The sequence below is a fragment of the Coccinella septempunctata genome, chromosome 8 (genome assembly GCF_907165205.1).
Source record: "Coccinella septempunctata chromosome 8, icCocSept1.1, whole genome shotgun sequence".
Taxonomy (NCBI): Eukaryota; Metazoa; Arthropoda; class Insecta; order Coleoptera; family Coccinellidae; genus Coccinella; species Coccinella septempunctata.
Genome location: NC_058196.1, coordinates 3622953 through 3695041, shown reverse-complemented (window position 1 = coordinate 3695041; position 72089 = coordinate 3622953). Strand labels below are relative to the sequence as shown.

Here is a 72089-nt window from a genome sequence, read left to right as displayed (position 1 = left end):
AAATTTTATAATTGTTGGAAATTTTGAATCACAATTATGAAATCATACGTTAAAATTTGAAATGGTCTCAATCGAAGAAAATACTGCAGATATATAAGTATAGAAATGGTTACAGTAACGGTCCGAAAAAATTGAGTAATTCTCTATTGAAAATTATGAAAATCCTGAAATTCAGAGAAATCACTGCCTATTATAAAACAGAGCTTTATGACTTTAGCCTTGCGGCTTTCACACTCCTCTTCAGAGGAAAATTCACTTATCCCAGATATCTCAGATATCAAAAGGATTAAGCTCTGTTGGAGCCCTTTCCAGGTTTTCGGGCTCGTGGTGTTGGTCGGGTTCAGGTCGCTCCTCGGATCCCTGCTGTAAGTTGGATTCCTGCTCCGTCCGCACTTCCTGTCGGAGCAGACGGTGTTCCTCTGAATTTCCCATGTACTTGCGTACAGTTCTCGCCGTTCCCAGCAGTACCGCCTTCTGCATCACTCTAGAGATATTTTCGTCCAGCTGAAGTTTCCTCAAGTTCTCCAGTAGTTTCTTCGGTATCAGGCCTGTAGATGATATGACAATAGGGATGGTCTTGACATCTTTCAGCTTCCACTGTCTCCTGGTTTGCTCCTCGAGATCTCTGTACTTTGAAATTTTTTCAGCGTGCCTATCTAGAAGATTGTTATTATTTGGAATCGCCACATCGATGAAAAGTGCTGTGTCCTCATCCTTATTGAGCAATATGAGGTCTGGTCTATTGTGGGTTATTTTCCGGTCTGTGAGAACCGTGCGATCCCAATAGAGCTTGTGATGTTCATTTTTCAATACAGCATCCGGATGGTAATTGTAATAAGAAACCTTTTTCGAACTTAGAAGTTGGTGTTTTAGTGCCAATTCTTGGTGAAGAATCTTCGCAACGGCATCATGTCTTTTTTTGTACTCCGTGCCCGCGAACTTCTGACATCCCCCGGTGATGTGCTGGATAGTTTCATGTGTCGCACAGCCATAACGATAGCTATCATCCGCCACTGAGGCATCCTTGGCGATATATTTCATGTAGTTCCTTGTTGGAATCACCTGATCCTGGATGGCAAGCATGAAGCCCTCTGTCTCAGGAAACAACCTTCCGGAAGTCAACCAGTAGTTCGACGCAGAAATGTCGACGTAATCATGGTTGACCTCGTTCTGGTGCCTCCCATGCAAAGGTTTGCCAATCAGTTTCTGCATTTTACTTTCTGCAGAGTGTTCGACGGTTTCCAAGTGGTCCTGCTGTAGCTTTAACGGTGTAGAAGTATCAGCAACACAAACTACTCGATGGAGTTCTGACGAAGCAGCCTTGCTCAGAAAATATTTTCGAAGTCCTTCAATTTCCTGGGTCATACGGTTGGACAAATCAACAATTCCTCTACCCCCAAGATGTCGTGGCAGCTCGGTCCGTTCTATTGAGCTTTTGGGGTGATGTTTATTGTGTTTAGTGAGCATCGTCCTTATTTTTCTTTGTAAGGCTGCTAAATCGGTGGTGGTCCAAGAGATGATACCGAATGAGTAGCTCAGCGCCGAGCAAGCGTAGGTATTGATAGCTTTTATCAGATTCTTGCTGTAAAGGCCAGTTCTCATTATCCTTCTCAATCTTCGGGTGAACTCCTCCGTTAGTTCTTTCTTCATCTGGATCTGATTGATTTTTCTTGCCTATTTTATGCCCAGATACTTGTATGTGTCTCCTTCCTTCAATGCTTCAATTTCTGCACCTTCTCTGAGTTTGAACGTACCATCTTCTATTTTCCATCTCGTTATGTTGAGCAGTCGACATTTTTCTAATCCAAACTTCATTTTGATGTCTTCCGAAAATCCTTCCACCATTTTCAGCATCTGTTGCATTTGTTTTTTGGTAGATGCGAAGAGTTTCAAATCGTCCATGTAAAGGAGATGATTCAGTTTCATCATAGTTCTACTGCCGCTTTTGATGGCAAATCCGTAGTCCGTAGAGTTCAATCTATGAGACAAGGGATTCAGAGCCATGCAGAACCACAGAGGGCTCAGCGAATCCCCTTGGAAAATTCCGCGTCTTATTGGAATAGGTCCTGTCGTAATGGAGCCATCTGAGGCTTTCATTTGAAGACTAGTACGCCAGGTTGACATAGCGTTTTTCAGGAACTTAACAATATTGGGATCCACCTTGTAAATATTCAAGATAGTCAAGAGCCATTCGTGAGGTATGGAATCGAATGCTTTCTTGTAGTCTATGTACGCAGCGTAAAGATTCCTTCGCTTGGAGAACGCTTGATTGCCGATAACTGAATCAATTATTAGCTGTTTTTTGCACCCTCTGCTCTCTTTGGTGCATCCTTTTTGTTGCATGGCGATGATGTTATTCCTTTCGCAATGGTTGTGAATTCGATTTGAAATGCACGATGTGATTAATTTGTACATCGTTGGAAGACATGTGATTGGTCGGTATTTGGATGGGTCTTCTGTATTCCTTTGGCCTTTAGGTAACAGGTACGTTGTGCCATGTGTAAGGAATATTGGCATTCTTTCAGGATTTTCAATGACATCATTTATTGCGGAGGTCAATTTGTCATGCATGATCCAAAGTTTCTTGATACAGAAGTTCTGTAATCCATCAGGCCCAGGTGTTTTCCAGTTGTGTAGTCCTCTGATAGCTGATTTTACTTCTTCAATTGTGATTATGTCATGTTGTATCGGCTCATATTTTACAGCTTCAGACTTCTCATCTTCAATTCATCCGGTATCTCCATTGAACTGAGGTTTCGTTGATAATTGTTCGGTCCAGAATTGTTCAATGGCTTCTTTTGGTGGTAACTTTCCATTTTCTCCATCAGACGATGTGAGTGACCGGTAGAAAGTTTCTTCCGACTTTTCGAATGAATTGTTGTCTCTTTTCCGGCTATAATTGCTTTTATATCTTCTCAGGCGTTCTGCATACAGACTTAGCTTTTGCTTCAGAGTGTCGAGGCAGTGGTGAGCTGAAGCATTCTCAGTCTCTCGTTCTGTGTGTGTTCTGTTTCTATCCATGATTTCTTTGGCAGCTTTCACAACCTTAGTTCCGCGATTTCCGTTCACGTACTCCGTCAGTCGTCCAATGTCTCTTATTAGTCTCTCTGTTTTGTGTTGAAGACGTTTCTGCCATGGTGGCGCATATAATTTGTGTAATTTTGGACCATCGTTGTTCGTTCGGCTAATTTTTGCCCCTATGATTTTAGCCGTCGTTAGCGCTGCACAGTAAAAAACTAGATGAAGATATTCCAATGAACTGCCATTCTGTAGGTACTCAGGTAAAACGTCCTTATTCAAGATGTCGATTATGAGTGACATATTCTTGGATGTATTGAGTCGGGGAGGTGCTATTCGATGAAGAGGATCTGTTCCTTCCAATTCGGCAAAATATCTCCTCATCTCAGAGTCAATTTGTCGGTGGAGCTCTTCCCTATCGTCCTGGTGTTCTGCCTCGCTTGGGTTGCAAGATGGACTTTCAGCGTCAATTTCTTCTGGCTGTTGTTGCCCAGGCATGTGAATCTCATCAGAGATGTTGGTGTCGCTCTCTGTTACTGGCGGACGCTGAAGTTCTTGTTTAATTGCGTCGATTCTGGCCATTGGTATTAGTTCATTTCTCAGAATTACGCGGTACTGGTCTGCCACCCGTTGTTCAGTGACATTTATATTTGGGTAGGCGTTGTAGAATTCCTCATGGAGCCTTTTCCTATAGTTGTTCGTGTTCTGCCCTAGTCCCGTGATGGAGTTATATATGCGCACAATAGTTTCATTCATGGACGTTGTCCACTTCATGCGCTTTCTAACTAACCCCGCTTGGGTAAGCACTGGCTGAATATCCTGCGCAGCACCTTCAGCGGTTCGAGTCGGCAATTGAATTGGACTCGTTGGTTGCTGTTGTTGCTTTGGAGCTGTAGCTTCTTCTGCAGCAGGAGCCCGCTTCCTCAACATCCTGCCACCGACGTCCCGCATGCTGTCATGTCCAGCGCCGGCTCCAGACATGCCCTGACGATTATATTATTTGTATTATTATTATTAACATTTTTTATATTGATTTGAATTCAGAAGAGCAAACAGAAAGAATAAAGCGATCATTCAAATATGGAAAGAGTTGAAAATATTGAATCAGGACTATAAAACCATGCGATAAGTTTTGAAATGTTCTCAATTTATTTATTTATTTATTGATACAACTCATACAGATTCCACAATACAAGTATTCTAGTTTCCGATTCTTGAGTCGGCTATTACTAATAACAATTGTACACTAATAATTATCAATCCGATTCAATTTTAACCATTACGGTTCTGGAATATACAATACATAATTAAAATCATCAACAAAAGAATGAAAAAAAAAAAAAAAATTGAAATCAAGTTTGAACTCTCAAGTTGCAATTATTGAATCATAGAAGTAGTCATACAGTTTTCGCTTTATTTGAGATGTTGAGTGCGAAAACAAATCACATACATCCTGAACCCTATTGTACTTATCACACATTGAATGTATTGGAGAAAATTTCATATAATTTGTTCTAGGGCAAGGTAAATAGAATGTAGAATGAGATCTCACATTAATCCTCGGTACTGAAAAAAGTAATTTATCAAGTGTAGCACTGTCAGTATTTTCATTTGTGATAGTTTTATGTAGGTAAACTATTTCAGCAATAAATCTTCTATTTTCTAGTGTTATTAAATTAAAATTTTTTAAATTATTGTTAAAACTATTTTTACTCTTACGTAATATAAAGTTAACATTATTAAGAAATTTCTTGATTACACCTTCAATCTTTCTTTGTTGACACAAATAACTAGGATTCCAAACAACCGAACAATACTCAAGTCTAGATATAACATATGAATCAAATAGGATTTTTAATGTTCTAAAGTTTGTGAACTCTCTAGTGTTCCTCAAAATGAACCCAAGCATCTTATAAGAATTTTTAACTTCTTCATCAATATGATCATTAAAGGTTAAAGATCTATCAAATGATACACCTAAATCTTTGATTTTCTCGAGTCTAGTCAAGGGATCACCGTCCACAGCATAATTATAGATAAGGTCCACCTTTTTTCTAGAAAATGTTACAAGATAACATTTCGCACTGTTAAATGTCAGTTTATTTCTTTTAGCCCAGGCCACAACCCTATCCAAATCAGAACTCAGTTCCTCTGCATCATTAGGATTTCTAATAATCCTATATAACTTCACATCATCAGCATAGAGACTCATCTCAGAGAAAGTCACAACATCAACAATATCATTGATATAAAGAAGGAACAACAAGGGCCGAAGGTTTGAACCCTGTGGTACCCCTGATGTGGCTTCGAAGTTTTCAGAAAAAAATTGATTTATCCTCACACACTGAGTTCTCCCACCCAAATAAGAACCAAAAAAAGAAACCAAATGAGGTGAAAAATTGTGTATATGCAGAAGCTTAAACAATATAATGTCATGGGGTACCCTATCGAAGGCTTTAACTGCATCCAGATAAAGCACATCTACTTGAGAATGATTAGAAAAGGCATTCAAGGAATATTCAACAAACTCGATCAAGTTTGATGATGTAGACCTACCAGCAGTGAAACCATGCTGTTGAACTGGGATTTTGTTCTTCACGTGAAACATAATATATTTATATAAGACCGATTCAAACACTTTTGCAATATTTGAAATGATAGAAATAGGCCGGTAATTCACTATTTTTTCTTTTTCACCCGTTTTATATACTGGGCATATGAAGGCTGTTTTAAGACATGTCGGAAAACTAGCTGTTTTCAAGGATAAATTAAATAATATGAAAAATGGTTTCGCAAAAATATCTGCACACTGCCTAATTACACATGCCGGTAAATTATCAGGACCCATACTTTTTTTTGGTTTCAAATTTTGAATAGCCTCTTCAATATCTTCCACAGTTATCTGACTTATATGGAAAAACCCACCACGATCAGCATTGCAAACATTATCTAAACAACCCGGTTCCTGCCTTGTATAATTTTTAGAGAAGTGATCTGCAAATGCATTTACTATTTGTGAACCGTCTGATAAGATTTCACCCCCATACTCCATCTCACCTGGTATCCTAGTGATATCTTTTTTGTTATTGATAAAATTCCAAAACTTTTTAGGGTTTTCTTGAAGTTCTACTTCTACATTCATCAAATATTTTTTATAAGCAGTTCTAATATCTTTTCTAATTTTGGATCTTAATTCATTGAATCTTTCATAGTAACAACTTAGTAAATGCCTCTTATATAGTCTATGATATTTATTTTTTTGTTTTATATTATTAATTATATCACTACAATTGAAAACAGAATCGATAATGCAAATTCAGCTCAGATAGACGATATGAGAGATAAAGAAAAATTATCAACTCCTCTTTTGTAGAGCTCAGAAAGTTCTATAAAAAATCAATGATGCTATATATGTAACTCTCGTGAATAACCCAATTAATCCGTTTCAACGTTATATATTTGATTCGAGAATATTCTCCATTTAAAGAGGTGTTTTGAGCAACCTCAAATAAAGTAACCTCAGTTAAAATACTGAAAGAGTTGAAATTATTATATCAAAATTTTCAAACCATACGATGAGTGGAGAAATGGTTTTAATAAAAGAAATTATTCCTGCGAATGTATTGAAAGAGAAAGAGGTAAGAGAAAGGTTCCGAAAAAATTCAAGAATACTCCAAATAATTCTTCGGTACGCTCTTCTATAGAAAATGAACTTACGGGAAGTGTTGATTTCGAGGAAGTGAACAAGTTGATTGAATACAAAAAAGGAAAATTATCTCACTGAGCGGGTACTTATTTTTAAAAAACAAAAATTTTCAGTTATTTTCTATTGTGAACATACTTCATAAAAATATTTGTTATGAAATTAACATAATCGCTATTTTATTTTTTTGAAAATTTGAATTGTTAGATGGTTTCAAGAATGAAAAAATATAATTTTTGGCTTATTTATTTAATTGAATAATTATAACAGAGTATGGGCACTGAAAAATCTGCTGCTTTGGGCGCTGACTCTCTCAAGATAGTCCTTCAGGATTTGCGGGATGACGTCCATGTGATTGGCGGGTGGTATCGCCGTTATGTTAGACAGCGTTCTTTTCACTACAGAATGGTCTTATTCCTCGTCGTCGCTGATATCGGACAACGCCAATTGTATTCTGAGATCGCTGGAGGAGAAATTAAGGATTAGTTGAATGCGAATCTACGGTTTGGAATGCGGTTCGAAAGCGTTTGACGGAGAGTTACTTACGCTGATGTCCCAGAGATGTTGTGCAAGGTTTGATCGGAAAGTTTTTCATTCTGTTCTGAAAAGGAAAAATAATGGTTACTAGATAAAAATTTCGAATTTTGGTGAAAGCCAGCAAGGTCTAGATCTATTCTCGCAACCAATTACCTCATAGGTGATCAGAAGTTTTCCTAGTTAAAGTTCTGAGCAGCATTATTTGCAATACTTCGACAATACATTTCATATCAATTTACATTGTAGCCTTGAGAAAAAGCTGAATAATGTCCGAAACGTCGGCCAAATGATAAAGAAATTCAGTAGTTCAGATTCCTTAAAATCTCATCATATATGAAAAAATGGACCTTAACGAAACAAAAAGTTTCAACAAGCTGAAAGACCCCGCCAAAAAATAGAATTCCCTAAAATTTTCGCAAGTGAAAACGAACAAGTTTTCGAATGAAAATCAGGTTATTTAGAACCATCACATCGGCTGAAAACTGCCCGTTCGCGGATTTCCATTCAGGCTTCCTGTGATATTGTATTTCAATTTTATCACGTGATTGGCGATTTTCATGTTCCGTTCGACGTCCCTGAATTTTGACTCAAGATTTGAAATGAAGTCTGTGTGTATACGTTGAAATTTCATTGCAAAGACAAATCAGAGAAATTTGGTTTCGAAAGAAATTTTAGTTTCTCAGATGAGTTGAATGTTGGGAGCGTAAATGTGGAGATAAATTATTTGTACTTACTCGGGGTAGAGGAACCTTTACAAAGGGGCATCTCTGATAGCTGAAATTGAAAAAAGGAATTAGTGTTGATCGATGTGTGGTTTCTTTTTCTCCCTATCAATATGAAAAAAATGTAGGATTGAAATAGGAAAAAAATATCTTATCAAACTCACCGTTGCCTTAGGATGATGGAAGATAAATTTTTTTTTGTTAATATCCAACCCCGAAATGGGAACAATAGGCGAAAGTTTTGCTTTCATAATGATCATTTCCTTCAGAGCCCTGTCTACTTCGAAGTTCGAGGAAGCTGGACTCTGGTGAAGTAGAGTTTTTCTGTCCTGTAAAATAAAAATCATGTGTAAGTATTAAGGATACCTCGTTTCGATAATGAAATTTACTACGATTTTTGAAAGAGTCTGGAGTTGACAAGAGTTCACTTATTTACCACTCAGAACGTTTATTGGATGGAAATGCTGAGAGGATAATACATGCTGTACGTCGAATTACGAAGGCAATAGAATAATTTAAATAAATCCAAAATCTTTCAGCTCGTATTTCACAGCGAGGCATAATTTTTAGAAGAACTGGTGTTTCATACTTACCGGTACAGGAACGGCTGTACGCCTCACTTGATTATGACTAGGATCACCCATGGTCATAGGACGACGCATTATTAGTGGAGATAGACCATTTACTTTCTGTTTGTAGGCGGCATAGTTGTAGTTAATTTGCCTATTCTTGTGGCCCTGATAAGGGCCGCGTTCGTGGGGTCTGATGTCGAAGGGCCTTTGTTGGTTCGATACGGGGCCGGCTGGACGGGTCATTCGATAAGCAGTAGGACGACCATGGCCATAGGACGACGCATCATTTGTTGATATGCGCCGTTTCCGCTATGTTCGTAGTTGTTTTTGTTGATTTGCCTGACCTGGTGGCCCTGAAAAGGGCCGCTTTCGTGTGGCCTGCTGTCGACTGGCCTGTGTTGAATCGGTTTCTTCTCGGGCATAAAATGAAAGCCAGGATGGTGGTGGTTATTTTTCTTCATCAACTCGTGCCTGGCTTCAACAGAAGTTGGTCTGCAAGGAAAAATATTGATTAGTATTCTGTTTATATAAAGTAGTTCAGTAAAAGTTTGGGTATTTCAAAAAGGGCTGCACATTGAGATATGACGCGTTGCACGATAAAATGTGCATCAAGATGATTTGAATCTTCCTTGACTGAAGTCAAGGATAACATCTTCATAATGCTCGTCACAAAAATTAAGCAGTGACATTCTACCGATCAATCCTGACAAGTATTTGAAATAAGTTGGAAAAATAGCGTTGTTGAGACACATCTCAATGTCAGTAAGGGTCTTGTGAATTCTACATTTAATTACCTGTTTGCTGGCTGATGGGGTGGCATGTGTGTTCTCGGTTGCACCGCATATAGAGTGGTGAAACCAGGCTGGATCAAGACCTTCTTCCCATCGAATAAATGCTTGGCCCTGCTATACTCTCCCGGTACGCCGTTAATTCTTTTCACCAACGGGTCATTCTTATTTGTAGGAACCTGAGAAAAATTAAAAAAAATTGAGATCAGTTGAAAGATGATTAAAGCAAGGCTACTAGGATAATTTTTCAAAATTATAATGACTCATACAGTTTTGAATTATCATTTCATTATCGAAGATGTTATGATATTGTAAAGTTTCGAAGTTGTCGAAAAAATTAAAATGGGGGGATTTATACGCGAGGACTCCAGGAAATAATGTTGGAGCTTAGAGATCCATATCATTATGTCTACATAAAATATCACTTCTAAAATATTGTGATTAATCTATAGGGAAAGATGATAGAACAAATACTGACTGGCGGATCGAAACTAAAAAAGGTGCGCTTAAGAATCCCCAATCCCGGATTGTGGGTCATAGGCCCATTTTATATTCAAATTGGATACCATCTGATGGGCGCTAAGATGTTCTGAATCTCTTTTTTTGCATTTAACAGAACCTTTCGTGCTTGTGGAAAATGGATCGATATAATGTGTGGAAATTGGTCATGAGAAATACGTGGGTATTTGTTTTGACATTCTGAAAAATACACTTTCGATTGGGTATTGAAATATGCACGGAAAGATGATTTCATAAGTGGCCGTTGTGAGACTGGGTCACATTTCAAGAAGGTGAGAGATCAGACGATAAATACATCAACAGCTCTTTCTGTTTTTATCCTGATGTGAGCAGTTCTTCCTAGAAGGTGATAATACTAACACCCTGGAATATATCACTAAGGGTACTTGAAACTGATAGGACTCATCGAAAAACACAATAAACTTTTCGAAAGCACATCAGTGGTTATTTGTAAAAATATGTAATAAATGGTTCAAAGCTCACCTTAACTGGATTTCCGAAGAGGGGGGGAAGCACTAGTGGTGTACCTCCCGTATTTTCTTGCATCCTGGCTCTCAACTGTTTTTCCTGCTCCCGCCGGCGTTCCCTGTAAATAACGAATGGGTTAATATTAGGCTCAACAGGTACATGACTGCCAAACAATACAAAGAGCAACAAAAAATTGATGTACGTAAAAAGGAGATAGGCACAAAAATAAGGAATTCAGCGAGAATCGAATTTCATCATCGGTGTCGCAAACTTGATCGGATTTCGTCTATTTTTTGACCTCGAAGTGGTAATCCATGATCTACTTCATTATATCACTACCGTTATCAATTAGTTCGATATCAAGCAGCAGTCCAAAAACTCGTGTTCAGAGGAGAGTCAGTCATTCATATTGAATAAGAACTATGAGACATTATGATATGTTTTTAAATGTATCCTATTGAAAACAGCTCTATAGTTAGAAAAGCAAACAAGATGAAGAATGTGATGATTGGAATATCAGAATTGTTGAAAATATTGAATCACAATTATGCAACCATACCTTGAGTTTTTTAGATGTTTCTGAGTTTAAGAGATACAAAACTGCAAATTCAACTGGGAATTTAGAGGACATTCCATCTTATATTCAAAAAAATGATATTTCGCGAAAAATATATATTTGTGAAACAGTATAATGATTTTTGGTTATTTTAATTCTGCATGTCATTTCGAAAACCAGAAATTATGTTAACTATTCAAAGTTCACAAGAATGAATGAAAAAAAATTTTTATTCGGAAGAATTATACTGAATAAAATTTCTGAACTTTATTTAGTAAAAAAGTAGGGATGCAGAATATTGAGAGAACGCATTAACTATCGATCAGGTTTCTACCTGGAATTTCAAGAACATTCTATCATATTCTTCAAAAGAATAATACTCTGCTAAATGTCTAAATTCGTGAAACTGTAACATGATTATTTGTTATTTTGATTCTGCTTGTAATTTTGAGAAACTAAAATTATGTTAACTATTCAAAGATCACAAGAATGAATGAAAAAAAAATTCATATTTGGAAGAGCAAAAGGAGGAAGTGATAATTGAAATATTGAATGAGTTGAAAATACTGAATCACAATTGAGAAACCATACCTTGAGATTTTTAGATGTTCCTTAGTTCAAAAGATACGAAACTGCAAATTCAACTGGGAAATTAAAAGATATTCCATCTTATTTTCAAAACAATAATATTTCGCAAAAAATCCATATTCGTGAAACAGTATAATGATCCTTGGCTATTTTGATTCTGCATGTAATTTTGAAAAACTAAAAAAATGTAAACCATTCAAAGTTCACACGAATGAATGAAAAAAAATTATATTTGGAAGAGCCAAAAGAGAAAAGAAAGTGATAATTGAAATATTGAATAAGTTGAAAATATCTAATCACAATTAAGAAACCATAGGATAAGTTTCGATATGTTCTCAATTGAAAAGGAAATCGTTTATGCAAATTCAACCTAGAATTCCGAGAACATTCTATCTTATTTTTCGAAAGATTAATACTCTGCTAAAAGTTTATAATCTAAGTAATGTAATGTAATTCTCACGAAACGGTATCATGATTATTTGTTATTTTGAATATGCATGTAATTTTGAGGAACCGAAATGATTTTCTGCTAGTCAAAGTCCACAAAAATGAAAGAAATAAGCCTGTTTTATATTTCAAAACGCAAACAAAAAGAAGAAACAGTTTATTTGATTATTGAAGGGTTGAAAATATCGAATCAAAATTTTGAAACAATACGATAAGTGGAGAAATATTTTCAACGAAAAGAATATCAATTCTGCAAATGTATTGAATTAGTACGGGGTTAGAGTGGCTATTCAAAAAAATTTAAAAAGTGATTAGTGGGAAATATAAGAAACCTGAAATTCAATGGAGACTTGATTAAATGAAAAATATTTCGATGTTATGCTGAATATACACTACTTACATCAACTCCTTGTACCAATTATTAGTTAACTTCATTTTCGAATTTTATCGATACGGTATTCTGAATGAAAAAATTCACAAAACTTTGTCAATGATCTAGAAGACACTAAGGATTTCGCCAAAATTTTCAACTTCTCAAAAGAGCGAACAGAGTTATACTGAATAGAACTTTATCTACTAAAAGAGTAGGGATGCCGAATTTTGAGAAAACTCATTAACTATCGGTCAGGTTTCTACCTGGAGTTTCGAGAACATTCTATCTTTTTTTTTTCGAAATAATGATATTTTGCTAAAAGTCTATATTCGTGAAACTGTATCATGATTATTTGTTATTTCGATTCTTCATGTAATTTTAAGAAACTGAAATCATGTTAAATATTCAAAGATCAAAAGAATGAATGAAAAAAAAATTTATATTTGGATAAGCAAAAAGAAAAAAAGATAATTGAAATATTGAAAATATTGAATCACAATTGAGAAACCGAACGATAGGTTTTGGAATGTTCTCAATTGAAAAGGAAATCAATAATGCGAATTCAACCTAGAATTTCGAGTAAATTCTATCCTATTTTTCAAAAGAATAATACTTTGCTAAAATTCTATTCTCGCGAAACGGTATCATGATTGTTTGTTATTTTGAATATGCATGTAATTTTGAAGAACCGAAATGATTTTCTGCTAGTCAAAGTCCACAAAAATGAAAGAAATAAGCCTGTTTTATATTTCAAAACCCAAACAAAAGGAAGAAACAGTTTATTTGATTATTGAAGGGTTGAAAACATTGAATCACAATTTTGAAACCATGCGATGAGTGGAGAAATATTTTCAACGAAAAGAATCAATTCAGCAAATGTATTGAATTAGTACGAGGTTAGAGTGGCTATTCAAAAAAATTTAAAAATTGATTAGTGAGAAATATAAGAAACCTGAAATTCACTGGAGACTTGATTAAATGAAAAATATCTTGATGTTATTAACTTTTTCTACACTAACTAATTCGAAGTCATTCTGAATATACACTACTTACATCAGCTTCTCGTACCAATCATTAGTTAACTTCATTTTCAAATTTTATCGATACGGTATTCTGAATGAAAAGATTCACAAAACTTTGCCAATGATCTAGAAGACACTAAGGAATACGCCGAAATTTTCAACTTCTCAAAAGAGCGAACAGTGTTATACTGAATAGAACGTTATCTACTAAAAGAGTAGGGATGCAGAATTTTGAGAGCACGCATTAACTAACGGTCAGGTTTCTACCTGGAATTTCGAGAACATTCTATCATATTTTTCAAAAGAACAATACTTTGCTAAGAGTCTAAATTCGTGAAACTGTATCATGATCATTTGTTATTTCGATTCTTCATGTAATTTCTAAAAACTGCAATTATGTTAACCATTCAAATATCACAAGAATGAAAGAAAAAAAAACTTTCATTTCTAAGAGCAAAAAGAAAAAAGATAATTGAAATATTGAAAATATTGAATCACAATTGAGAAACCGAACGATAGGTTTTGGAAGATTCTCAATTGAAAAGGAAATCAATTATGCAAATTTAATCTAGAATTTCGACAACATTCTTTCCTATTTTTCAAAAGAATAATACTTTGCTGAAATTCTATTCTCGCGAAACGGTATCATGATTATTTGTTATTTTGAATATGCATGTAATTTTGAAGAACCGAAATGATTTTCTGCTACTCAAAGTCCACAAAAATGAAAGAAATAAGCCTGTTTCATATCTCAAGACGCAAACAAAACGGGGAAAGAGTATAATTGATTATTGAAGGGTTGAAAATATTGAATCACAATTTTGAAACAATAGGATGAGTGGAGAAATATTTTTAACGGAAAGAATATCAATTCTGCAAATGTATTGAATTAGTACGGGGTTAGAGTGGCTATTCAAAAAGATTCAAAAATTGATTAGTGGAAAATATAAGAAACCTGAAATTCTCTGGAGACTTGATTGAATGAAAAATATTTTGATGTTAACAACTTTTTCTACACTAACTAATTCGAAGTCATGCTGAATATACACTACTAACATCAACTTCTCGTACCAATCATTAGTTAACATCATTTTCAAATTTTATCGATACGGTATTCTGAATGAAAAGATTCACAAAACTTTGCCAATGATCTAGAAGACACTAAGGAATACGCCGAAATTTTCAACTTCTCAAAAGAGCGAACAGTGTTATACTGAATAGAACGTTATCTACTAAAAGAGTAGGGATGCAGAATTTTGAGAGCACGCATTAACTAACGGTCAGGTTTCTACCTGGAATTTCGAGAACATTCTATCATATTTTTCAAAAGAACAATACTTTGCTAAAAGTCTAAATTCGTGAAACTGTATCATGATCATTTGTTATTTCGATTCTTCATGTAATTTCTAAAAACTGCAATTATGTTAACCATTCAAATATCACAAGAATGAATGAAAAAAAAACTTTCATTTCTAAGAGCAAAAAGAAAAAAGATAATTGAAATATTGAAAATATTGAATCACAATTGAGAAACCGAACGATAGGATTTGGAAGGTTCTCAATTGAAAAGGAAATCAATAATGCAAATTTAATCTAGAATTTCGACAACATTCTATCCTATTTTTCAAAAGAATAATACTTTGCTGAAATTCTATTCTCGCGAAACGGTATCATGATTATTTGTTATTTTGAATATGCATGTAATTTTGAAGAACCGAAATGATTTTCTGCTACTCAAAGTCCACAAAAATGAAAGAAATAAGCCTGTTTCATATCTCAAGACGCAAACAAAACGGGGAAAGAGTATAATTGATTATTGAAGGGTTGAAAATATTGAATCACAATTTTGAAACAATAGGATGAGTGGAGAAATATTTTTAACGGAAAGAATATCAATTCTGCAAATGTATTGAATTAGTACGGGGTTAGAGTGGCTATTCAAACAGATTCAAAAATTGATTAGTGGGAAATATAAGAAACCTGAAATTCTCTGGAGACTTGATTGAATGAAAAATATTTTGATGTTAACAACTTTTTCTACACTAATTAATTCGAAGTCATGCTGAATATACACTACTTACATCAACTTCTCGTACCAATCATTAGTTAACCTCATTTTCAAATTTTATCGATACGGTATTCTGAATGAAAAAATTCACACAATTTTGCCAATGATCGAGAAGACACTGAGGAATCCGCCGAGATTTTCAACCTCTCAAAAGAGCGAACAGAGTTATACTGAATAGAATTTCAGAACATGACGTTATCTAGTGAAAGAGTAGGGATGCAGAATTTTGAGAAAACGCATTAACTTTCGATCAGGTTTTTACCTGGAGTTTCGAGAACATTCTATTTCATTCGTCGAAAGCATATTACCTCACGAAAAATCAATATTCTTGAAGAGGAATAATGTTTTTGGGTTATTTTGATTCTGCATGTAATTTTGAAGAACCGTGTAGATGTTCAACTACTCAAAGTCCACAAGCATTAAATGGAAAAACAGTCTTATGAATGCCAAAGGTAAATAAAATGAATAAAGTCAGAATTGAAATTTTATAATTGTTGGAAATTTTGAATCACATTTATGAAATCATACGTTAAAATTTGAAATGGTCTCAATCGAAGAAAATACTGCAGATATTTAAGTATAGAAATGGTTACAGTAACGTTCCGAAAAAATTGAGTAATTCTCTATTGAAAATTATGAAAATCCTGAAATTCAGAGAAATCACTGCCTATTATAAAACAGAGCTTTATGACTTTAGCCTTGCGGCTTTCACACTCCTCTTCAGAGGAAAATTCACTTATCCCAGATATCTCAGATATCAAAAGGATTAAGCTCTGTTGGAGCCCTTTCCAGGTTTTCGGGCTCGTGGTGTTGGTTGGGTTCAGGTCGCTCCTCGGATCCCTGCTGTAAGTTGGATTCCTGCTCCGTCCGCACTTCCTGTCGGAGCAGACGGTGTTCCTCTGAATTTCCCATGTACTTGCGTACAGTTCTCGCCGTTCCCAGCAGTACCGCCTTCTGCATCACTCTAGAGATATTTTCGTCCAGCTGAAGTTTCCTCAAGTTCTCCAGTAGTTTCTTCGGTATCAGGCCTGTAGATGATATGACAATAGGGATGGTCTTGACATCTTTCAGCTTCCACTGTCTCCTGGTTTGCTCCTCGAGATCTCTGTACTTTGAAATTTTTTCAGCGTGCCTATCTAGAAGATTGTTATTATTTGGAATCGCCACATCGATGAAAAGTGCTGTGTCCTCATCCTTATTGAGCAATATGAGGTCTGGTCTATTGTGAGTTATTTTCCGGTCTGTGAGAACCGTGCGATCCCAATAGAGCTTGTGATGTTCATTTTCCAATACAGCATCCGGATGGTAATTGTAATAAGAAACCTTTTTCGAACTTAGAAGTTGGTGTTTTAGTGCCAATTCTTGGTGAAGAATCTTCGCAACGGCATCATGTCTTTTTTTGTACTCCGTGCCCGCGAACTTCTGACATCCCCCGGTGATGTGCTGGATAGTTTCATGTGTCGCACAGCCATAACGATAGCTATCATCCGCCACTGAGGCATCCTTGGCGATATATTTCATGTAGTTCCTTGTTGGAATCACCTGATCCTGGATGGCAAGCATGAAGCCCTCTGTCTCAGGAAACAACCTTCCGGAAATCAACCAGTAGTTCGACGCAGAAATGTCGACGTAATCATGGTTGACCTCGTTCTGGTGCCTCCCATGCAAAGGTTTGCCAATCAGTTTCTGCATTTTACTTTCTGCAGAGTGTTCGACGGTTTCCAAGTGGTCCTGCTGTAGCTTTAACGGTGTAGAAGTATCAGCAACACAAACTACTCGATGGAGTTCTAACGAAGCAGCCTTGCTCAGAAAATATTTTCGAAGTCCTTCAATTTCCTGGGTCATACGGTTGGACAAATCAACAATTCCTCTACCCCCAAGATGTCGTGGCAGCTCGGTCCGTTCTATTGAGCTTTTGGGGTGATGTTTATTGTGTTTAGTGAGCATCGTCCTTATTTTTCTTTGTAAGGCTGCTAAATCGGTGGTGGTCCAAGAGATGATACCGAATGAGTAGCTCAGCGCCGAGCAAGCGTAGGTATTGATAGCTTTTATCAGATTCTTGCTGTAAAGGCCAGTTCTCATTATCCTTCTCAATCTTCGGGTGAACTCCTCCGTTAGTTCTTTCTTCATCTGGATCTGATTGATTTTTCTTGCCTATTTTATGCCCAGATACTTGTATGTGTCTCCTTCCTTCAATGCTTCAATTTCTGCACCTTCTCTGAGTTTGAACGTACCATCTTCTATTTTCCATCTCGTTATGTTGAGCAGTCGACATTTTTCTAATCCAAACTTCATTTTGATGTCTTCCGAAAATCCTTCCACCATTTTCAGCATCTGTTGCATTTGTTTTTTGGTAGATGCGAAGAGTTTCAAATCGTCCATGTAAAGGAGATGATTCAGTTTCATCATAGTTCTACTGCCGCTTTTGATGGCAAATCCGTAGTCCGTAGAGTTCAATCTATGAGACAAGGGATTCAGAGCCATGCAGAACCACAGAGGGCTCAGCGAATCCCCTTGGAAAATTCCGCGTCTTATTGGAATAGGTCCTGTCGTAATGGAGCCATCTGCGGCTTTCATTTGAAGACTAGTACGCCAGGTTGACATAGCGTTTTTCAGGAACTTAACAATATTGGGATCCACCTTGTAAATATTCAAGATAGTCAAGAGCCATTCGTGAGGTATGGAATCGAATGCTTTCTTATAGTCTATGTACGCAGCGTAAAGATTCCTTCGCTTGGAGAACGCTTGATTGCCGATAACTGAATCAATTATTAGCTGTTTTTTGCACCCTCTGCTCTCTTTGGTGCATCCTTTTTGTTGCATGGCGATGATGTTATTCCTTTCGCAATGGTTGTGAATTCGATTTGAAATGCACGATGTGATTAATTTGTACATCGTTGGAAGACATGTGATTGGTCGGTATTTGGATGGGTCTTCTGTATTCCTTTGGCCTTTAGGTAACAGGTACGTTGTGCCATGTGTAAGGAATATTGGCATTCTTTCAGGATTTTCAATGACATCATTTATTGCGGAGGTCAATTTGTCATGCATGATCCAAAGTTTCTTGATACAGAAGTTCTGTAATCCATCAGGCCCAGGTGTTTTCCAGTTGTGTAGTCCTCTGATAGCTGATTTTACTTCTTCAATTGTGATTATGTCATGTTGTATCGGCTCATATTTTACAGCTTCAGACTTCTCATCTTCAATTCATCCGGTATCTCCATTGAACTGAGGTTTCGTTGATAATTGTTCGGTCCAGAATTGTTCAATGGCTTCTTTTGGTGGTAACTTTCCATTTTCTCCATCAGACGATGTGAGTGACCGGTAGAAAGTTTCTTCCGACTTTTCGAATGAATTGTTGTCTCTTTTCCGGCTATAATTGCTTTTATATCTTCTCAGGCGTTCTGCATACAGACTTAGCTTTTGCTTCAGAGTGTCGAGGCAGTGGTGAGCTGAAGCATTCTCAGTCTCTCGTTCTGTGTGTGTTCTGTTTCTATCCATGATTTCTTTGGCAGCTTTCACAACCTTAGTTCTGCGATTTCCGTTCACGTACTCCGTCAGTCGTCCAATGTCTCTTATTAGTCTCTCTGTTTTGTGTTGAAGACGTTTCTGCCATGGTGGCGCATATAATTTGTGTAATTTTGGACCATCGTTGTTCGTTCGGCGAATTTTTGCCCCTATGATTTTAGCCGTCGTTAGCGCTGCACAGTAAAAAACTAGATGAAGATATTCCAATGAACTGCCATTCTGTAGGTACTCAGGTAAAACGTCCTTATTCAAGATGTCGATTATGAGTGACATATTCTTGGATGTATTGAGTCGGGGAGGTGCTATTCGATGAAGAGGATCTGTTCCTTCCAATTCGGCAAAATATCTCCTCATCTCAGAGTCAATTTGTCGGTGGAGCTCTTCCCTATCGTCCTGGTGTTGTGCCTCGCTTGGGTTGCAAGATGGACTTTCAGCGTCAATTTCTTCTGGCTGTTGTTGCCCAGGCATGTGATTCTCATCAGAGATGTTGGTGTCGCTCTCTGTTACTGGCGGACGCTGAAGTTCTTGTTTAATTGCGTCGATTCTGGCCATTGGTATTAGTTCATTTCTCAGAATTACGCGGTACTGGTCTGCCACCCGTTGTTCAGCCTTTTCCTATAGTTGTTCGTGTTCTGCCCTAGTCCCGTGATGGAGTTATATATGCGCACAATAGTTTCATTCATGGACGTTGTCCACTTCATGCGCTTTCTAACTAACCCCGCTTGGGTAAGCACTGGCTGAATATCCTGCGCAGCACCTTCAGCGGTTCGAGTCGGCAATTGAATTGGACTCGTTGGTTGCTGTTGTTGCTTTGGAGCTGTAGCTTCTTCTGCAGCAGGAGCCCGCTTCCTCAACATCCTGCCACCGACGTCCCGCATGCTGTCATGTCCAGCGCCGGCTCCAGACATGCCCTGACGATTATATTATTTGTATTATTATTATTAACATTTTTTATATTGATTTGAATTCAGAAGAGCAAACAGAAAGAATAAAGCGATCATTCAAATATGGAAAGAGTTGAAAATATTGAATCAGGACTATAAAACCATACGATAAGTTTTGAAATGTTCTCAATTTATTTATTTATTTATTGATACAACTCATACAGATTCCACAATACAAGTATTCTAGTTTCCGATTCTTGAGTCGGCTATTACTAATAACAATTGTACACTAATAATTATCAATCCGATTCAATTTTAACCATTACGGTTCTTGAATATACAATACATAATTGAAATCATCAACAAAAGAATGAAAAAAAAAAAAAAAAAAAAATTGAAATCAAGTTTGAACTCTCAAGTTGCAATTATTGAATCATAGAAGTAGTCATACAGTTTTCGCTTTATTTGAGATGTTGAGTGCGAAAACAAATCACATACATCCTGAACCCTATTGTACTTATCACACATTGAATGTATTGGAGAAAATTTCATATAATTTGTTCTAGGGCAAGGTAAATAGAATGTAGAATGAGATCTCACATTAATCCTCGGTACTGAAAAAAGTAATTTATCAAGTGTAGCACTGTCAGTATTCTCATTTGTGATAGTTTTATGTAGGTAAACTATTTCAGCAATAAATCTTCTATTTTCTAGTGTTATTAAATTATAATTTTTTAAATTATTGTTAAAACTATTTTTACTCTTACGTAATATAAAGTTAACATTATTAAGAAATTTCTTGATTACACCTTCAATCTTTCTTTGTTGACACAAATAACTAGGATTCCAAACAACCGAACAATACTCAAGTCTAGATATAACATATGAATCAAATAGGATTTTTAATGTTCTAAAGTTTGTGAACTCTCTAGTGTTCCTCAAAATGAACCCAAGCATCTTATAAGAATTTTTAACTTCTTCATCAATATGATCATTAAAGGTTAAAGATCTATCAAATGATACACCTAAATCTTTGATTTTCTCGAGTCTAGTCAAGGGATCACCGTCCACAGCATAATTATAGATAAGGTCCACCTTTTTTCTAGAAAATGTTACAAGATAACATTTCGCACTGTTAAATGTCAGTTTATTTCTTTTAGCCCAGGCCACAACCCTATCCAAATCAGACCTCAGTTCCTCTGCATCATTAGGATTTCTAATAATCCTATATAACTTCACATCATCAGCATAGAGACTCATCTCAGAGAAAGTCACAACATCAACAATATCATTGATATAAAGAAGGAACAACAAGGGCCCAAGGTTTGAACCCTGTGGTACCCCTGATGTGGCTTCGAAGTTTTCAGAAAAAAATTGATTTATCCTCACACACTGAGTTCTCCCACCCAAATAAGAACCAAAAAAAGAAACCAAATGAGGTGAAAAATTGTGTATATGCAGAAGCTTAAACAATATAATGTCATGGGGTACCCTATCGAAGGCTTTAACTGCATCCAGATAAAGCACATCTACTTGAGAATGATTAGAAAAGGCATTCAAGGAATATTCAACAAACTCGATCAAGTTTGATGATGTAGACCTACCAGCAGTGAAACCATGCTGTTGAACTGGGATTTTGTTCTTCACGTGAAACAAAATATATTTATATAAGACCGATTCAAACACTTTTGCAATATTTGAAATGATAGAAATAGGCCGGTAATTCACTATTTTTTCTTTTTCACCCGTTTTATATACTGGGCATATGAAGGCTGTTTTAAGACATGTCGGAAAACTAGCTGTTTTCAAGGATAAATTAAATAATATGAAAAATGGTTTCGCAAAAATATCTGCACACTGCCTAATTACACATGCCGGTAAATTATCAGGACCCATACTTTTTTTTGGTTTCAAATTTTGAATAGCCTCTTCAATATCTTCCACAGTTATCTGACTTATATGGAAAAACCCACCACGATCAGCATTGCAAACATTATCTAAACAACCCGGTTCCTGCCTTGTATAATTTTTAGAGAAGTGATCTGCAAATGCATTTACTATTTGTGAACCGTCTGATAAGATTTCACCCCCATACTCCATCTCACCTGGTATCCTAGTGATATCTTTTTTGTTATTGATAAAATTCCAAAACTTTTTAGGGTTTTCTTGAAGTTCTACTTCTACATTCATCAAATATTTTTTATAAGCAGTTCTAATATCTTTTTTAATTTTGGATCTTAATTCATTGAATCTTTCATAGTAACAACTTAGTAAATGCCTCTTATATACTCTATGATATTTATTTTTTTGTTTTATATTATTAATTATATCACTACAATTGAAAACAGAATCGATAATGCAAATTCAGCTCAGATAGACGATATGAGAGATAAAGAAAAATTATCAACTCCTCTTTTGTAGAGCTCAGAAAGTTCTATAAAAAATCAATGATGCTATATATGTAACTCTCGTGAATAACCCAATTAATCCGTTTCAACGTTATATATTTGATTCGAGAATATTCTCCATTTAAAGAGGTGTTTTGAGCAACCTCAAATAAAGTAGCCTCAGTTAAAATACTGAAAGAGTTGAAATTATTATATCAAAATTTTGAAACCATACGATGAGTGGAGAAATGGTTTTAATAAAAGAAATTATTCCTGCGAATGTATTGAAAGAGAAAGAGGTAAGAGAAAGGTTCCGAAAAAATTCAAGAATACTCCAAATAATTCTTCGGTACGCTCTTCTATAGAAAATGAACTTACGGGAAGTGTTGATTTCGAGGAAGTGAACAAGTTGATTGAATACAAAAAAGGAAAATTATCTCACTGAGCGGGTACTTATTTTTCAAAAACAAAAATTTTCAGTTATTTTCTGTTGTGAACATACTTCATAAAAATATTTGTTATGAAATTAACATAATGGCTATTTTATTTTTTTGAAAATTTGAATTGTTAGATGGTTTCAAGAATGAAAAAATATAATTTTTGGCTTATTTATTTATTTGAATAATTATAACAGAGTATGGGCACTGAAAAATCTGCTGCTTTGGGCGCTGACTCTCTCAAGATAGTCCTTCAGGATTTGCGGGATGACGTCCATGTGATTGGCGGGTGGTATCGCCGTTATGTTAGACAGCGTTCTTTTCACTACAGAATGGTCTTATTCCTCGTCGTCGCTGATATCGGACAACGCCAATTGTATTCTGAGATCGCTGGAGGAGAAATTAAGGATTAGTTGAATGCGAATCTACGGTTTGGAATGCGGTTCGAAAGCGTTTGACGGAGAGTTACTTACGCTGATGTCCCAGAGATGTTGTGCAAGGTTTGATCGGAAAGTTTTTCATTCTGTTCTGAAAAGGAAAAATAATGGTTACTAGATAAAAATTTCGAATTTTGGTGAAAGCCAGCAAGGTCTAGATCTATTCTCGCAACCAATTACCTCATAGGTGATCAGAAGTTTTCCTAGTTAAAGTTCTGAGCAGCATTATGTGCAATACTTCGACAATACATTTCATATCAATTTACATTGTAGCCTTGAGAAAAAGCTGAATAATGTCCGAAACGTCGGCCAAATGATAAAGAAATTCAGTAGTTCAGATTCCTTAAAATCTCATCATATATGAAAAAATGGACCTTAACGAAACAAAAAGTTTCAACAAGCTGAAAGACCCCGCCAAAAAATCGAATTCCCTAAAATTTTCGCAAGTGAAAACGAACAAGTTTTCGAATGAAAATCAGGTTATTTAGAACCATCACATCGGCTGAAAACTGCCCGTTCGCGGATTTCCATTCAGGCTTCCTGTGATATTGTATTTCAATTTTATCACGTGATTGGCGATTTTCATGTTCCGTTCGACGTCCCTGAATTTTGACTCAAGATTTGAAATGAAGTCTGTGTGTATACGTTGAAATTTCATTGCAAAGACAAATCAGAGAAATTTGGTTTCGAAAGAAATTTTAGTTTCTCAGATGAGTTGAATGTTGGGAGCGTAAATGTGGAGATAAATTATTTGTACCTACTCGGGGTAGAGGAACCTTTACAAAGGGGCATCTCTGATAGCTGAAATTGAAAAAAGGAATTAGTGTTGATCGATGTGTGGTTTCTTTTTCTCCCTATCAATATGAAAAAAATGTAGGATTGAAATAGGAAAAAAATATCTTATCAAACTCACCGTTGCCTTAGGATGATGGAAGATAAATTTTTTTTTGTTAATATCCAACCCCGAAATGGGAACAATAGGCGAAAGTTTTGCTTTCATAATGATCATTTCGTTCAGAGCCCTGTCTACTTCGAAGTTCGAGGAAGCTGGACTCTGGTGAAGTAGAGTTTTTCTGTCCTGTAAAATAAAAATCATGTGTAAGTATTAAGGATACCTCGTTTCGATAATGAAATTTACTACGATTTTTGAAAGAGTCTGGAGTTGACAAGAGTTCACTTATTTACCACTCAGAACGTTTATTGGATGGAAATGCTGAGAGGATAATACATGCTGTACGTCGAATTACGAAGGCAATAGAATAATTTAAATAAATCCAAAATCTTTCAGCTCGTATTTCACAGCGAGGCATAATTTTTAGAAGAACTGGTGTTTCATACTTACCGGTACAGGAACGGCTGTACGCCTCACTTGATTATGACTAGGATCACCCATGGTCATAGGACGACGCATTATTAGTGGAGATAGACCATTTACTTTCTGTTTGTAGGCGGCATAGTTGTAGTTAATTTGCCTATTCTTGTGGCCCTGATAAGGGCCGCGTTCGTGGGGTCTGATGTCGAAGGGCCTTTGTTGGTTCGATACGGGGCCGGCTGGACGGGTCATTCGATAAGCAGTAGGACGACCCATGGCCATAGGACGACGCATCATTTGTTGATATGCGCCGTTTCCGCTATGTTCGTAGTTGTTTTTGTTGATTTGCCTGACCTGGTGGCCCTGAAAAGGGCCGCTTTCGTGTGGCCTGCTGTCGACTGGCCTGTGTTGAATCGGTTTCTTCTCGGGCATAAAATGAAAGCCAGGATGGTGGTGGTTATTTTTCTTCATCAACTCGTGCCTGGCTTCAACAGAAGTTGGTCTGCAAGGAAAAATATTGATTAGTATTCTGTTTATATAAAGTAGTTCAGTAAAAGTTTGGGTATTTCAAAAAGGGCTGCACATTGAGATATGACGCGTTGCACGATAAAATGTGCATCAAGATGATTTGAATCTTCCTTGACTGAAGTCAAGGATAACATCTTCATAATGCTCGTCACAAAAATTAAGCAGTGACATTCTACCGATCAATCCTGACAAGTATTTGAAATAAGTTGGAAAAATAGCGTTGTTGAGACACATCTCAATGTCAGTAAGGGTCTTGTGAATTCTACATTTAATTACCTGTTTGCTGGCTGATGGGGTGGCATGTGTGTTCTCGGTTGCACCGCATATAGAGTGGTGAAACCAGGCTGGATCAAGACCTTCTTCCCATCGAATAAATGCTTGGCCCTGCTATACTCTCCCAGTACGCCGTTAATTCTTTTCACCAACGGGTCATTCTTTTTTGTAGGAACCTGAGAAAAATTAAAAAAAATTGAGATCAGTTGAAAGATGATTAAAGCAAGGCTACTAGGATAATTTTTCAAAATTATAATGACTCATACAGTTTTGAATTATCATTTCATTATCGAAGATGTTATGATATTGTAAAGTTTCGAAGTTGTCGAAAAAATTAAAATGGGGGGATTTATACGCGAGGACTCCAGGAAATAATGTTGGGGCTTAGAGATCCATATCATTATGTCTACATAAAATATCACTTCTAAAATATTGTGATTAATCTATAGGGAAAGATGATAGAACAAATACTGACTGGCGGATCGAAACTAAAAAAGGTGCGTTTAAGAATCCCCAATCCCGGATTGTGGGTCATAGGCCCATTTTATATTCAAATTGGATACCATCTGATGGGCGCTAAGATGTTCTGAATCTCTTTTTTTGCATTTCACAGAACCTTTCGTGCTTGTGGAAAATGGATCGATATAATGTGTGGAAATTGGTCATGAGAAATACGTGGGTATTTGTTTTGACATTCTGAAAAATACACTTTCGATTGTGTATTGAAATATGCACGGAAAGATGATTTCATAAGGGGCCGTTGTGAGACTGGGTCACATTTCAAGAAGGTGAGAGATCAGACGGTAAATACATCAACAGCTCTTTCTGTTTTTATCCTGATGTGAGCAGTTCTTCCTAGAAGGTGATAATACTAACACCCTGGAATATATCACTAAGGGTACTTGAAACTGATAGGACTCATCGAAAAACACAATAAACTTTTCGAAAGCACATCAGTGGTTATTTGTAAAAATATGTAATAAATGGTTCAAAGCTCACCTTAACTGGATTTCCGAAGAGGGGGGGAAGCACTAGTGGTGTACCTCCCGTATTTTCTTGCATCCTGGCTCTCAACTGTTTTTCCTGCTCCCGCCGGCGTTCCCTGTAAATAACGAATGGGTTAATATTAGGCTCAACAGGTACATGACTGCCAAACAATACAAAGAGCAACAAAAAATTGATGTACGTAAAAAGGAGATAGGCACAAAAATAAGGAATTCAGCGAGAATCGAATTTCATCATCGGTGTCGCAAACTTGATCGGATCTCGTCTATTTTTTGACCTCGAAGTGGTAATCCATGATCTACTTCATTATATCACTACCGTTATCAATTAGTTCGATATCAAGCAGCAGTCCAAAAACTCGTGTTCAGAGGAGAGTCAGTCATTCAGATTGAATAAGAACTATGAGACATTATGATATGTTTTTAAATGTATCCTATTGAAAACAGCTCTATAGTTAGAAAAGCAAACAAGATGAAGAATGTGATGATTGGAATATCAGAATTGTTGAAAATATTGAATCACAATTATGCAACCATACCTTGAGTTTTTTAGATGTTTCTGAGTTTAAGAGATACAAAACTGCAAATTCAACTGGGAATTTAGAGGACATTCCATCTTATATTCAAAAAAATGATATTTCGCGAAAAATATATATTTGTGAAACAGTATAATGATTTTTGGTTATTTTAATTCTGCATGTCATTTCGAAAACCAGAAATTATGTTAACTATTCAAAGTTCACAAGAATGAATGAAAAAAAAATTTTTATTCGGAAGAATTATACTGAATAAAATTTCTGAACTTTATTTAGTAAAAAAGTAGGGATGCAGAATATTGAGAGAACGCATTAACTATCGATCAGGTTTCTACCTGGTATTTCAAGAACATTCTATCATATTCATATATTAAATACTGGAGTATACCCAGATATGTGGAAGCTCGCTAAGGTTGTGCCTGTGTTGATGAAAGGAGATCGATCACAGATTGGGAATTATAGGCCTATATCTCTGTTGTGCAACTTCTCGAAAATTTTCGAGATTATTTTATATAACGAGATCTGCCCAGTTGTGAAACACCTGATCAATGTTGAGCAGCACGGCTTTATGGGTGGGAGGTCATGCATCAGTAACCTCGTTTGCTTTACCGAGTTTTTGACTCGTAGCCTGGATGAGGGTCATCAAGTGGATGTTATGTTTGCCGATTTCCAGAAGGCTTTTGATAAGATCTGTCATGAAATCCTTATTGAAAAACTCAGATGTAAGTTCGGCTTTTCACATACATTGCTGGCGGTGATCGCATCTTACCTGTTCAATCGTCGGCAATATGTTCAGATCGAAGGCTTCCGTTCAGAAGAGTATGCTGCTACATCCGGTATACCTCAGGGATCTAATCTGGGCCCTCTCTTATTCATATTGTTTTTAAATAATATCATCGATGTAATAGAGAGTGCAAAGCTGGTATTTGCCGATGATTTGAAAATTTTCCGCAGGATAATGAGTTCAGGTGATTGCGAGGGGCTTCAGGAGGATTTAGAGCGGTTGTATTATTGGTGTGTTGTTAACAAGCTCAGCCTAAATATTTCTAAATGTAGCGTCATGTCTTTCACGAGGAGTAAGCAACCTGTTGTGTTCCCCTACACAGTGTGCGGTAATTTGTTGGCGAGAGTATCTGAGGTGAGGGATTTGGGTGTGATCTTTGATAGTAGACTCACTTTCATCCCGCACGTTGATCAGTTAGTGCTTTCTGTCTCGAAGGTTTATGGTTTCATAATACGCAACTGCAGATATTTTACTCACACATCAGTGGCGGCTCGTGGTCATGAGAGCTGAGGAGGCTTATTATTATCAGTCAATAAAGTATACTTCTTCAACATAATGAAAAGTTGTCAGTTCTAAGATTTTGAATGCAAGAGGATGCTATATGCTCCTTTGACTTGTTATGCCTTTCGATAGTTCGCGGTAAATTTTTCAAATCTGAAAACCCCGTTTTGAACCATGAAGTATATTCTGTTTGATGAGAAAATAGTAAATATGGCCAGCAAAATAATTTTTCCCGTTTGATCGATCCAGTTAACCAATCACATTTATCGTACCAAACAACACTGAAACTTCTATTCTGACGATTTTCGGTAGACTTTAGTGTAATTAAATTTGGTGGAGGCCTTGTAAAGGTTTTAACAACGTGTACAGTTAATTCTCAATATTCAATTCCATTTTATTTTTTGATCCGTATCAGTACTTACCCCTAACGCCCTAACAAAACAACCTATCTTAACAAGAATATATCACAAATTTCCCGAAGTTCCAGTTCTCCACGAAGTCGTTACATTCAAATTGAAAATTGAAATCATAACAACTACCGCCGGACAACGCCCCTACCGTCGGAGATCAAGCGAATATAGTCGAAGACGGCACGAAAGAATCAATGGAGAACAGGGGAGCTGAGCCTCCTCTGGTACATTTTACGGGCGAATATGGTACAGTAAGTCAGCTGAATTCTTGTTCGGCTAGTATGTGAGTCCAGAGAACGTATGCGTGAGTTACACTATCAACGGAGGCAGCAGGCCCAACAGCCTCCGTCCGAATAGGCAGTACTAGGATGATAGGAAATATTCACATTCGACGCGGCGGACGCGCACGCAGCCGGTGGATTGTATGATTGTTATGCTGGATATTTATGAGCGGAGGACCGAAAAATGAACTAATTTTTATCTGAATATCTAGTTCAGGTGTTCGGAAAATTTATATAGAAATTACTTTCTGAAAATGAGGACATGCGCGAAGTGAATGTATTTTAGCTCTAAGCTTTATGAGGAGGCTTAGCCTCCCTTGCCTCCTCTGACGAGCCGCCCTTGTCACACATCAACCTTTTTGTGCCTTTTCAATGCATTAATAAGAAGCAGGTTGGACTATGGCTCTGTGGCTTGGAATCCCATCTACAATTGTCACAGACAGCGCATTGAATCAATTCAGAAGCGTTTCCTGAAGTACCTTGTCTGGAGGGAGGATGGTGTCTACCCAGTGAGAGGTTCAGAGTATGGCTTGCTTTTGAACAGATTTGGAGTCTCCTCTTTGGAAGTTAGACGGAGAGTACTGGCGGTGAAATTTTTGTACAATGTAGTGAATGACATAACGGATTGTCCATCGTTACTAGCTATGGTCAACTTCATAGTGAGAAGGCAGAATTCGAGATCACAGGAACTTTTTTACTTGCGTACTCCCAGGACCAATCTTCTCCTGCAATCTCCGATTGAGTTTATGTGCCGGACCTTCAATACGATCTCTGCGGTTTGTGATATTAATTTTGACACCTTACCATGTATTATTGAAGTACTTTTATGCAGTTTGGAGTGTGAACAGTAGACTGAGTTTTCTTTGTTACCATCGAGTGGTGTAATGATCGGTTGTGAGTTTTTTTTGTCTGGGTTCAGTTCATATTGCTTTAATGTTTAATTTTTATTCATTTCCTGTAATTGGGTTCTTCCTGTAGGAAATAAATGGCTTATTATTATTATATAAATGGCTTATTATTATTAAATGGCTTATTATTATATTCTTCAAAAGAATAATACTTTGCTAAAAGTCTAAATTCGTGAAACTGTAACATGATTATTTGTTATTTTGATTCTGCTTGTAATTTTGAGAAACTAAAATTATGTTAACTATTCAAAGATCACAAGAATGAATGAAAAAAAAATTCATATTTGGAAGAGCAAAAGGAGGAAGTGATAATTGAAATATTGAATGAGTTGAAAATACTGAATCACAATTGAGAAACCATACCTTGAGATTTTTAGATGTTCCTTAGTTCAAAAGATACGAAACTGCAAATTCAACTGGGAAATTAAAAGATATTCCATCTTATTTTCAAAACAATAATATTTCGCAAAAAATCCATATTCGTGAAACAGTATAATGATCCTTGGCTATTTTGATTCTGCATGTAATTTTGAAAAACTAAAAAAATGTAAACCATTCAAAGTTCACACGAATGAATGAAAAAAAATTATATTTGGAAGAGCCAAAAGAGAAAAGAAAGTGATAATTGAAATATTGAATAAGTTGAAAATATCTAATCACAATTAAGAAACCATAGGATAAGTTTCGACATGTTCTCAATTGAAAAGGAAATCGTTTATGCAAATTCAACCTAGAATTCCGAGAACATTCTATCTTATTTTTCGAAAGATTAATACTCTGCTAAAAGTTTATAATCTAAGTAATGTAATGTAATTCTCACGAAACGGTATCATGATTATTTGTTATTTTGAATATGCATGTAATTTTGAGGAAACGAAATGATTTTCTGCTAGTCAAAGTCCACAAAAATGAAAGAAATAAGCCTGTTTTATATTTCAAAACGCAAACAAAAAGAAGAAACAGTTTATTTGATTATTGAAGGGTTGAAAATATCGAATCAAAATTTTGAAACAATACGATAAGTGGAGAAATATTTTCAACGAAAAGAATATCAATTCTGCAAATGTATTGAATTAGTACGGGGTTAGAGTGGCTATTCAAAAAAATTTAAAAAGTGATTAGTGGGAAATATAAGAAACCTGAAATTCAATGGAGACTTGATTAAATGAAAAATATTTCGATGTTATGCTGAATATACACTACTTACATCAACTCCTTGTACCAATTATTAGTTAACTTCATTTTCGAATTTTATCGATACGGTATTCTGAATGAAAAAATTCACAAAACTTTGTCAATGATCTAGAAGACACTAAGGATTTCGCCAAAATTTTCAACTTCTCAAAAGAGCGAACAGAGTTATACTGAATAGAACTTTATCTACTAAAAGAGTAGGGATGCCGAATTTTGAGAAAACTCATTAACTATCGGTCAGGTTTCTACCTGGAGTTTCGAGAACATTCTATCTTTTTTTTTTCGAAATAATGATATTTTGCTAAAAGTCTATATTCGTGAAACTGTATCATGATTATTTGTTATTTCGATTCTTCATGTAATTTTAAGAAACTGAAATCATGTTAAATATTCAAAGATCAAAAGAATGAATGAAAAAAAAATTTATATTTGGATAAGCAAAAAGAAAAAAAGATAATTGAAATATTGAAAATATTGAATCACAATTGAGAAACCGAACGATAGGTTTTGGAATGTTCTCAATTGAAAAGGAAATCAATAATGCGAATTTAACCTAGAATTTCGAGTAAATTCTATCCTATTTTTCAAAAGAATAATACTTTGCTAAAATTCTATTCTCGCGAAACGGTATCATGATTGTTTGTTATTTTGAATATGCATGTAATTTTGAAGAACCGAAATGATTTTCTGCTAGTCAAAGTCCACAAAAATGAAAGAAATAAGCCTGTTTTATATTTCAAAACCCAAACAAAAGGAAGAAACAGTTTATTTGATTATTGAAGGGTTGAAAACATTGAATCACAATTTTGAAACCATGCGATGAGTGGAGAAATATTTTCAACGAAAAGAATCAATTCAGCAAATGTATTGAATTAGTACGAGGTTAGAGTGGCTATTCAAAAAAATTTAAAAATTGATTAGTGAGAAATATAAGAAACCTGAAATTCACTGGAGACTTGATTAAATGAAAAATATCTTGATGTTATTAACTTTTTCTACACTAACTAATTCGAAGTCATTCTGAATATACACTACTTACATCAGCTTCTCGTACCAATCATTAGTTAACTTCATTTTCAAATTTTATCGATACGGTATTCTGAATGAAAAGATTCACAAAACTTTGCCAATGATCTAGAAGACACTAAGGAATACGCCGAAATTTTCAACTTTTCAAAAGAGCGAACAGTGTTATACTGAATAGAACGTTATCTACTAAAAGAGTAGGGATGCAGAATTTTGAGAGCACGCATTAACTAACGGTCAGGTTTCTACCTGGAATTTCGAGAACATTCTATCATATTTTTCAAAAGAACAATACTTTGCTAAAAGTCTAAATTCGTGAAACTGTATCATGATCATTTGTTATTTCGATTCTTCATGTAATTTCTAAAAACTGCAATTATGTTAACCATTCAAATATCACAAGAATGAATGAAAAAAAAACTTTCATTTCTAAGAGCAAAAAGAAAAAAGATAATTGAAATATTGAAAATATTGAATCACAATTGAGAAACCGAACGATAGGATTTGGAAGGTTCTCAATTGAAAAGGAAATCAATTATGCAAATTTAATCTAGAATTTCGACAACATTCTTTCCTATTTTTCAAAAGAATAATACTTTGCTGAAATTCTATTCTCGCGAAACGGTATCATGATTATTTGTTATTTTGAATATGCATGTAATTTTGAAGAACCGAAATGATTTTCTGCTACTCAAAGTCCACAAAAATGAAAGAAATAAGCCTGTTTCATATCTCAAGACGCAAACAAAACGGGGAAAGAGTATAATTGATTATTGAAGGGTTGAAAATATTGAATCACAATTTTGAAACAATAGGATGAGTGGAGAAATATTTTTAACGGAAAGAATATCAATTCTGCAAATGTATTGAATTAGTACGGGGTTAGAGTGGCTATTCAAACAGATTCAAAAATTGATTAGTGGGAAATATAAGAAACCTGAAATTCTCTGGAGACTTGATTGAATGAAAAATATTTTGATGTTAACAACTTTTTCTACACTAATTAATTCGAAGTCATGCTGAATATACACTACTTACATCAACTTCTCGTACCAATCATTAGTTAACCTCATTTTCAAATTTTATCGATACGGTATTCTGAATGAAAAAATTCACACAATTTTGCCAATGATCGAGAAGACACTGAGGAATTCGCCGAGATTTTCAACCTCTCAAAAGAGCAAACAGAGTTATACTGAATATAATTTCAGAACATGACGTTATCTAGTGAAAGAGTAGGGATGCAGAATTTTGAGAAAACGCATTAACTTTCGATCAGGTTTTTACCTGGAGTTTCGAGAACATTCTATTTCATTCGTCGAAAGCATATTACCTCACGAAAAATCAATATTCTTGAAGAGGAATAATGTTTTTGGGTTATTTTGATTCTGCATGTAATTTTGAAGAACCGTGTAGATGTTCAACTACTCAAAGTCCACAAGCATTAAATGGAAAAACAGTCTTATGAATGCCAAAGGTAAATAAAATGAATAAAGTCAGAATTGAAATTTTATAATTGTTGGAAATTTTGAATCACAATTATGAAATCATACGTTAAAATTTGAAATGGTCTCAATCGAAGAAAATACTGCAGATATATAAGTATAGAAATGGTTACAGTAACGTTCCGAAAAAATTGAGTAATTCTCTATTGAAAATTATGAAAATCCTGAAATTCAGAGAAATCACTGCCTATTATAAAACAGAGCTTTATGACTTTAGCCTTGCGGCTTTCACACTCCTCTTCAGAGGAAAATTCACTTATCCCAGATATCTCAGATATCAAAAGGATTAAGCTCTGTTGGAGCCCTTTCCAGGTTTTCGGGCTCGTGGTGTTGGTCGGGTTCAGGTCGCTCCTCGGATCCCTGCTGTAAGTTGGATTCCTGCTCCGTCCGCACTTCCTGTCGGAGCAGACGGTGTTCCTCTGAATTTCCCATGTACTTGCGTACAGTTCTCGCCGTTCCCAGCAGTACCGCCTTCTGCATCACTCTAGAGATATTTTCGTCCAGCTGAAGTTTCCTCAAGTTCTCCAGTAGTTTCTTCGGTATCAGGCCTGTAGATGATATGACAATAGGGATGGTCTTGACATCTTTCAGCTTCCACTGTCTCCTGGTTTGCTCCTCGAGATCTCTGTACTTTGAAATTTTTTCAGCGTGCCTATCTAGAAGATTGTTATTATTTGGAATCGCCACATCGATGAAAAGTGCTGTGTCCTCATCCTTATTGAGCAATATGAGGTCTGGTCTATTGTGGGTTATTTTCCGGTCTGTGAGAACCGTGCGATCCCAATAGAGCTTGTGATGTTCATTTTCCAATACAGCATCCGGATGGTAATTGTAATAAGAAACCTTTTTCGAACTTAGAAGTTGGTGTTTTAGTGCCAATTCTTGGTGAAGAATCTTCGCAACGGCATCATGTCTATTTTTGTACTCCGTGCCCGCGAACTTCTGACATCCCCCGGTGATGTGCTGGATAGTTTCATGTGTCGCACAGCCATAACGATAGCTATCATCCGCCACTGAGGCATCCTTGGCGATATATTTCATGTAGTTCCTTGTTGGAATCACCTGATCCTGGATGGCAAGCATGAAGCCCTCTGTCTCAGGAAACAACCTTCCGGAAGTCAACCAGTAGTTCGACGCAGAAATGTCGACGTAATCATGGTTGACCTCGTTCTGGTGCCTCCCATGCAAAGGTTTGCCAATCAGTTTCTGCATTTTACTTTCTGCAGAGTGTTCGACGGTTTCCAAGTGGTCCTGCTGTAGCTTTAACGGTGTAGAAGTATCAGCAACACAAACTACTCGATGGAGTTCTGACGAAGCAGCCTTGCTCAGAAAATATTTTCGAAGTCCTTCAATTTCCTGGCTCATACGGTTGGACAAATCAACAATTCCTCTACCCCCAAGATGTCGTGGCAGCTCGGTCCGTTCTATTGAGCTTTTGGGGTGATGTTTATTGTGTTTAGTGAGCATCGTCCTTATTTTTCTTTGTAAGGCTGCTAAATCGGTGGTGGTCCAAGAGATGATACCGAATGAGTAGCTCAGCGCCGAGCAAGCGTAGGTATTGATAGCTTTTATCAGATTCTTGCTGTAAAGGCCAGTTCTCATTATCCTTCTCAATCTTCGGGTGAACTCCTCCGTTAGTTCTTTCTTCATCTGGATCTGATTGATTTTTCTTGCCTATTTTATGCCCAGATACTTGTATGTGTCTCCTTCCTTCAATGCTTCAATTTCTGCACCTTCTCTGAGTTTGAACGTACCATCTTCTATTTTCCATCTCGTTATGTTGAGCAGTCGACATTTTTCTAATCCAAACTTCATTTTGATGTCTTCCGAAAATCCTTCCACCATTTTCAGCATCTGTTGCATTTGTTTTTTGGTAGATGCGAAGAGTTTCAAATCGTCCATGTAAAGGAGATGATTCAGTTTCATCATAGTTCTACTGCCGCTTTTGATGGCAAATCCGTAGTCCGTAGAGTTCAATCTATGAGACAAGGGATTCAGAGCCATGCAGAACCACAGAGGGCTCAGCGAATCCCCTTGGAAAATTCCGCGTCTTATTGGAATAGGTCCTGTCGTAATGGAGCCATCTGCGGCTTTCATTTGAAGACTAGTACGCCAGGTTGACATAGCGTTTTTCAGGAACTTAACAATATTGGGATCCACCTTGTAAATATTCAAGATAGTCAAGAGCCATTCGTGAGGTATAGAATCGAATGCTTTCTTGTAGTCTATGTACGCAGCGTAAAGATTCCTTCGCTTGGAGAACGCTTGATTGCCGATAACTGAATCAATTTTTAGCTGTTTTTTGCACCCTCTGCTCTCTTTGGTGCATCCTTTTTGTTGCATGGCGATGATGTTATTCCTTTCGCAATGGTTGTGAATTCGATTTGAAATGCACGATGTGATTAATTTGTACATCGTTGGAAGACATGTGATTGGTCGGTATTTGGATGGGTCTTCTGTATTCCTTTGGCCTTTAGGTAACAGGTACGTTGTGCCATGTGTAAGGAATATTGGCATTCTTTCAGGATTTTCAGTGACATCATTTATTGCGGAGGTCAATTTGTCATGCATGATCCAAAGTTTCTTGATACAGAAGTTCTGTAATCCATCAGGCCCAGGTGTTTTCCAGTTGTGTAGTCCTCTGATAGCTGATTTTACTTCTTCAATTGTGATTATGTCATGTTGTATCGGCTCATATTTTACAGCTTCAGACTTTTCATCTTCAATTCATCCGGTATCTCCATTGAACTGAGGTTTCGTTGATAATTGTTCGGTCCAGAATTGTTCAATGGCTTCTTTTGGTGGTAACTTTCCATTTTCTCCATCAGACGATGTGAGTGACCGGTAGAAAGTTTCTTCCGACTTTTCGAATGAATTGTTGTCTCTTTTCCGGCTATAATTGCTTTTATATCTTCTCAGGCGTTCTGCATACAGACTTAGCTTTTGCTTCAGAGTGTCGAGGCAGTGGTGAGCTGAAGCATTCTCAGTCTCTCGTTCTGTGTGTGTTCTGTTTCTATCCATGATTTCTTTGGCAGCTTTCACAACCTTCCTTTCGCGATTTCCGTTCACGTACTCCGTCAGTCGTCCAATGTCTCTTATTAGTCTCTCTGTTTTGTGTTGAAGACGTTTCTGCCATGGTGGCGCATATAATTTGTGTAATTTTGGACCATCGTTGTTCGTTCGGCGAATTTTTGCCCCTATGATTTTAGCCGTCGTTAGCGCTGCACAGTAAAAAACTAGATGAAGATATTCCAATGAACTGCCATTCTGTAGGTACTCAGGTAAAACGTCCTTATTCAAGATGTCGATTATGAGTGACATATTCTTGGATGTATTGAGTCGGGGAGGTGCTATTCGATGAAGAGGATCTGTTCCTTCCAATTCGGCAAAATATACCCTCATCTCAGAGTCAATTTGTCGGTGGAGCTCTTCCCTATCGTCCTAGTGTTCTGCCTCACTTGGGTTGCAAGATGGACTTTCAGCGTCAATTTCTTCTGGCTGTTGTTGCCCAGGCATGTGAATCTCATCAGAGATGTTGGTGTCGCTCTCTGTTACTGGCGGACGCTGAAGTTCTTGTTTAATTGCGTCGATTCTGGCCATTGGTATTAGTTCATTTCTCAGAATTACGCGGTACTGGTCTGCCACCCGTTGTTCAGTGACATTTATATTTGGGTAGGCGTTGCAGAATTCCTCATGGAGCCTTTTCCTATAGTTGTTCGTGTTCTGCCCTAGTCCCGTGATGGAGTTATATATGCGCACAATAGTTTTCAAATTAAGTCAAAGTCAACTGACGGAAGTGAATGACAGCAGAATGAAAGAGCACAACCGAACTACGATATCGGACGAAAGCAAACAAAACAATAATACTGAACATGAAAACACGGGGAGAAATTCAAGCAATTCGGAAATTCCATGGAGGACGATTAAACCGAAACGCCCAAAAATTATTGGTACAGCTACAAACAATGAAAACCAAACTACATTTCAAGGTAGGGTCGTTCGCGTTAAAAAAGTATGGCTATTTCTTTCGAAAATTAAAACAGGTGTAACGGAAGAAATAATAAAAACCTATATAACAGATAAATTGGAAACGTCGAAAGAAGAACAAATTATTGTAAATAAAATTAACACATATCACCAAATTGCTGATAATGAATGTTTCCAGGTAGGACTAGACTTTAAGCATAAAGAACAGGTATATGACTGTAAATTCTGGCCGTCAGGGGTTGCTTTTTCGAGGTACCGATTTAATTATAATAGGAAATCAGTAGGCATTACATCGTCTCCGACAATTTTTAAACAGGAATCTACGAACCCCAAGTAAATTAGCACCAACTAAAATAAAAATAATCAATCTCAATACACAATGTCTCAAAAATAAAATCAGTCAGTTAAATTTGCTACTGAATGAACTAAACCCAGAAATAGTGTGCATTACTGAGCATTGGTATAGTCAAGATGAGAGTATCCTTTTCCCTCACATTAATATTGACAATTATAATATTGCTGACTACTTCTGCAGATCCAATCTAAAATGTGGAGGAGCCATGATAATGGTCCGAAATTCGTTACCATATAAATTAATTGGAAGTATCAACGAATTTGAAGAAGAAATAAATTTAGAAATAGCAGCAATAGAAATCCCTGAACAGAAGCTAATAGTATTTACTGTTTATAGATCACAGAAAGCGAACTTGGAAAATTTTTTGAACAAGTTAGAACAAGTTTTTGAAAATATCATTATGAACAGAAAATACTCAACATATAAGTGGATTATTTGCGGTGATTTCAACGTAAATATATTGAATGAAAGCAAAGAGAAGAATAAATTATTGGATTTATTCAGATGCTACAATGGTCACCATAAATTCGAAGAACCATCAAGAATAACTGTCGACACATCGACTTGTGTTGATAACGTTGTCTGCAACTTCAATCCTAGTAATACAAGTACTTCGAACTTGCACATGGGAGATCATTCTGCGCAGATTATGTCATTCATATCTGAAAAAAAAAATCCAACCTTAAATGAGTGTAACAAGACCTACAGAAAAATCACAAATCAAGGAATAAATAACATCAAACTCAAAATAAATTCAATTAACTGGAAAAATATACTCACCCCCTTAGCGGCAGAAAAAAGCTTTCAAGTGTTCTTCAATCAGCTAAGAAACTTGTTCGAGGTTGAGTTTCCTGAAAAGAAAAGAAATAATAAAAACAAAAATAAATATATCATTGAAAATAATGATGAAACAAAAAAAATAAAAGATAAACTGGACATACTGGACACCATATTCAGAGTATCTAGATCTAAAGAAGCACTAAGAGAATATAAACTGTGTAAGGAAGAATTGAAAGAGTGCTTGGAAAACACCAAGAAACAAAGAAATGAAGAACTTATGAAAAATTCAAACAACAAGACAAAAACAATATGGTCTATTATTAAAAGGGAAACTGCAAAAAATAAAAATACACAAACTAACAGTATATTAGACGCTGACGCCTTCAACCGATATTTCTCTTCTGTGGATGAGCGGATGTTGAAGATTCCTTCAAATTGCAAGAGTGAAGCTATCAAGTTATTAGAGCAAAAAAATCTTAAAAGATGTGAATTGGTAGAATTTCAACGAATAACAGAATTAGAGATAATAAGTATTATAAAGGAAATCAAAGGCAAAGAAACACCGGATATATATGGTATGACAACAACATTCATAAAATCCATCTGTATCGAAATTGCAGAACCACTAGCCATAATTTTCAATAAGTGTCTTTCTGAAGGTCACTTTCCAGAAGCACTTAAGACTGCTAGAGTATTGCCTATTTACAAGAAGGGCGATGATAGTGATCCGTCGAATTACCGTCCGATTTCGATTTTACCGACTTTGTCGAAAATTCTCGAAGAAATAATCAGAATAAGACTTTCAGCGCATTTTGAAGACAACGGCATTCTTGGCAGCCATCAGCATGGATTCAGAAACACGAAATCTACAACAACGTTGCTGTTGGCGCTGCTGAAGGACATAATCAGCGCACTTGATTCGAAGTGGATAGCGAAGATTGCTTCACGAGATTTGTCGAAGGCTTTCGACACTGTAAACCATGATATTCTTATAGATAAGCTGAAATATTATGGACTGAGGGGTCCAGCCTTGAATTTGATCTGCTCGTTTCTTTCAAACAGATCACAGTGTGTTCACTGGAATGGTGCGATGTCGAAGGAGAGAAGCGTGGGGTCTGGAGTTCCTCAGGGTTCGAAGTTGGGTCCATTGCTGTTCATAATCTTTATGAATGACCTGGATTTGGAGTCTGATGGTGTCGAGAGATTTGTCAGAACTCTTTTATTTGCTGATGACACCTCCTTTGTCATGAGAGCCTCAGAGGAGGCAAAACTCCAGCTGACAACTGAATATGTGCTACTGACCTCTGAAAACTGGTTCCGGTGTAACTCCCTCTCCATCAATGAATCCAAATATGAGGTTTATATCATTGATATAAAGAAGGAACAACAAGGGCCCAAGGTTTGAACCCTGTGGTACCCCTGATGTGGCTTCGAAGTTTTCAGAAAAAAATTGATTTATCCTCACACACTGAGTTCTCCCACCCAAATAAGAACCAAAAAAAGAAACCAAATGAGGTGAAAAATTGTGTATATGCAGAAGCTTAAACAATATAATGTCATGGGGTACCCTATCGAAGGCTTTAACTGCATCCAGATAAAGCACATCTACTTGAGAATGATTAGAAAAGGCATTCAAGGAATATTCAACAAACTCGATCAAGTTTGATGATGTAGACCTACCAGCAGTGAAACCATGCTGTTGAACTGGGATTTTGTTCTTCACGTGAAACATAATATATTTATATAAGACCGATTCAAACACTTTTGCAATATTTGAAATGATAGAAATAGGCCGGTAATTCACTATTTTTTCTTTTTCACCCGTTTTATATACTGGGCATATGAAGGCTGTTTTAAGACATGTCGGAAAACTAGCTGTTTTCAAGGATAAATTAAATAATATGAAAAATTGTTTCGCAAAAATATCTGCACACTTCCTAATTACACATGCCGGTAAATTATCAGGACCCATACTTTTTTTTGGTTTCAAATTTTGAATAGCCTCTTCAATATCTTCCACAGTTATCTGACTTATATGGAAAAACCCACCACGATCAGCATTGCAAACATTATCTAAACAACCCGGTTCCTGCCTTGTATAATTTTTAGAGAAGTGATCTGCAAATGCATTTACTATTTGTGAACCGTCTGATAAGATTTCACCCCCATACTCCATCTCACCTGGTATCCTAGTGATATCTTTTTTGTTATTGATAAAATTCCAAAACTTTTTAGGGTTTTCTTGAAGTTCTACTTCTACATTCATCAAATATTTTTTATAAGCAGTTCTAATATCTTTTTTAATTTTGGATCTTAATTCATTGAATCTTTCATAGTAACAACTTAGTAAATGCCTTTTATATAGTCTATGATATTTATTTTTTTGTTTTATATTATTAATTATATCACTACAATTGAAAACAGAATCGATAATGCAAATTCAGCTCAGATAGACGATATGAGAGATAAAGAAAAATTATCAACTCCTCTTTTGTAGAGCTCAGAAAGTTCTATAAAAAATCAATGATGCTATATATGTAACTCTCGTGAATAACCCAATTAATCCGTTTCAACGTTATATATTTGATTCGAGAATATTCTCCATTTAAAGAGGTGTTTTGAGCAACCTCAAATAAAGTAACCTCAGTTAAAATACTGAAAGAGTTGAAATTATTATATCAAAATTTTGAAACCATACGATGAGTGGAGAAATGGTTTTAATAAAAGAAATTATTCCTGCGAATGTATTGAAAGAGAAAGAGGTAAGAGAAAGGTTCCGAAAAAATTCAAGAATACTCCAAATAATTCTTCGGTACGCTCTTCTATAGAAAATGAACTTACGGGAAGTGTTGATTTCGAGGAAGTGAACAAGTTGATTGAATACAAAAAAGGAAAATTATCTCACTGAGCGGGTACTTATTTTTCAAAAACAAAAATTTTCAGTTATTTTCTGTTGTGAACATACTTCATAAAAATATTTGTTATGAAATTAACATAATCGCTATTTTATTTTTTTGAAAATTTGAATTGTTAGATGGTTTCAAGAATGAAAAAATATAATTTTTGGCTTATTTATTTATTTGAATAATTATAACAGAGTATGGGCACTGAAAAATCTGCTGCTTTGGGCGCTGACTCTCTCAAGATAGTCCTTCAGGATTTGCGGGATGACGTCCATGTGATTGGCGGGTGGTATCGCCGTTATGTTAGACAGCGTTCTTTTCACTACAGAATGGTCTTATTCCTCGTCGTCGCTGATATCGGACAACGCCAATTGTATTCTGAGATCGCTGGAGGAGAAATTAAGGATTAGTTGAATGCGAATCTACGGTTTGGAATGCGGTTCGAAAGCGTTTGACGGAGAGTTACTTACGCTGATGTCCCAGAGATGTTGTGCAAGGTTTGATCGGAAAGTTTTTCATTCTGTTCTGAAAAGGAAAAATAATGGTTACTAGATAAAAATTTCGAATTTTGGTGAAAGCCAGCAAGGTCTAGATCTATTCTCGCAACCAATTACCTCATAGGTGATCAGAAGTTTTCCTAGTTAAAGTTCTGAGCAGCATTATGTGCAATACTTCGACAATACATTTCATATCAATTTACATTGTAGCCTTGAGAAAAAGCTGAATAATGTCCGAAACGTCGGCCAAATGATAAAGAAATTCAGTAGTTCAGATTCCTTAAAATCTCATCATATATGAAAAAAATGGACCTTAACGAAACAAAAAGTTTCAACAAGCTGAAAGACCCCGCCAAAAAATCGAATTCCCTAAAATTTTCGCAAGTGAAAACGAACAAGTTTTCGAATGAAAATCAGGTTATTTAGAACCATCACATCGGCTGAAAACTGCCCGTTCGCGGATTTCCATTCAGGCTTCCTGTGATATTGTATTTCAATTTTATCACGTGATTGGCGATTTTCATGTTCCGTTCGACGTCCCTGAATTTTGACTCAAGATTTGAAATGAAGTCTGTGTGTATACGTTGAAATTTCATTGCAAAGACAAATCAGAGAAATTTGGTTTCGAAAGAAATTTTAGTTTCTCAGATGAGTTGAATGTTGGGAGCGTAAATGTGGAGATAAATTATTTGTACTTACTCGGGGTAGAGGAACCTTTACAAAGGGGCATCTCTGATAGCTGAAATTGAAAAAAGGAATTAGTGTTGATCGATGTGTGGTTTCTTTTTCGCCCTATCAATATGAAAAAAATGTAGGATTGAAATAGGAAAAAAATATCTTATAAAACTCACCGTTGCTTTAGGATGATGGAAGATAAATTTTTTTTTGTTAATATCCAACCCCGAAATGGGAACAATAGGCGAAAATTTTGCTTTCATAATGATCATTTCCTTCAGAGCCCTGTCTACTTCGAAGTTCGAGGAAGCTGGACTCTGGTGAAGTAGAGTTTTTCTGTCCTGTAAAATAAAAATCATGTGTAAGTATTAAGGATACCTCGTTTCGATAATGAAATTTACTACGATTTTTGAAAGAGTCTGGAGTTGACAAGAGTTCACTTATTTACCACTCAGAACGTTTATTGGATGGAAATGCTGAGAGGATAATACATGCTGTACGTCGAATTACGAAGGCAATAGAATAATTTAAATAAATCCAAAATCTTTCAGCTCGTATTTCACAGCGAGGCATAATTTTTAGAAGAACTGGTGTTTCATACTTACCGGTACAGGAACGGCTGTACGCCTCACTTGATTATGACTAGGATCACCCATGGTCATAGGACGACGCATTATTAGTGGAGATAGACCATTTACTTTCTGTTTGTAGGCGGCATAGTTGTAGTTAATTTGCCTATTCTTGTGGCCCTGATAAGGGCCGCGTTCGTGGGGTCTGATGTCGAAGGGCCTTTGTTGGTTCGATACGGGGCCGGCTGGACGGGTCATTCGATAAGCAGTAGGACGACCCATGGCCATAGGACGACGCATCATTTGTTGATATGCGCCGTTTCCGCTATGTTCGTAGTTGTTTTTGTTGATTTGCCTGACCTGGTGGCCCTGAAAAGGGCCGCTTTCGTGTGGCCTGCTGTCGACTGGCCTGTGTTGAATCGGTTTCTTCTCGGGCATAAAATGAAAGCCAGGATGGTGGTGGTTATTTTTCTTCATCAACTCGTGCCTGGCTTCAACAGAAGTTGGTCTGCAAGGAAAAATATTGATTAGTATTCTGTTTATATAAAATAGTTCAGTAAAAGTTTGGGTATTTCAAAAAGGGCTGCACATTGAGATATGACGCGTTGCACGATAAAATGTGCATCAAGATGATTTGAATCTTCCTTGACTGAAGTCAAGGATAACATCTTCATAATGCTCGTCACAAAAATTAAGCAGTGACATTCTACCGATCAATCCTGACAAGTATTTGAAATAAGTTGGAAAAATAGCGTTGTTGAGACACATCTCAATGTCAGTAAGGGTCTTGTGAATTCTACATTTAATTACCTGTTTGCTGGCTGATGGGGTGGCATGTGTGTTCTCGGTTGCACCGCATATAGAGTGGTGAAACCAGGCTGGATCAAGACCTTCTTCCCATCGAATAAATGCTTGGCCCTGCTATACTCTCCCAGTACGCCGTTAATTCTTTTCACCAACGGGTCATTCTTATTTGTAGGAACCTGAGAAAAATTAAAAAAAATTGAGATCAGTTGAAAGATGATTAAAGCAAGGCTACTAGGATAATTTTTCAAAATTATAATGACTCATACAGTTTTGAATTATCATTTCATTATCGAAGATGTTATGATATTGTAAAGTTTCGAAGTTGTCGAAAAAATTAAAATGGGGGGATTTATACGCGAGGACTCCAGGAAATAATGTTGGGGCTTAGAGATCCATATCATTATGTCTACATAAAATATCACTTCTAAAATATTGTGATTAATCTATAGGGAAAGATGATAGAACAAATACTGACTGGCGGATCGAAACTAAAAAAGGTGCGTTTAAGAATCCCCAATCCCGGATTGTGGGTCATAGGCCCATTTTATATTCAAATTGGATACCATCTGATGGGCGCTAAGATGTTCTGAATCTCTTTTTTTGCATTTAACAGAACCTTTCGTGCTTGTGGAAAATGGATCGATATAATGTGTGGAAATTGGTCATGAGAAATACGTGGGTATTTGTTTTGACATTCTGAAAAATACACTTTCGATTGGGTATTGAAATATGCACGGAAAGATGATTTCATAAGGGGCCGTTGTGAGACTGGGTCACATTTCAAGAAGGTGAGAGATCAGACGGTAAATACATCAACAGCTCTTTCTGTTTTTATCCTGATGTGAGCAGTTCTTCCTAGAAGGTGATAATACTAACACCCTGGAATATATCACTAAGGGTACTTGAAACTGATAGGACTCATCGAAAAACACAATAAACTTTTCGAAAGCACATCAGTGGTTATTTGTAAAAATATGTAATAAATGGTTCAAAGCTCACCTTAACTGGATTTCCGAAGAGGGGGGGAAGCACTAGTGGTGTACCTCCCGTATTTTCTTGCATCCAGGCTCTCAACTGTTTTTCCTGCTCCCGCCGGCGTTCCCTGTAAATAACGAATGGGTTAATATTAGGCTCAACAGGTACATGACTGCCAAACAATACAAAGAGCAACAAAAAATTGATGTACGTAAAAAGGAGATAGGCACAAAAATAAGGAATTCAGCGAGAATCGAATTTCATCATCGGTGTCGCAAACTTGATCGGATCTCGTCTATTTTTTGACCTCGAAGTGGTAATCCATGATCTACTTCATTATATCACTACCGTTATCAATTAGTTCGATATCAAGCAGCAGTCCAAAAACTCGTGTTCAGAGGAGAGTCAGTCATTCAGATTGAATAAGAACTATGAGACATTATGATATGTTTTTAAATGTATCCTATTGAAAACAGCTCTATAGTTAGAAAAGCAAACAAGATGAAGAATGTGATGATTGGAATATCAGAATTGTTGAAAATATTGAATCACAATTATGCAACCATACCTTGAGTTTTTTAGATGTTTCTGAGTTTAAGAGATACAAAACTGCAAATTCAACTGGGAATTTAGAGGACATTCCATCTTATATTCAAAAAAATGATATTTCGCGAAAAATATATATTTGTGAAACAGTATAATGATTTTTGGTTATTTTAATTCTGCATGTCATTTCGAAAACCAGAAATTATGTTAACTATTCAAAGTTCACAAGAATGAATGAAAAAAAAAATTTTATTCGGAAGAATTATACTGAATAAAATTTCTGAACTTTATTTAGTAAAAAAGTAGGGATGCAGAATATTGAGAGAACGCATTAACTATCGATCAGGTTTCTACCTGGAATTTCAAGAACATTCTATCATATTCTTCAAAAGAATAATACTCTGCTAAAAGTCTAAATTCGTGAAACTGTAACATGATTATTTGTTATTTTGATTCTGCTTGTAATTTTGAGAAACTAAAATTATGTTAACTATTCAAAGATCACAAGAATGAATGAAAAAAAAATTCATATTTGGAAGAGCAAAAGGAGGAAGTGATAATTGAAATATTGAATGAGTTGAAAATACTGAATCACAATTGAGAAACCATACCTTGAGATTTTTAGATGTTCCTTAGTTCAAAAGATACGAAACTGCAAATTCAACTGGGAAATTAAAAGATATTCCATCTTATTTTCAAAACAATAATATTTCGCAAAAAATCCATATTCGTGAAACAGTATAATGATCCTTGGCTATTTTGATTCTGCATGTAATTTTGAAAAACTAAAAAAATGTAAACCATTCAAAGTTCACACGAATGAATGAAAAAAAATTATATTTGGAAGAGCCAAAAGAGAAAAGAAAGTGATAATTGAAATATTGAATAAGTTGAAAATATCTAATCACAATTAAGAAACCATAGGATAAGTTTCGATATGTTCTCAATTGAAAAGGAAATCGTTTATGCAAATTCAACCTAGAATTCCGAGAACATTCTATCTTATTTTTCGAAAGATTAATACTCTGCTAAAAGTTTATAATCTAAGTAATGTAATGTAATTCTCACGAAACGGTATCATGATTATTTGTTATTTTGAATATGCATGTAATTTTGAGGAACCGAAATGATTTTCTGCTAGTCAAAGTCCACAAAAATGAAAGAAATAAGCCTGTTTTATATTTCAAAACGCAAACAAAAAGAAGAAACAGTTTATTTGATTATTGAAGGGTTGAAAATATCGAATCAAACTTTTGAAACAATACGATAAGTGGAGAAATATTTTCAACGAAAAGAATATCAATTCTGCAAATGTATTGAATTAGTACGGGGTTAGAGTGGCTATTCAAAAAAATTTAAAAAGTGATTAGTGGGAAATATAAGAAACCTGAAATTCAATGGAGACTTGATTAAATGAAAAATATTTCGATGTTATTCTGAATATACACTACTTACATCAACTCCTTGTACCAATTATTAGTTAACTTCATTTTCGAATTTTATCGATACGGTATTCTGAATGAAAAAATTCACAAAACTTTGTCAATGATCTAGAAGACACTAAGGATTTCGCCAAAATTTTCAACTTCTCGAAAGAGCGAACAGAGTTATACTGAATAGAACTTTATCTACTAAAAGAGTAGGGATGCCGAATTTTGAGAAAACTCATTAACTATCGGTCAGGTTTCTACCTGGAGTTTCGAGAACATTCTATCTTTTTTTTTTCGAAATAATGATATTTTGCTAAAAGTCTATATTCGTGAAACTGTATCATGATTATTTGTTATTTCGATTCTTCATGTAATTTTAAGAAACTGAAATCATGTTAAATATTCAAAGATCAAAAGAATGAATGAAAAAAAAATTTATATTTGGATAAGCAAAAAGAAAAAAAGATAATTGAAATATTGAAAATATTGAATCACAATTGAGAAACCGAACGATAGGTTTTGGAATGTTCTCAATTGAAAAGGAAATCAATAATGCAAATTTAACCTAGAATTTCGAGTAAATTCTATCCTATTTTTCAAAAGAATAATACTTTGCTAAAATTCTATTCTCGCGAAACGGTATCATGATTGTTTGTTATTTTGAATATGCATGTAATTTTGAAGAACCGAAATGATTTTCTGCTAGTCAAAGTCCACAAAAATGAAAGAAATAAGCCTGTTTTATATTTCAAAACCCAAACAAAAGGAAGAAACAGTTTATTTGATTATTGAAGGGTTGAAAACATTGAATCACAATTTTGAAACCATGCGATGAGTGGAGAAATATTTTCAACGAAAAGAATCAATTCAGCAAATGTATTGAATTAGTACGAGGTTAGAGTGGCTATTCAAAAAAATTTAAAAATTGATTAGTGAGAAATATAAGAAACCTGAAATTCACTGGAGACTTGATTAAATGAAAAATATCTTGATGTTATTAACTTTTTCTACACTAACTAATTCGAAGTCATTCTGAATATACACTACTTACATCAGCTTCTCGTACCAATCATTAGTTAACTTCATTTTCAAATTTTATCGATACGGTATTCTGAATGAAAAGATTCACAAAACTTTGCCAATGATCTAGAAGACACTAAGGAATACGCCGAAATTTACAACTTCTCAAAAGAGCGAACAGTGTTATACTGAATAGAACGTTATCTACTAAAAGAGTAGGGATGCAGAATTTTGAGAGCACGCATTAACTAACGGTCAGGTTTCTACCTGGAATTTCGAGAACATTCTATCATATTTTTCAAAAGAACAATACTTTGCTAAAAGTCTAAATTCGTGAAACTGTATCATGATCATTTGTTATTTCGATTCTTCATGTAATTTCTAAAAACTGCAATTATGTTAACCATTCAAATATCACAAGAATGAATGAAAAAAAAACTTTTATTTCTAAGAGCAAAAAGAAAAAAAAATAATTGAAATATTGAAAATATTGAATCACAATTGAGAAACCGAACGATAGGTTTTGGAAGATTCTCAAAGATGGCGACGATTGAGGACGAACTAAAGTTGCGTCCCGATAAAGGTGACAAAAAACCCAAACAAAAGTGTGCAGGTTGTGACCATAAAGTTGTGAATTCGGTCCAGTGCGGGAAGTGTTTTGAAAACTTCCATCCATCATGCATTAGGCTGGCAGGAGATCGCAAGGATGCAATTTGTAAGCACGTACCAGTGGAAAAAAAATCAGAAGAACTGTCATTATCTTATAATGAACTGATGGTTCAAAATAAAATATTAAATTTACAAAATGAGTACCTGAAAAGATTGCTAGAAGAGTGCCAGGAAAACAACAGAATCCTCCGAGAAAATAATAAACTCCTTTCTGATAAGGTTAGTTTCAAAATTCAGAAGTCGGATCACGAATCCTACAGTCAAATGTTGAAAAAAATGTAAATGTTGATAAATATGATAACACGTCAATGGAGAAGAGACAGACGCAGAAACAAACAACTGACCTACGACCATCGAAAGACAAATTAAGTCAAAGTCAACTGACGGAAGTGAATGACAGCAGAATGAAAGAGCACAACCGAACTACGATATCGGACGAAAGCAAACAAAACAATAATACTGAACATGAAAACACGGGGAGAAATTCAAGCAATTCGGAAATTCCATGGAGGACGATTAAACCGAAACGCCCAAAAATTATTGGTACAGCTACAAACAATGAAAACCAAACTACATTTCAAGGTAGGGTCGTTCGCGTTAAAAAAGTATGGCTATTTCTTTCGAAAATTAAAACAGGTGTAACGGAAGAAATAATAAAAACCTATATAACAGATAAATTGGAAACGTCGAAAGAAGAACAAATTATTGTAAATAAAATTAACACATATCACCAAATTGCTGATAATGAATGTTTCCAGGTAGGACTAGACTTTAAGCATAAAGAACAGGTATATGACTGTAAATTCTGGCCGTCAGGGGTTGCTTTTTCGAGGTACCGATTTAATTATAATAGGAAATCAGTAGGCATTACATCGTCTCCGACAATTTTTCAACAGGAATCTACGAACCCCAAGTAAATTAGCACCAACTAAAATAAAAATAATCAATCTCAATACACAATGTCTCAAAAATAAAATCAGTCAGTTAAATTTGCTACTGAATGAACTAAACCCAGAAATAGTGTGCATTACTGAGCATTGGTATAGTCAAGATGAGAGTATCCTTTTCCCTCACATTAATATTGACAATTATAATATTGCTGACTACTTCTGCAGATCCAATCTAAAATGTGGAGGAGCCATGATAATGGTCCGAAATTCGTTACCATATAAATTAATTGGAAGTATCAACGAATTTGAAGAAGAAATAAATTTAGAAATAGCAGCAATAGAAATCCCTGAACAGAAGCTAATAGTATTTACTGTTTATAGATCACAGAAAGCGAACTTGGAAAATTTTTTGAACAAGTTAGAACAAGTTTTTGAAAATATCATTATGAACAGAAAATACTCAACATATAAGTGGATTATTTGCGGTGATTTCAACGTAAATATATTGAATGAAAGCAAAGAGAAGAATAAATTATTGGATTTATTCAGATGCTACAATGGTCACCATAAATTCGAAGAACCATCAAGAATAACTGTCGACACATCGACTTGTGTTGATAACGTTGTCTGCAACTTCAATCCTAGTAATACAAGTACTTCGAACTTGCACATGGGAGATCATTCTGCGCAGATTATGTCATTCATATCTGAAAAAAAAAATCCAACCTTAAATGAGTGTAACAAGACCTACAGAAAAATCACAAATCAAGGAATAAATAACATCAAACTCAAAATAAATTCAATTAACTGGAAAAATATACTCACCCCCTTAGCGGCAGAAAAAAGCTTTCAAGTGTTCTTCAATCAGCTAAGAAACTTGTTCGAGGTTGAGTTTCCTGAAAAGAAAAGAAATAATAAAAACAAAAATAAATATATCATTGAAAATAATGATGAAACAAAAAAAATAAAAGATAAACTGGACATACTGGACACCATATTCAGAGTATCTAGATCTAAAGAAGCACTAAGAGAATATAAACTGTGTAAGGAAGAATTGAAAGAGTGCTTGGAAAACACCAAGAAACAAAGAAATGAAGAACTTATGAAAAATTCAAACAACAAGACAAAAACAATATGGTCTATTATTAAAAGGGAAACTGCAAAAAATAAAAATACACAAACTAACAGTATATTAGACGCTGACGCCTTCAACCGATATTTCTCTTCTGTGGATGAGCGGATGTTGAAGATTCCTTCAAATTGCAAGAGTGAAGCTATCAAGTTATTAGAGCAAAAAAATCTTAAAAGATGTGAATTGGTAGAATTTCAACGAATAACAGAATTAGAGATAATAAGTATTATAAAGGAAATCAAAGGCAAAGAAACACCGGATATATATGGTATGACAACAACATTCATAAAATCCATCTGTATCGAAATTGCAGAACCACTAGCCATAATTTTCAATAAGTGTCTTTCTGAAGGTCACTTTCCAGAAGCACTTAAGACTGCTAGAGTATTGCCTATTTACAAGAAGGGCGATGATAGTGATCCGTCGAATTACCGTCCGATTTCGATTTTACCGACTTTGTCGAAAATTCTCGAAGAAATAATCAGAATAAGACTTTCAGCGCATTTTGAAGACAACGGCATTCTTGGCAGCCATCAGCATGGATTCAGAAACACGAAATCTACAACAACGTTGCTGTTGGCGCTGCTGAAGGACATAATCAGCGCACTTGATTCGAAGTGGATAGCGAAGATTGCTTCACGAGATTTGTCGAAGGCTTTCGACACTGTAAACCATGATATTCTTATAGATAAGCTGAAATATTATGGACTGAGGGGTCCAGCCTTGAATTTGATCTGCTCGTTTCTTTCAAACAGATCACAGTGTGTTCACTGGAATGGTGCGATGTCGAAGGAGAGAAGCGTGGGGTCTGGAGTTCCTCAGGGTTCGAAGTTGGGTCCATTGCTGTTCATAATCTTTATGAATGACCTGGATTTGGAGTCTGATGGTGTCGAGAGATTTGTCAGAACTCTTTTATTTGCTGATGACACCTCCTTTGTCATGAGAGCCTCAGAGGAGGCAAAACTCCAGCTGACAACTGAATATGTGCTACTGACCTCTGAAAACTGGTTCCGGTGTAACTCCCTCTCCATCAATGAATCCAAATATGAGGTTTATATCATTGATATAAAGAAGGAACAACAAGGGCCCAAGGTTTGAACCCTGTGGTACCCCTGATGTGGCTTCGAAGTTTTCAGAAAAAAATTGATTTATCCTCACACACTGAGTTCTCCCACCCAAATAAGAACCAAAAAAAGAAACCAAATGAGGTGAAAAATTGTGTATATGCAGAAGCTTAAACAATATAATGTCATGGGGTACCCTATCGAAGGCTTTAACTGCATCCAGATAAAGCACATCTACTTGAGAATGATTAGAAAAGGCATTCAAGGAATATTCAACAAACTCGATCAAGTTTGATGATGTAGACCTACCAGCAGTGAAACCATGCTGTTGAACTGGGATTTTGTTCTTCACGTGAAACATAATATATTTATATAAGACCGATTCAAACACTTTTGCAATATTTGAAATGATAGAAATAGGCCGGTAATTCACTATTTTTTCTTTTTCACCCGTTTTATATACTGGGCATATGAAGGCTGTTTTAAGACATGTCGGAAAACTAGCTGTTTTCAAGGATAAATTAAATAATATGAAAAATTGTTTCGCAAAAATATCTGCACACTTCCTAATTACACATGCCGGTAAATTATCAGGACCCATACTTTTTTTTGGTTTCAAATTTTGAATAGCCTCTTCAATATCTTCCACAGTTATCTGACTTATATGGAAAAACCCACCACGATCAGCATTGCAAACATTATCTAAACAACCCGGTTCCTGCCTTGTATAATTTTTAGAGAAGTGATCTGCAAATGCATTTACTATTTGTGAACCGTCTGATAAGATTTCACCCCCATACTCCATCTCACCTGGTATCCTAGTGATATCTTTTTTGTTATTGATAAAATTCCAAAACTTTTTAGGGTTTTCTTGAAGTTCTACTTCTACATTCATCAAATATTTTTTATAAGCAGTTCTAATATCTTTTTTAATTTTGGATCTTAATTCATTGAATCTTTCATAGTAACAACTTAGTAAATGCCTTTTATATAGTCTATGATATTTATTTTTTTGTTTTATATTATTAATTATATCACTACAATTGAAAACAGAATCGATAATGCAAATTCAGCTCAGATAGACGATATGAGAGATAAAGAAAAATTATCAACTCCTCTTTTGTAGAGCTCAGAAAGTTCTATAAAAAATCAATGATGCTATATATGTAACTCTCGTGAATAACCCAATTAATCCGTTTCAACGTTATATATTTGATTCGAGAATATTCTCCATTTAAAGAGGTGTTTTGAGCAACCTCAAATAAAGTAACCTCAGTTAAAATACTGAAAGAGTTGAAATTATTATATCAAAATTTTGAAACCATACGATGAGTGGAGAAATGGTTTTAATAAAAGAAATTATTCCTGCGAATGTATTGAAAGAGAAAGAGGTAAGAGAAAGGTTCCGAAAAAATTCAAGAATACTCCAAATAATTCTTCGGTACGCTCTTCTATAGAAAATGAACTTACGGGAAGTGTTGATTTCGAGGAAGTGAACAAGTTGATTGAATACAAAAAAGGAAAATTATCTCACTGAGCGGGTACTTATTTTTCAAAAACAAAAATTTTCAGTTATTTTCTGTTGTGAACATACTTCATAAAAATATTTGTTATGAAATTAACATAATCGCTATTTTATTTTTTTGAAAATTTGAATTGTTAGATGGTTTCAAGAATGAAAAAATATAATTTTTGGCTTATTTATTTATTTGAATAATTATAACAGAGTATGGGCACTGAAAAATCTGCTGCTTTGGGCGCTGACTCTCTCAAGATAGTCCTTCAGGATTTGCGGGATGACGTCCATGTGATTGGCGGGTGGTATCGCCGTTATGTTAGACAGCGTTCTTTTCACTACAGAATGGTCTTATTCCTCGTCGTCGCTGATATCGGACAACGCCAATTGTATTCTGAGATCGCTGGAGGAGAAATTAAGGATTAGTTGAATGCGAATCTACGGTTTGGAATGCGGTTCGAAAGCGTTTGACGGAGAGTTACTTACGCTGATGTCCCAGAGATGTTGTGCAAGGTTTGATCGGAAAGTTTTTCATTCTGTTCTGAAAAGGAAAAATAATGGTTACTAGATAAAAATTTCGAATTTTGGTGAAAGCCAGCAAGGTCTAGATCTATTCTCGCAACCAATTACCTCATAGGTGATCAGAAGTTTTCCTAGTTAAAGTTCTGAGCAGCATTATGTGCAATACTTCGACAATACATTTCATATCAATTTACATTGTAGCCTTGAGAAAAAGCTGAATAATGTCCGAAACGTCGGCCAAATGATAAAGAAATTCAGTAGTTCAGATTCCTTAAAATCTCATCATATATGAAAAAAATGGACCTTAACGAAACAAAAAGTTTCAACAAGCTGAAAGACCCCGCCAAAAAATCGAATTCCCTAAAATTTTCGCAAGTGAAAACGAACAAGTTTTCGAATGAAAATCAGGTTATTTAGAACCATCACATCGGCTGAAAACTGCCCGTTCGCGGATTTCCATTCAGGCTTCCTGTGATATTGTATTTCAATTTTATCACGTGATTGGCGATTTTCATGTTCCGTTCGACGTCCCTGAATTTTGACTCAAGATTTGAAATGAAGTCTGTGTGTATACGTTGAAATTTCATTGCAAAGACAAATCAGAGAAATTTGGTTTCGAAAGAAATTTTAGTTTCTCAGATGAGTTGAATGTTGGGAGCGTAAATGTGGAGATAAATTATTTGTACTTACTCGGGGTAGAGGAACCTTTACAAAGGGGCATCTCTGATAGCTGAAATTGAAAAAAGGAATTAGTGTTGATCGATGTGTGGTTTCTTTTTCGCCCTATCAATATGAAAAAAATGTAGGATTGAAATAGGAAAAAAATATCTTATAAAACTCACCGTTGCTTTAGGATGATGGAAGATAAATTTTTTTTTGTTAATATCCAACCCCGAAATGGGAACAATAGGCGAAAATTTTGCTTTCATAATGATCATTTCCTTCAGAGCCCTGTCTACTTCGAAGTTCGAGGAAGCTGGACTCTGGTGAAGTAGAGTTTTTCTGTCCTGTAAAATAAAAATCATGTGTAAGTATTAAGGATACCTCGTTTCGATAATGAAATTTACTACGATTTTTGAAAGAGTCTGGAGTTGACAAGAGTTCACTTATTTACCACTCAGAACGTTTATTGGATGGAAATGCTGAGAGGATAATACATGCTGTACGTCGAATTACGAAGGCAATAGAATAATTTAAATAAATCCAAAATCTTTCAGCTCGTATTTCACAGCGAGGCATAATTTTTAGAAGAACTGGTGTTTCATACTTACCGGTACAGGAACGGCTGTACGCCTCACTTGATTATGACTAGGATCACCCATGGTCATAGGACGACGCATTATTAGTGGAGATAGACCATTTACTTTCTGTTTGTAGGCGGCATAGTTGTAGTTAATTTGCCTATTCTTGTGGCCCTGATAAGGGCCGCGTTCGTGGGGTCTGATGTCGAAGGGCCTTTGTTGGTTCGATACGGGGCCGGCTGGACGGGTCATTCGATAAGCAGTAGGACGACCCATGGCCATAGGACGACGCATCATTTGTTGATATGCGCCGTTTCCGCTATGTTCGTAGTTGTTTTTGTTGATTTGCCTGACCTGGTGGCCCTGAAAAGGGCCGCTTTCGTGTGGCCTGCTGTCGACTGGCCTGTGTTGAATCGGTTTCTTCTCGGGCATAAAATGAAAGCCAGGATGGTGGTGGTTATTTTTCTTCATCAACTCGTGCCTGGCTTCAACAGAAGTTGGTCTGCAAGGAAAAATATTGATTAGTATTCTGTTTATATAAAATAGTTCAGTAAAAGTTTGGGTATTTCAAAAAGGGCTGCACATTGAGATATGACGCGTTGCACGATAAAATGTGCATCAAGATGATTTGAATCTTCCTTGACTGAAGTCAAGGATAACATCTTCATAATGCTCGTCACAAAAATTAAGCAGTGACATTCTACCGATCAATCCTGACAAGTATTTGAAATAAGTTGGAAAAATAGCGTTGTTGAGACACATCTCAATGTCAGTAAGGGTCTTGTGAATTCTACATTTAATTACCTGTTTGCTGGCTGATGGGGTGGCATGTGTGTTCTCGGTTGCACCGCATATAGAGTGGTGAAACCAGGCTGGATCAAGACCTTCTTCCCATCGAATAAATGCTTGGCCCTGCTATACTCTCCCAGTACGCCGTTAATTCTTTTCACCAACGGGTCATTCTTATTTGTAGGAACCTGAGAAAAATTAAAAAAAATTGAGATCAGTTGAAAGATGATTAAAGCAAGGCTACTAGGATAATTTTTCAAAATTATAATGACTCATACAGTTTTGAATTATCATTTCATTATCGAAGATGTTATGATATTGTAAAGTTTCGAAGTTGTCGAAAAAATTAAAATGGGGGGATTTATACGCGAGGACTCCAGGAAATAATGTTGGGGCTTAGAGATCCATATCATTATGTCTACATAAAATATCACTTCTAAAATATTGTGATTAATCTATAGGGAAAGATGATAGAACAAATACTGACTGGCGGATCGAAACTAAAAAAGGTGCGTTTAAGAATCCCCAATCCCGGATTGTGGGTCATAGGCCCATTTTATATTCAAATTGGATACCATCTGATGGGCGCTAAGATGTTCTGAATCTCTTTTTTTGCATTTAACAGAACCTTTCGTGCTTGTGGAAAATGGATCGATATAATGTGTGGAAATTGGTCATGAGAAATACGTGGGTATTTGTTTTGACATTCTGAAAAATACACTTTCGATTGGGTATTGAAATATGCACGGAAAGATGATTTCATAAGGGGCCGTTGTGAGACTGGGTCACATTTCAAGAAGGTGAGAGATCAGACGGTAAATACATCAACAGCTCTTTCTGTTTTTATCCTGATGTGAGCAGTTCTTCCTAGAAGGTGATAATACTAACACCCTGGAATATATCACTAAGGGTACTTGAAACTGATAGGACTCATCGAAAAACACAATAAACTTTTCGAAAGCACATCAGTGGTTATTTGTAAAAATATGTAATAAATGGTTCAAAGCTCACCTTAACTGGATTTCCGAAGAGGGGGGGAAGCACTAGTGGTGTACCTCCCGTATTTTCTTGCATCCAGGCTCTCAACTGTTTTTCCTGCTCCCGCCGGCGTTCCCTGTAAATAACGAATGGGTTAATATTAGGCTCAACAGGTACATGACTGCCAAACAATACAAAGAGCAACAAAAAATTGATGTACGTAAAAAGGAGATAGGCACAAAAATAAGGAATTCAGCGAGAATCGAATTTCATCATCGGTGTCGCAAACTTGATCGGATCTCGTCTATTTTTTGACCTCGAAGTGGTAATCCATGATCTACTTCATTATATCACTACCGTTATCAATTAGTTCGATATCAAGCAGCAGTCCAAAAACTCGTGTTCAGAGGAGAGTCAGTCATTCAGATTGAATAAGAACTATGAGACATTATGATATGTTTTTAAATGTATCCTATTGAAAACAGCTCTATAGTTAGAAAAGCAAACAAGATGAAGAATGTGATGATTGGAATATCAGAATTGTTGAAAATATTGAATCACAATTATGCAACCATACCTTGAGTTTTTTAGATGTTTCTGAGTTTAAGAGATACAAAACTGCAAATTCAACTGGGAATTTAGAGGACATTCCATCTTATATTCAAAAAAATGATATTTCGCGAAAAATATATATTTGTGAAACAGTATAATGATTTTTGGTTATTTTAATTCTGCATGTCATTTCGAAAACCAGAAATTATGTTAACTATTCAAAGTTCACAAGAATGAATGAAAAAAAAAATTTTATTCGGAAGAATTATACTGAATAAAATTTCTGAACTTTATTTAGTAAAAAAGTAGGGATGCAGAATATTGAGAGAACGCATTAACTATCGATCAGGTTTCTACCTGGAATTTCAAGAACATTCTATCATATTCTTCAAAAGAATAATACTCTGCTAAAAGTCTAAATTCGTGAAACTGTAACATGATTATTTGTTATTTTGATTCTGCTTGTAATTTTGAGAAACTAAAATTATGTTAACTATTCAAAGATCACAAGAATGAATGAAAAAAAAATTCATATTTGGAAGAGCAAAAGGAGGAAGTGATAATTGAAATATTGAATGAGTTGAAAATACTGAATCACAATTGAGAAACCATACCTTGAGATTTTTAGATGTTCCTTAGTTCAAAAGATACGAAACTGCAAATTCAACTGGGAAATTAAAAGATATTCCATCTTATTTTCAAAACAATAATATTTCGCAAAAAATCCATATTCGTGAAACAGTATAATGATCCTTGGCTATTTTGATTCTGCATGTAATTTTGAAAAACTAAAAAAATGTAAACCATTCAAAGTTCACACGAATGAATGAAAAAAAATTATATTTGGAAGAGCCAAAAGAGAAAAGAAAGTGATAATTGAAATATTGAATAAGTTGAAAATATCTAATCACAATTAAGAAACCATAGGATAAGTTTCGATATGTTCTCAATTGAAAAGGAAATCGTTTATGCAAATTCAACCTAGAATTCCGAGAACATTCTATCTTATTTTTCGAAAGATTAATACTCTGCTAAAAGTTTATAATCTAAGTAATGTAATGTAATTCTCACGAAACGGTATCATGATTATTTGTTATTTTGAATATGCATGTAATTTTGAGGAACCGAAATGATTTTCTGCTAGTCAAAGTCCACAAAAATGAAAGAAATAAGCCTGTTTTATATTTCAAAACGCAAACAAAAAGAAGAAACAGTTTATTTGATTATTGAAGGGTTGAAAATATCGAATCAAACTTTTGAAACAATACGATAAGTGGAGAAATATTTTCAACGAAAAGAATATCAATTCTGCAAATGTATTGAATTAGTACGGGGTTAGAGTGGCTATTCAAAAAAATTTAAAAAGTGATTAGTGGGAAATATAAGAAACCTGAAATTCAATGGAGACTTGATTAAATGAAAAATATTTCGATGTTATTCTGAATATACACTACTTACATCAACTCCTTGTACCAATTATTAGTTAACTTCATTTTCGAATTTTATCGATACGGTATTCTGAATGAAAAAATTCACAAAACTTTGTCAATGATCTAGAAGACACTAAGGATTTCGCCAAAATTTTCAACTTCTCGAAAGAGCGAACAGAGTTATACTGAATAGAACTTTATCTACTAAAAGAGTAGGGATGCCGAATTTTGAGAAAACTCATTAACTATCGGTCAGGTTTCTACCTGGAGTTTCGAGAACATTCTATCTTTTTTTTTTCGAAATAATGATATTTTGCTAAAAGTCTATATTCGTGAAACTGTATCATGATTATTTGTTATTTCGATTCTTCATGTAATTTTAAGAAACTGAAATCATGTTAAATATTCAAAGATCAAAAGAATGAATGAAAAAAAAATTTATATTTGGATAAGCAAAAAGAAAAAAAGATAATTGAAATATTGAAAATATTGAATCACAATTGAGAAACCGAACGATAGGTTTTGGAATGTTCTCAATTGAAAAGGAAATCAATAATGCAAATTTAACCTAGAATTTCGAGTAAATTCTATCCTATTTTTCAAAAGAATAATACTTTGCTAAAATTCTATTCTCGCGAAACGGTATCATGATTGTTTGTTATTTTGAATATGCATGTAATTTTGAAGAACCGAAATGATTTTCTGCTAGTCAAAGTCCACAAAAATGAAAGAAATAAGCCTGTTTTATATTTCAAAACCCAAACAAAAGGAAGAAACAGTTTATTTGATTATTGAAGGGTTGAAAACATTGAATCACAATTTTGAAACCATGCGATGAGTGGAGAAATATTTTCAACGAAAAGAATCAATTCAGCAAATGTATTGAATTAGTACGAGGTTAGAGTGGCTATTCAAAAAAATTTAAAAATTGATTAGTGAGAAATATAAGAAACCTGAAATTCACTGGAGACTTGATTAAATGAAAAATATCTTGATGTTATTAACTTTTTCTACACTAACTAATTCGAAGTCATTCTGAATATACACTACTTACATCAGCTTCTCGTACCAATCATTAGTTAACTTGATTTTCAAATTTTATCGATACGGTATTCTGAATGAAAAGATTCACAAAACTTTGCCAATGATCTAGAAGACACTAAGGAATACGCCGAAATTTACAACTTCTCAAAAGAGCGAACAGTGTTATACTGAATAGAACGTTATCTACTAAAAGAGTAGGGATGCAGAATTTTGAGAGCACGCATTAACTAACGGTCAGGTTTCTACCTGGAATTTCGAGAACATTCTATCATATTTTTCAAAAGAACAATACCTTGCTAAAAGTCTAAATTCGTGAAACTGTATCATGATCATTTGTTATTTCGATTCTTCATGTAATTTCTAAAAACTGCAATTATGTTAACCATTCAAATATCACAAGAATGAATGAAAAAAAAACTTTCATTTCTAAGAGCAAAAAGAAAAAAGATAATTGAAATATTGAAAATATTGAATCACAATTGAGAAACCGAACGATAGGTTTTGGAAGATTCTCAAAGATGGCGACGATTGAGGACGAACTAAAGTTGCGTCCCGATAAAGGTGACAAAAAACCCAAACAAAAGTGTGCAGGTTGTGACCATAAAGTTGTGAATTCGGTCCAGTGCGGGAAGTGTTTTGAAAACTTCCATCCATCATGCATTAGGCTGGCAGGAGATCGCAAGGATGCAATTTGTAAGCACGTACCAGTGGAAAAAAAATCAGAAGAACTGTCATTATCTTATAATGAACTGATGGTTCAAAATAAAATATTAAATTTACAAAATGAGTACCTGAAAAGATTGCTAGAAGAGTGCCAGGAGAACAACAGAATCCTCCGAGAAAATAATAAACTCCTTTCTGATAAGGTTAGTTTCAAAATTCAGAAGTCGGATCACGAATCCTACAGTCAAATGTTGAAAAAAAATGTAAATGTTGATAAATATGATAACACGTCAATGGAGAAGAGACAGACGCAGAAACAAACAACTGACCTACGACCATCGAAAGACAAATTAAGTCAAAGTCAACTGACGGAAGTGAATGACAGCAGAATGAAAGAGCACAACCGAACTACGATATCGGACGAAAGCAAACAAAACAATAATACTGAACATGAAAACACGGGGAGAAATTCAAGCAATTCGGAAATTCCATGGAGGACGATTAAACCGAAACGCCCAATAATTATTGGTACAGCTACAAACAATGAAAACCAAACTACATTTCAAGGTAGGGTCGTTCGCGTTAAAAAAGTATGGCTATTTCTTTCGAAAATTAAAACAGGTGTAACGGAAGAAATAATAAAAACCTATATAACAGATAAATTGGAAACGTCGAAAGAAGAACAAATTATTGTAAATAAAATTAACACATATCACCAAATTGCTGATAATGAATGTTTCCAGGTAGGACTAGACTTTAAGCATAAAGAACAGGTATATGACTGTAAATTCTGGCCGTCAGGGGTTGCTCTTTCGAGGTACCGATTTAATTATAATAGGAAATCAGTAGGCATTACATCGTCTCCGACAATTTTTCAACAGGAATCTACGAACCCCAAGTAAATTAGCACCAACTAAAATAAAAATAATCATTCTCAATACACAATGTCTCAAAAATAAAATCAGTCAGTTAAATTTGCTACTGAATGAACTAAACCCAGAAATAGTGTGCATTACTGAGCATTGGTATAGTCAAGATGAGAGTATCCTTTTCCCTCACATTAATATTGACAATTATAATATTGCTGACTACTTCTGCAGATCCAATCTAAAATGTGGAGGAGCCATGATAATGGTCCGAAATTCGTTACCATATAAATTAATTGGAAGTATCAACGAATTTGAAGAAGAAATAAATTTAGAAATAGCAGCAATAGAAATCCCTGAACAGAAGCTAATAGTATTTACTGTTTATAGATCACAGAAAGCGAACTTGGAAAATTTTTTGAACAAGTTAGAACAAGTTTTTGAAAATATCATTATGAACAGAAAATACTCAACATATAAGTGGATTATTTGCGGTGATTTCAACGTAAATATATTGAATGAAAGCAAAGAGAAGAATAAATTATTGGATTTATTCAGATGCTACAATGGTCACCATAAATTCGAAGAACCATCAAGAATAACTGTCGACACATCGACTTGTGTTGATAACGTTGTCTGCAACTTCAATCCTAGTAATACAAGTACTTCGAACTTGCACATGGGAGATCATTCTGCGCAGATTATGTCATTCATATCTGAAAAAAAAAATCCAACCTTAAATGAGTGTAACAAGACCTACAGAAAAATCACAAATCAAGGAATAAATAACATCAAACTCAAAATAAATTCAATTAACTGGAAAAATATACTCACCCCCTTAGCGGCAGAAAAAAGCTTTCAAGTGTTCTTCAATCAGCTAAGAAACTTGTTCGAGGTTGAGTTTCCTGAAAAGAAAAGAAATAATAAAAACAAAAATAAATATATCATTGAAAATAATGATGAAACAAAAAAAATAAAAGATAAACTGGACATACTGGACACCATATTCAGAGTATCTAGATCTAAAGAAGCACTAAGAGAATATAAACTGTGTAAGGAAGAATTGAAAGAGTGCTTGGAAAACACCAAGAAACAAAGAAATGAAGAACTTATGAAAAATTCAAACAACAAGACAAAAACAATATGGTCTATTATTAAAAGGGAAACTGCAAAAAATAAAAATACACAAACTAACAGTATATTAGACGCTGACGCCTTCAACCGATATTTCTCTTCTGTGGATGAGCGGATGTTGAAGATTCCTTCAAATTGCAAGAGTGAAGCTATCAAGTTATTAGAGCAAAAAAATCTTAAAAGATGTGAATTGGTAGAATTTCAACGAATAACAGAATTAGAGATAATAAGTATTATAAAGGAAATCAAAGGCAAAGAAACACCGGATATATATGGTATGACAACAACATTCATAAAATCCATCTGTATCGAAATTGCAGAACCACTAGCCATAATTTTCAATAAGTGTCTTTCTGAAGGTCACTTTCCAGAAGCACTTAAGACTGCTAGAGTATTGCCTATTTACAAGAAGGGCGATGATAGTGATCCGTCGAATTACCGTCCGATTTCGATTTTACCGACTTTGTCGAAAATTCTCGAAGAAATAATCAGAATAAGACTTTCAGCGCATTTTGAAGACAACGGCATTCTTGGCAGCCATCAGCATGGATTCAGAAACACGAAATCTACAACAACGTTGCTGTTGGCGCTGCTGAAGGACATAATCAGCGCACTTGATTCGAAGTGGATAGCGAAGATTGCTTCACGAGATTTGTCGAAGGCTTTCGACACTGTAAACCATGATATTCTTATAGATAAGCTGAAATATTATGGACTGAGGGGTCCAGCCTTGAATTTGATCTGCTCGTTTCTTTCAAACAGATCACAGTGTGTTCACTGGAATGGTGCGATGTCGAAGGAGAGAAGCGTGGGGTCTGGAGTTCCTCAGGGTTCGAAGTTGGGTCCATTGCTGTTCATAATCTTTATGAATGACCTGGATTTGGAGTCTGATGGTGTCGAGAGATTTGTCAGAACTCTTTTATTTGCTGATGACACCTCCTTTGTCATGAAAGCCTCAGAGGAGGCAAAACTCCAGCTGACAACTGAATATGTGCTACTGACCTCTGAAAACTGGTTCCGGTGTAACTCCCTCTCCATCAATGAATCCAAAGATCAATTTCTCCAAATCAAAAGCCACAAAAACAATTCAATAAAATTACTCGGATTGATGGTGGACGGAGCTCTATCTTGGGAAACACATATTGTTGAAATTAGGAAGAAACTCACAGTAGCCCTATACTCTATTGCAACAATGAGTAGATTTTCTTCTGAACAGGCAGCTCTCATTACCTACTTCGCCAATTTCCATTCAGTTGTTTCATATGGAATTCTCCTGTGGGGTACATCGGTTCATGGCAGGGATCTCCTGATTCTCCAGAAAAGGGCAGTAAGAACAATCTTGAACCTAAAATATACAGACAGCTGTAGAGAACCTTTCAAAATCCTCAAAATACTTACCATACCAGCAATATATATTTTGGAATGCGCCACATACGTTCACAAGAATTTGGACAACTTTCCTGCCAATGGTTTGTTCCATCGGTTTGACACAAGGAGTAGAGATAAACTTACCATCCCTTATCATCAGAGAAAATTCGTCCAACAAGGAGTCGATTACTGGGGCCCAAAAATTTACAATAAACTTCCTGATGCCATAAAGCAGCTTAACGGAAAGAAATTCAAAAACAATTTGAAAAATATGCTACTTAAAAATACCATATACTCTCTAGAAGAATTCTTCCAAAATGAAATTTGAAAAATTTGTATTTTCTGACGTGACATGTAATGTTTTGATGTTGAAATAATTATTATTATTATTATTGAAAAGGAAATCAATTATGCAAATTTAATCTAGAATTTCGACAACATTCTATCCTATTTTTCAAAAGAATAATACTTTGCTGAAATTCTATTCTCGCGAAACGGTATCATGATCATTTGTTATTTTGAATATGCATGTAATTTTGAAGAACCGAAATGATTTTCTGCTACTCAAAGTCCACAAAAATGAAAGAAATAAGCCTGTTTCATATCTCAAGACGTAAACAAAACGGGGAAAGAGTATAATTGATTATTGAAGGGTTGAAAATATTGAATCACAATTTTGAAACAATAGGATGAGTGGAGAAATATTTTTAACGGAAAGAATATCAATTCTGCAAATGTATTGAATTAGTACGGGGTTAGAGTGGCTATTCAAAAAGATTCAAAAATTGATTAGTGGGAAATATAAGAAACCTGAAATTCTCTGGAGACTTGATTGAATGAAAAATATTTTGATGTTAACAACTTTTTCTACACTAACTAATTCGAAGTCATGCTGAATATACACTACTTACATCAACTTCTCGTACCAATCATTAGTTAACATCATTTTCAAATTTTATCGATACGGTATTCTGAATGAAAAGATTCACAAAACTTTGCCAATGATCTAGAAGACACTAAGGAATACGCCGAAATTTTCAACTTCTCAAAAGAGCGAACAGTGTTATACTGAATAGAACGTTATCTACTAAAAGAGTAGGGATGCAGAATTTTGAGAGCACGCATTAACTAACGGTCAGGTTTCTACCTGGAATTTCGAGAACATTCTATCATATTTTTCAAAAGAACAATACTTTGCTAAAAGTCTAAATTCGTGAAACTGTATCATGATCATTTGTTATTTCGATTCTTCATGTAATTTCTAAAAACTGCAATTATGTTAACCATTCAAATATCACAAGAATGAATGAAAAAAAAAAACTTTCATTTCTAAGAGCAAAAAGAAAAAAGATAATTGAAATATTGAAAATATTGAATCACAATTGAGAAACCGAACGATAGGATTTGGAAGGTTCTCAATTGAAAAGGAAATCAATAATGCAAATTTAATCTAGAATTTCGACAACATTCTATCCTATTTTTGAAAAGAATAATACTTTGCTGAAATTCTATTCCCGCGAAACGGTATCATGATTATTTGTTATTTTGAATATGGATGTAATTTTGAAGAACCGAAATGATTTTCTGCTACTCAAAGTCCACAAAAATGAAAGAAATAAGCCTGTTTCATATCTCAAGACGCAAACAAAACGGGGAAAGAGTATAATTGATTATTGAAGGGTTGAAAATATTGAATCACAATTTTGAAACAATAGGATGAGTGGAGAAATATTTTTAACGGAAAGAATATCAATTCTGCAAATGTATTGAATTAGTACGGGGTTAGAGTGGCTATTCAAACAGATTCAAAAATTGATTAGTGGAAAATATAAGAAACCTGAAATTCTCTGGAGACTTGATTGAATGAAAAATATTTTGATGTTAACAACTTTTTCTACACTAATTAATTCGAAGTCATGCTGAATATACACTACTTACATCAACTTCTCGTACCAATCATTAGTTAACCTCATTTTCAAATTTTATCGATACGGTATTCTGAATGAAAAAATTCACACAATTTTGCCAATGATCGAGAAGACACTGAGGAATTCGCCGAGATTTTCAACCTCTCAAAAGAGCGAACAGAGTTATACTGAATAGAATTTCAGAACATGACGTTATCTAGTGAAAGAGTAGGGATGCAGAATTTTGAGAAAACGCATTAACTTTCGATCAGGTTTTTACCTGGAGTTTCGAGAACATTCTATTTCATTCGTCGAAAGCATATTACCTCACGAAAAATCAATATTCTTGAAGAGGAATAATGTTTTTGGGTTATTTTGATTCTGCATGTAATTTTGAAGAACCGTGTAGATGTTCAACTTCTCAAAGTCCACAAGCATTAAATGGAAAAACAGTCTTATGAATGCCAAAGGTAAATAAAATGAATAAAGTCAGAATTGAAATTTTATAATTGTTGGAAAATTTGAATCACAATTATGAAATCATACGTTAAAATTTGAAATGGTCTCAATCGAAGAAAATACTGCAGATATATAAGTATAGAAATGGTTACAGTAACGTTCCGAAAAAATTGAGTAATTCTCTATTGAAAATTATGAAAATCCTGAAATTCACAGAAATCACTGCCTATTATAAAACAGAGCTTTATGACTTTAGCCTTGCGGCTTTCACACTCCTCTTCAGAGGAAAATTCACTTATCCCAGATATCTCAGATATCAAAAGGATTAAGCTCTGTTGGAGCCCTTTCCAGGTTTTCGGGCTCGTGGTGTTGGTCGGGTTCAGGTCGCTCCTCGGATCCCTGCTGTAAGTTGGATTCCTGCTCCGTCCGCACTTCCTGTCGGAGCAGACGGTGTTCCTCTGAATTTCCCATGTACTTGCGTACAGTTCTCGCCGTTCCCAGCAGTACCGCCTTCTGCATCACTCTAGAGATATTTTCGTCCAGCTGAAGTTTCCTCAAGTTCTCCAGTAGTTTCTTCGGTATCAGGCCTGTAGATGATATGACAATAGGGATGGTCTTGACATCTTTCAGCTTCCACTGTCTCCTGGTTTGCTCCTCGAGATCTCTGTACTTTGAAATTTTTTCAGCGTGCCTATCTAGAAGATTGTTATTATTTGGAATCGCCACATCGATGAAAAGTGCTGTGTCCTCATCCTTATTGAGCAATATGAGGTTTATATCATTGATATAAAGAAGGAACAACAAGGGCCCAAGGTTTGAACCCTGTGGTACCCCTGATGTGGCTTCGAAGTTTTCAGAAAAAAATTGATTTATCCTCACACACTGAGTTCTCCCACCCAAATAAGAACCAAAAAAAGAAACCAAATGAGGTGAAAAATTGTGTATATGCAGAAGCTTAAACAATATAATGTCATGGGGTACCCTATCGAAGGCTTTAACTGCATCCAGATAAAGCACATCTACTTGAGAATGATTAGAAAAGGCATTCAAGGAATATTCAACAAACTCGATCAAGTTTGATGATGTAGACCTACCAGCAGTGAAACCATGCTGTTGAACTGGGATTTTGTTCTTCACGTGAAACATAATATATTTATATAAGACCGATTCAAACACTTTTGCAATATTTGAAATGATAGAAATAGGCCGGTAATTCACTATTTTTTCTTTTTCACCCGTTTTATATACTGGGCATATGAAGGCTGTTTTAAGACATGTCGGAAAACTAGCTGTTTTCAAGGATAAATTAAATAATATGAAAAATGGTTTCGCAAAAATATCTGCACACTGCCTAATTACACATGCCGGTAAATTATCAGGACCCATACTTTTTTTTGGTTTCAAATTTTGAATAGCCTCTTCAATATCTTCCACAGTTATCTGACTTATATGGAAAAACCCACCACGATCAGCATTGCAAACATTATCTAAACAACCCGGTTCCTGCCTTGTATAATTTTTAGAGAAGTGATCTGCAAATGCATTTACTATTTGTGAACCGTCTGATAAGATTTCACCCCCATACTCCATCTCACCTGGTATCCTAGTGATATCTTTTTTGTTATTGATAAAATTCCAAAACTTTTTAGGGTTTTCTTGAAGTTCTACTTCTACATTCATCAAATATTTTTTATAAGCAGTTCTAATATCTTTTTTAATTTTGGATCTTAATTCATTGAATCTTTCATAGTAACAACTTAGTAAATGCCTCTTATATAGTCTATGATATTTATTTTTTTGTTTTATATTATTAATTATATCACTACAATTGAAAACAGAATCGATAATGCAAATTCAGCTCAGATAGACGATATGAGAGATAAAGAAAAATTATCAACTCCTCTTTTGTAGAGCTCAGAAAGTTCTATAAAAAATCAATGATGCTATATATGTAACTCTCGTGAATAACCCAATTAATCCGTTTCAACGTTATATATTTGATTCGAGAATATTCTCCATTTAAAGAGGTGTTTTGAGCAACCTCAAATAAAGTAACCTCAGTTAAAATACTGAAAGAGTTGAAATTATTATATCAAAATTTTGAAACCATACGATGAGTGGAGAAATGGTTTTAATAAAAGAAATTATTCCTGCGAATGTATTGAAAGAGAAAGAGGTAAGAGAAAGGTTCCGAAAAAATTCAAGAATACTACAAATAATTCTTCGGTACGCTCTTCTATAGAAAATGAACTTACGGGAAGTGTTGATTTCGAGGAAGTGAACAAGTTGATTGAATACAAAAAAGGAAAATTATCTCACTGAGCGGGTACTTATTTTTCAAAAACAAAAATTTTCAGTTATTTTCTGTTGTGAACATACTTCATAAAAATATTTGTTATGAAATTAACATAATCGCTATTTTATTTTTTTGAAAATTTGAATTGTTAGATGGTTTCAAGAATGAAAAAATATAATTTTTGGCTTATTTATTTATTTGAATAATTATAACAGAGTATGGGCACTGAAAAATCTGCTGCTTTGGGCGCTGACTCTCTCAAGATAGTCCTTCAGGATTTGCGGGATGACGTCCATGTGATTGGCGGGTGGTATCGCCGTTATGTTAGACAGCGTTCTTTTCACTACAGAATGGTCTTATTCCTCGTCGTCGCTGATATCGGACAACGCCAATTGTATTCTGAGATCGCTGGAGGAGAAATTAAGGATTAGTTGAATGCGAATCTACGGTTTGGAATGCGGTTCGAAAGCGTTTGACGGAGAGTTACTTACGCTGATGTCCCAGAGATGTTGTGCAAGGTTTGATCGGAAAGTTTTTCATTCTGTTCTGAAAAGGAAAAATAATGGTTACTAGATAAAAATTTCGAATTTTGGTGAAAGCCAGCAAGGTCTAGATCTATTCTCGCAACCAATTACCTCATAGGTGATCAGAAGTTTTCCTAGTTAAAGTTCTGAGCAGCATTATGTGCAATACTTCGACAATACATTTCATATCAATTTACATTGTAGCCTTGAGAAAAAGCTGAATAATGTCCGAAACGTCGGCCAAATGATAAAGAAATTCAGTAGTTCAGATTCCTTAAAATCTCATCATATATGAAAAAATGGACCTTAACGAAACAAAAAGTTTCAACAAGCTGAAAGACCCCGCCAAAAAATCGAATTCCCTAAAATTTTCGCAAGTGAAAACGAACAAGTTTTCGAATGAAAATCAGGTTATTTAGAACCATCACATCGGCTGAAAACTGCCCGTTCGCGGATTTCCATTCAGGCTTCCTGTGATATTGTATTTCAATTTTATCACGTGATTGGCGATTTTCATGTTCCGTTCGACGTCCCTGAATTTTGACTCAAGATTTGAAATGAAGTCTGTGTGTATACGTTGAAATTTCATTGCAAAGACAAATCAGAGAAATTTGGTTTCGAAAGAAATTTTAGTTTCTCAGATGAGTTGAATGTTGGGAGCGTAAATGTGGAGATAAATTATTTGTACTTACTCGGGGTAGAGGAACCTTTACAAAGGGGCATCTCTGATAGCTGAAATTGAAAAAAGGAATTAGTGTTGATCGATGTGTGGTTTCTTTTTCGCCCTATCAATATGAAAAAAATGTAGGATTGAAATAGGAAAAAAATATCTTATAAAACTCACCGTTGCTTTAGGATGATGGAAGATAAATTTTTTTTTGTTAATATCCAACCCCGAAATGGGAACAATAGGCGAAAATTTTGCTTTCATAATGATCATTTCCTTCAGAGCCCTGTCTACTTCGAAGTTCGAGGAAGCTGGACTCTGGTGAAGTAGAGTTTTTCTGTCCTGTAAAATAAAAATCATGTGTAAGTATTAAGGATACCTCGTTTCGATAATGAAATTTACTACGATTTTTGAAAGAGTCTGGAGTTGACAAGAGTTCACTTATTTACCACTCAGAACGTTTATTGGATGGAAATGCTGAGAGGATAATACATGCTGTACGTCGAATTACGAAGGCAATAGAATAATTTAAATAAATCCAAAATCTTTCAGCTCGTATTTCACAGCGAGGCATAATTTTTAGAAGAACTGGTGTTTCATACTTACCGGTACAGGAACGGCTGTACGCCTCACTTGATTATAACTAGGATCACCCATGGTCATAGGACGACGCATTATTAGTGGAGATAGACCATTTACTTTCTGTTTGTAGGCGGCATAGTTGTAGTTAATTTGCCTATTCTTGTGGCCCTGATAAGGGCCGCGTTCGTGGGGTCTGATGTCGAAGGGCCTTTGTTGGTTCGATACGGGGCCGGCTGGACGGGTCATTCGATAAGCAGTAGGACGACCCATGGCCATAGGACGACGCATCATTTGTTGATATGCGCCGTTTCCGCTATGTTCGTAGTTGTTTTTGTTGATTTGCCTGACCTGGTGGCCCTGAAAAGGGCCGCTTTCGTGTGGCCTGCTGTCGACTGGCCTGTGTTGAATCGGTTTCTTCTCGGGCATAAAATGAAAGCCAGGATGGTGGTGGTTATTTTTCTTCATCAACTCGTGCCTGGCTTCAACAGAAGTTGGTCTGCAAGGAAAAATATTGATTAGTATTCTGTTTATATAAAGTAGTTCAGTAAAAGTTTGGGTATTTCAAAAAGGGCTGCACATTGAGATATGACGCGTTGCACGATAAAATGTGCATCAAGATGATTTGAATCTTCCTTGACTGAAGTCAAGGATAACATCTTCATAATGCTCGTCACAAAAATTAAGCAGTGACATTCTACCGATCAATCCTGACAAGTATTTGAAATAAGTTGGAAAAATAGCGTTGTTGAGACACATCTCAATGTCAGTAAGGGTCTTGTGAATTCTACATTTAATTACCTGTTTGCTGGCTGATGGGGTGGCATGTGTGTTCTCGGTTGCACCGCATATAGAGTGGTGAAACCAGGCTGGATCAAGACCTTCTTCCCATCGAATAAATGCTTGGCCCTGCTATACTCTCCCAGTACGCCGTTAATTCTTTTCACCAACGGGTCATTCTTATTTGTAGGAACCTGAGAAAAATTAAAAAAAATTGAGATCAGTTGAAAGATGATTAAAGCAAGGCTACTAGGATAATTTTTCAAAATTATAATGACTCATACAGTTTTGAATTATCATTTCATTATCGAAGATGTTATGATATTGTAAAGTTTCGAAGTTGTCGAAAAAATTAAAATGGGGGGATTTATACGCGAGGACTCCAGGAAATAATGTTGGGGCTTAGAGATCCATATCATTATGTCTACATAAAATATCACTTCTAAAATATTGTGATTAATCTATAGGGAAAGATGATAGAACAAATACTGACTGGCGGATCGAAACTAAAAAAGGTGCGTTTAAGAATCCCCAATCCCGGATTGTGGGTCATAGGCCCATTTTATATTCAAATTGGATACCATCTGATAGGCGCTAAGATGTTCTGAATCTCTTTTTTTGCATTTAACAGAACCTTTCGTGCTTGTGGAAAATGGATCGATATAATGTGTGGAAATTGGTCATGAGAAATACGTGGGTATTTGTTTTGACATTCTGAAAAATACACTTTCGATTGGGTATTGAAATATGCACGGAAAGATGATTTCATAAGGGGCCGTTGTGAGACTGGGTCACATTTCAAGAAGGTGAGAGATCAGACGGTAAATACATCAACAGCTCTTTCTGTTTTTATCCTGATGTGAGCAGTTCTTCCTAGAAGGTGATAATACTAACACCCTGGAATATATCACTAAGGGTACTTGAAACTGATAGGACTCATCGAAAAACACAATAAACTTTTCGAAAGCACATCAGTGGTTATTTGTAAAAATATGTAATAAATGGTTCAAAGCTCACCTTAACTGGATTTCCGAAGAGGGGGGGAAGCACTAGTGGTGTACCTCCCGTATTTTCTTGCATCCAGGCTCTCAACTGTTTTTCCTGCTCCCGCCGGCGTTCCCTGTAAATAACGAATGGGTTAATATTAGGCTCAACAGGT

General features: G+C 35.4%; 1 protein-coding gene and 2 long non-coding RNA genes across 3 annotated transcripts; 1 reads left to right on the top strand and 2 right to left on the bottom strand.

The window, feature by feature from the left end:
- The first annotated feature begins 27652 nt into the window (after positions 1 to 27652).
- On the top strand, positions 27653 to 29534 carry LOC123318217. The gene is made up of 2 exons (XM_044904832.1): positions 27653 to 27970; positions 29033 to 29534. The coding sequence occupies exons 1-2, from the start codon at positions 27666 to 27668 to the stop codon at positions 29532 to 29534; spliced, it is 807 nt and encodes a 268-aa protein (XP_044760767.1). The 5' UTR covers positions 27653 to 27665.
- An 8607-nt stretch (positions 29535 to 38141) lies between these two features.
- Positions 38142 to 38682, bottom strand: LOC123319445. Its single transcript, XR_006538485.1, has 2 exons — positions 38439 to 38682; positions 38142 to 38320 (listed from the first exon to the last, which is right to left on the bottom strand). It is a non-coding gene; the product is annotated as an uncharacterized LOC123319445 (long non-coding RNA).
- Positions 38683 to 49947: 11265 nt separating this feature from the next.
- Positions 49948 to 50488, bottom strand: LOC123319492. Its single transcript, XR_006538492.1, has 2 exons — positions 50245 to 50488; positions 49948 to 50126 (listed from the first exon to the last, which is right to left on the bottom strand). It is a non-coding gene; the product is annotated as an uncharacterized LOC123319492 (long non-coding RNA).
- Positions 50489 to 72089: the final 21601 nt, after the last annotated feature.

Bases quoted from the DNA above. Each gene is read 5' to 3' on its own strand.
- LOC123318217 (XM_044904832.1), top strand. From the start codon at position 27,666: ATGAGTTCAGGTGATTGCGAGGGGCTTCAGGAGGATTTAGAGCGGTTG. The intron at 27,971-29,032 runs ATCAGTGGCGGC...CCCTTGTCACAC, and splicing joins TGCAGATATTTTACTCACAC to ATCAACCTTTTTGTGCCTTT.